Source organism: Chenopodium album, chromosome 23 (assembly GCF_948465745.1).
Source record: "Chenopodium album chromosome 23, dcCheAlbu1.1, whole genome shotgun sequence".
In the NCBI taxonomy this organism is placed as follows: domain Eukaryota; kingdom Viridiplantae; phylum Streptophyta; class Magnoliopsida; order Caryophyllales; family Amaranthaceae; genus Chenopodium; species Chenopodium album.
In genome coordinates this window covers 11314118-11386206 of record NC_137856.1, presented here as the reverse complement: position 1 = coordinate 11386206, position 72089 = coordinate 11314118, and the positions used below count along the sequence as shown (strand labels likewise).

General features: G+C 35.2%; 2 protein-coding genes, 1 long non-coding RNA gene and 1 pseudogene across 5 annotated transcripts; 2 read left to right on the top strand and 2 right to left on the bottom strand.

Annotated features, from left to right (window-relative positions):
- Nucleotides 1–24953: 24953 nt before the first annotated feature.
- Nucleotides 24954–27936, bottom strand: LOC145608296 (uncharacterized). The gene is made up of 2 exons (XM_081663913.1): nt 27383–27936; nt 24954–26622 (listed from the first exon to the last, which is right to left on the bottom strand). Exon 2 carries the CDS (start codon nt 26565–26567, stop codon nt 25551–25553), a length of 1017 nt encoding a protein of 338 aa, XP_081520039.1. The 5' UTR covers nt 26568–26622; nt 27383–27936; the 3' UTR covers nt 24954–25550.
- A 9408-nt stretch (nt 27937–37344) lies between these two features.
- On the top strand, nt 37345–52877 carry LOC145607027 (non-canonical heme oxygenase HOZ, chloroplastic-like; annotated as a pseudogene). The gene is made up of 11 exons (XR_014105483.1): nt 37345–37368; nt 46558–46644; nt 46943–47041; nt 50480–50552; nt 50651–50716; nt 50823–50913; nt 51385–51452; nt 51535–51600; nt 51959–52009; nt 52351–52415; nt 52794–52877. The product of XR_014105483.1 is annotated as a non-canonical heme oxygenase HOZ, chloroplastic-like (transcript).
- A 1508-nt stretch (nt 52878–54385) lies between these two features.
- On the bottom strand, nt 54386–56858 carry LOC145608147 (uncharacterized). 2 transcript variants are annotated; one of them, XM_081663758.1, is made up of 5 exons: nt 56628–56858; nt 56294–56545; nt 55796–56081; nt 55351–55428; nt 54386–54650 (listed from the first exon to the last, which is right to left on the bottom strand). In XM_081663758.1, exons 3-5 carry the CDS (start codon nt 55970–55972, stop codon nt 54594–54596), a joined length of 312 nt encoding a protein of 103 aa, XP_081519884.1. In that variant the 5' UTR covers nt 55973–56081; nt 56294–56545; nt 56628–56858; the 3' UTR covers nt 54386–54593. The 2 variants fall into 2 exon arrangements, with proteins under 2 accessions (XP_081519884.1, XP_081519883.1); XM_081663757.1 differs by having other exon boundaries at nt 56294–56536.
- A 2949-nt stretch (nt 56859–59807) lies between these two features.
- Nucleotides 59808–64649, top strand: LOC145608713 (uncharacterized). Its single transcript, XR_014105872.1, has 5 exons — nt 59808–59995; nt 60081–60240; nt 62103–62221; nt 62461–62517; nt 62979–64649. It is a non-coding gene; the product is annotated as an uncharacterized LOC145608713 (long non-coding RNA).
- Nucleotides 64650–72089: the final 7440 nt, after the last annotated feature.

The following is a 72089-nucleotide window of genomic DNA, read 5'->3' as shown; positions in this document are numbered from 1 at the left end:
AAGTAACAAAATTCATTGACAAAGCCACAAATAAGGGAAAAAGAAAACAATAAAAAAAATGGAAATCATAAAAGAGTGAAGATAGAGGTTGGAATCGAACCTCTGACCCCCCATCTTTAATGATTACACATAGTTCATACCTTGTAACCACTGGGGCAAGGTTTGTCTTTTAGATATACATTGCATAGATCACTTGATAGAGTATATGTGGGATTAGTGTTGGTTAATTAGTGTTGTTTTAATAAAAAACAATAGGTTTCTAAACCACTAGGGCAAGGTATATTTGTTTGGCAGGTGATGGATGTGCTCCCCACGTGTCAAGAGACAAAGCCACGATCGTTAATGTGTAAACCCCCGTAAATATCTTTCATGCATGAATAGAAAAGTTGAATTTCAAAACAGTGATGAAGGAATCGATGACATTTACACATGAAATTGTCTTTAATACACAAATCCCAATGTACTATGACATAAGAAACGTCTTTTACGTACTGATATACACCAATATACATACGCGCGGGTGGTGGGCAGTGTATTTGGGATGACGACCGGGGTTACTTCTATTAATTTGGGGTCATTGCGTGTAAAGATCATAGGACATCCTTATTCATGGTTCCAATTTAGTTATTCAAAAGTATAATTTGGCTCTTTAAAAATTATCATTTCAATAAAATTTGTTGGAGAATACTTAATTAACACCCCAAATACCAAATTTTAGTACACAAAACTTTGTAAAGCGTTAGCAATTTTAAATTGATAAGTTGCTCATGTAAGACGCATAATATCAACACACATGCATATATGGCTATTTAATACAATAAAAATAAAAATAACAACATGGCAAATAAAACAATTATTCTATTTCGCCAAAGTTGTTACGTTGCAATATCATTGACCTATTTTTATTTTTCCTTTACAGGTTTTAAGTTTTGCATCCGCAATTAGTATGCCTTATTTCAACCTAAAGTTCTTCAATCTGAGTAAATACACTGTGAATATTTTATAAACATATGTGTGAATTTTAGGAAAAAATCTATTCAATTTAAAAAAATAAAAAATGGATTCTTTAAATATAAAATGAATCACCTCTTTTAAAAAAATTTACATTGGCCTTTCTTTTTTTAAAAACAAGGGACTAAAATGGAAAAAAAATAAATAAACAAATACTACTTCTTCCACTAGACATAGGCGATCCTTCGAAATCACCCAATTGCCATCGACACCTCGGCTTCGCATTCCAGGCCATCTCCGCACCACCGACCAAAGGTTGTGACCTGAACAACTTAATTCTTCGGTACCGACCTCCTCTCGCTGTGAGTTCTCTTCAATTTATCAAAATTGTTCAAATTTAATTAACGTTTTAGACAATAAATACAGGAAAAATTAAAAAACCCTTTTCTACACAAATTCTGTACATTGGTGGATTGTATTCATGCTTAATATAGATTGTTATTGCATATTACGTACTCAAATAGTATGTGTGCGTTGAAATTTTGAATTTCCTTCAATTGTTAACTGAGTTTGAGAGTTAGGGTTTGTGTTCTTGTAAGGTTCATAAAACCGTGAAATTTTATTGCACATCAATGATGAGTAGTTACGATTATTGGTTAATTGTCACTATTATGTGTTAATTATATGTGTAATAAGGTAGATGGTGTTGATTATCTATGTCTTACCTTGTACATATGTATTTGAAAAATCAAAAACTGCTTAGAATGGGCAGATATGCTACCGCAGCATTAGGAAAGGAGGTTGATGTTCTATTCAGGTTGTATAATTGGGCGTCTTTGATGGAAGCCCTGTTTTGAATTTAAGTTGCTTGATGTATTAATCATTTTTTTGATGTTTCTAATTTCATTTTCATTTGCTATACAATGAGGAGGAGACCCTTTCTCCTCTAACTTTGACGTTGCTATTTGCTTAATCAATATTGGCATTAGTGTTTGAGGTTAGTGAGGAAGTGCAAACTTGTGTTATAGCTATAGCCGCAGTGAATGAGCTTCTACTAACTTTTTTATCATGAATGATCGAATGCTTGTTCTTTACTAAAGTCAACCAGTAAGTGAGGATTTTAAAACAATGTATGACTTTTCCTATCTTGATGTCCCAAAGATGTAATATGAACAAGTTAAGCCTAATTAAGAGGGCCATGGTCTACAATTAGGATGAGTAAGATAGGCCCAAATCTATTCAGGTTTCTGTTTTATTTTGTATGTTCAGTTATGTGGAGAATCATCTTCCTTTTATATTTTCCAATTTTGTCTTCTGTACTAAATTTGCAATTTTTACGTGTCTCATAAAACTGAATTTTTAGGTGGTGGGTGTAATTTAATTCTAGGATCATGTCAAATTGGCTATTGAGTGCATTGCTGGAGTTCTTTAGTTGTGATTGCAGTAAATTGGTTGCTGAATCCTTTGGTTGTCAGAGTAATTCGTCAATGTGAGATAGCAATGGAGGCAAAAGTGACTGTTATCATATAAACCCCTGTTGGTACTTCAGATTATTAGAAAAATTTTATGAGTGCTGTATGCCAATGACTGCACTGATTGTCCCCCTTGTAAGCAAAAATTTCTTAGGTATGTGTTGCATATTTTAATGATTCATTAGAAGAAATTGCAAATTAAGAACTACATACATGGTTATGTTGTCTTGAATAGTTTTCACCAGGATTAATGTGGTGCTTACTTATTGAGCCTGGGTGACAAAAAATTGAATCAATTACAGCTGTTTGGAAAACGATCCAAAATTTAGAATATTGATATGTAGACTTTGGCATCGTTTTTAGGCAGAGAGTATAATTACTAAGATATGTGTTAGCGAATGATTTGCTTAATGTCCTAAGGAGGTATTTTTTATTTGGATAATCAATAGAGGTTAGGACCTTGTCTGTTGATCCTTTGTGGAAATTTTGTTATCATGTATGATGAATTGATGATCTGCCTTGATTATATCTTGTTACCTTTAATCTTATAGTGTGGTAAATCAGCTACTTTAGATGTGTGGGTGTAACATTGCTGGTGGTGAATGTTTGCAACCTTGGTAATTTTGATACCCTTTCCAGTGTGTATATCATGTAGTTTGAGGGATCAGAATGTGTTAATAACTTGTAATACTGTGTTATTAATCTGGATGGCAGTCATACCAAGTGACCTCCCCTTTTTTTAATTTTTTTATTTGCTTTTGGTTAATTAGTGTGGTATTGGATTTAACTTCGTAATCGAATGTCATTAGGGGGCACAAATGTGGAATATATCAACACGATGTGTGATCACAATGAACCGGCAAACAAGACAGTATGTGGTTAGTTGCTGCAACTCTTATTAAATTTTTGAAATCCATGTACTGAGTAGTCTTGTTAGCCTTTTAATGACAATGAGGTTCTTGTTAAACAGAATGTCCCTAGTCGGATGGCTAGTGAGATCAAGTATTTGCAAAACAGGTTTGGGGGTCAGGGTGTGTTAAAAATTCATCGAGGAACGGAGTGCAACATATTTCAAGTTCATACGCGTGAAGTTAAAACACGTAATGGCCTTGTGATGCAACTTGGCAAAGGTTGGAGTGAATTTGTGAAGGCAAGCAACCTTAAAAATGAAGACTACATCCACATTGATATGGAAAACTGGGAAGATATGTTGTTTAGGGTGAGGGTGTGGCGAGATGGAGTTGAAATCACAGTGTCTAACCCACATGTATTGATAGAGAACGATGGCACGATTAGTGATGCAGACAGTTCAGAATATGTCCCAATGTCAGCCCTGGGAGATGGAATGCCGGAGTTCGAATTCATTTTCACAGAACACTACATGAAAGTTGGTAGGATGGTAAGAACTAAGCCTTACACTCTTATTTTGTGCACCCTTAGTTTTATTAATTTCAGAAAATAATGTAAGTTTTCTTGTTATTATTACTTGTAGTATGTGCCGGTGGAATTTGCACGTCGATACCTTGCTGATTATGAGAATTAAACAACAGTTGATGTAGTTGGGCAGGACAAGTGGAAGGCAATAATGTACATAAACCGTGATGGAGATGGAAAAATAACATCGTGTGTTATCAAGGATGGAATAAACAAGATGATCAAAGGTGAAGGTATTAAAGAAGGTGAAATGGTCTTTGTCGCACCACCTCTGTCCCGGACTTTGAAATTATTTTCACTTGACAGATTCATGCATCGCACCAATGGTGATTGTTAATTTTGAGCCTATTTCGTTTATATTTCATGTCCTGTAATTGGAGTACGTGTCAGTGCATGTATTGCAAACAAGATATGTTGCCTTTTATGATATGCACTAATTTGGACTTGTTACCAGTTTGGAAAGTAGTTTGATAAACTTACACATGGTATGTATTTCCTAAAAGACCCATCCAGAGCTTTATTACATTTTTAAATAGTTAAGTACAAAAATTTAAAAAGTAAAACCCACATAGGTAATCAGGTTTGGCAACAGGCAGGACTGTTATTGATTTGGTTTTATGGACCCTATAGTGTGTCTAAAATAGGACCAAAATCTTTGTTAAGAGCCTTGGTGATACTCTATTTTTGGTTGGGAATTTACGAGGCATTCAGTTTGTGTGACCTTATATGGCAAGTGCACTTTGCTAAGTCACACTCCATCCCTCCATTAGTTGCAACACTCGATTTGTAGATTCGAATAAATGGACTTCAGTACCACACTCCTCACTAGCACTCTAGAAAAGTAGGCTTTTCTAGAGTTGGGGTTTTTTTTTTTTTATTACTAAAAATACCTCCTACAGTAGTAGGCTACATAATAGACTTAGCCTTTAATTTAGACTACTAAAGTTAAAGTGACATGTATTAATTTCACTGGGTAGACCCTATGATTCACTCCACCTTCCTCACAATAAATTTACTTTTTAAACTTGTTTCAGTGTATATAGTTTATCAAAGTCTTGGGAGTTATTTGCGTGAATTGCTATTTGCCACAATAGAATTACTCAAACTATAGGATCAAATGACCTCCATGCCCCTTTTAATTTTAAAAATTACATACTCTTTCAACCACCACTAACTTTGACCCACTATACTAACCTTCACCCTCCAAGCTATGGCTCCACCTTAACCATCAACTCCACCACAAGTACCGCCACTAACCCTAACCATCCACCACGACGGGTCGACCTTAACAACTAGCTTGACCACCAACATTGTAGATTCACGACGGTTGACCACCAACATTGTACTTTCCGACCACTAAAATGAGTCGACGCCGGTCCGCGTTCATAACAGAGGCACTTGGTGGGGATGACGAACCTTCGATGCCGTCGAGTCAAATATATGTCGAATTTTTTTTTTACATTTTCCAATGTACACGATCGCATGTTACATTTACATGTGTAACGTTTAAAATTTTAAAATATTTTTTAATAATAATTAAAAATAACAAAATACATTTAGTTAGTAAATTTACGAATTTTTTTTTTGATTTTATTTTCTTCACATGAATTTAATTTAATACTCATAGTTAAATTTAATTTTTTTTTTTGAGGAAAAAATTTAATTTTAATTTTTAATATATCATGCATGTAATTTATAATAATAATAATAATAATAATAATAATAAAAATAAATTGGAGGGGACATGGATGGTGAGAAAATTAATTGGAGTCAAATATTAATTGGAGCCATTATGACATTTAGTAACTCCCTTATTTGCCTAACATGTGCACAAAAGATTTATTATCCCTACTGGCTTGCAAACTTAATTAATGTAATCAACTTGAAAAACATGTACTAAGCAACAAGCATTAGATAGAGTGACACAGTTTATGTGACTGATACTATATATTATCAAGATTGGGGTCGTTATTCTAAACAAAATGGTTCAAATATAATTAAAATTAAACCTTAAATTTGACCCTACTTAGCTTACACTCCGGATAGTTCTCAATTACTAAAGTTCGTTTTTTATTTGAATTGATTGATTCCAATTGAAATAAAAAAGTCACACGGAGGGTGTATCACTTACACTCCGGTACAATAAGTTTTAACGATCCCTATTTAAGCTCAATGTTGCCATACGATAAAAGTTGTAGATACTAATTATCACAATAGAAATTGAAAACATGGCAACAAACCGAAAATAAGAACAATAGGATAGTTAGTTAGCCTATAATTCTTGCTTCACAAGTATTAGTAAAACTGAGATATAGCTTCATTAATGCTCACATGTATTTGACATACATTGCAAAATTTTGTCAGCTCGTCTACAATGTGGCCAATATATCACTAGCTCGGTCTCACCTATATAGGTACAATAAGTTTTATCGACCCCTATATGAGCTCAATGTACCAAATAACATTAAAAATGCAGATAACATTATCTTATTACAAAACTAAATTTGGGTGTCTCAACCACAATTAGGTCATAGTATCACTACATGTGTGTCATTTATATAGGGCCGATAATTTTTAGCAAATTTTTCCATTAAGATAACAATTATATATAACTTATCTTATTTGAAAACTAAATCCTATTCTTAACTATAAAAAAAATAAAACAAACAAATTCAGTAGATGAGCCTACGCAATATCAGTTGAACTTCGTGCTTACCGAGTAATTATCAATTATCCCTTTTCAAAAAAAGGCTAATTATCATATAAACAAATATAACGGATTATGTACAAATCATTAATTTCTTGACATAATCCGACCCATATTTATTCGGAATTAACACCTATATCACTATATGCAAGTGAACTTTGTTATGGCAAAATGACCAAACTAAAAGAGTCCTCATTTTAATTACTTTTGCTTCAAGAAAACGCGTTTGATACACTACTATCCCTATTTCTCCAATTACTATAGTTGTTTCAGAACATTGACTATTTTACCTCCTAGGATTAATGGCGCTCTAACATTAACAGCTGAGGCTTATACTCGAATTCAATTGCATTGCTTCAATATATGTCTAACACATGTGGAAAACGAATCATAACATGACACGTATTCGGTAACCTTATTGTATAAGCTTTGTTTATCATCGATAATCGCATATCATTGACTTCCCACCTCTAAACTCAGAAGATCTGTCTATGGTGTCAAAATGGAGGGTGACATGCATGAATCTTGGTGGACTAAGCGTCCCTTGAACTGCAAGCTTACGGTCAGACTATCTGGGCTTCCTTATGCTGTGAAAACAGCAACTCCCTGAAATTCTTTCACATCCATTGTCAGGTATTAATAAGGTAGTTGGGTATTTTTAAAACACACCATTACTCACTATATTTGGGAGAATATGAAACCAAATTTCTTGGCTTCAAATATGAGAGTGATGAGCATAATTATACTAAAAATGTAAATGAATGTTGCTTGTAATAATCTGATCACTAAAGATGCTTAACCATTTGTAACCAAGTAACTATGAGTCTTAGATTATTAATCACATTTGCTCTTTACCAAATATATAGTATCATGTAACCGTCTTGAAAAATTTAGAGAAGATAATTCCTAATAATATTGAATCATTTCAACGCTATATCTCGTGTGCCTATGTGTGCGATACTATAAGTTCTCACAAAATGTGACCACGACAGTGAGTTACCAATATTTTATTTTAGCGTGTAAAAACTGGTATTTTATAGATGTCGGGTGTTCTATAAGGTGTAGAGATTGATGAACAACCTATCAATTGAATTTATTAATCACTTAAACGTGAATAGGTGTTTCTCTTTTACAAAAAACAATAATAAAAACTTTTCCAAAAAAAACACAAAAAAATGAATATATAAATAAAAGATTTAAAAAAACATTGAATGGTGTTGGTTTTGGAGAGTACATGAACTCATGTACTACTCTTCAACTATAGTTGATTTGCGATTAATAATATTTGTATTCACTTACAGGTTTCAGGGTCGTTCACTATTTTTAATCAATTAAGCCATATATTAATCGCCGCTTATTTTCGTTACGAATGAGTTCAGTTCCGATCTTAATCTCCAATACCATGATTTGATCAATAGTAATCACAAGTTAATTTTGGCCACATAATATGTAAAAATATCTAATACCATTATTTGGTAAGAATAAAATAAGTTTCACAAAACAAGGCTAAACATTTGGGGTTGGGAGGGGTGGTCAGGTTCTAGAAGCTAGGGAGATAGGAAATTAACTCTTGAAATTTATTAAGTGAACTCTAACAATTTAATGTTAGTTTCTTACAGGAGTTGGTAGCTGAGAAGTGCTGCACCAAATATTTAAATGTGATAGAGTAAATGTGGTTTTTGCCTTCCTAGTGAACTTGATTAACAATCCTAAGGGAACTCTTGCAATATTTACATATAATTACTTGATGTATGAAAAGGATATATAATGTAGATATAAAATGATTCACGAATTAAAAAAAAAATGTCTACACTCAAAATTAAGATAATGTACATGAAGGATCGGAGGGTATGTGGTGTGTTTTTTTTTAGAGAAGTAATACGTGCATACGAAGTTAGAATACATCTTTGCTGTTACGGGTTTAATTTATTTATAAAGTGACTACGTCAAGTGTCTGGCAATAATTTTGGGATTTATAGGTATAGATAAAGCAATGGCAATTTGATGAAACAAACCTTAATTTTTTCCAATGAAATTCGGTTAACAATTAAATATCAATTAATAAGTCTGAATTTATATTACCTCTTAATTCGTCTTGTTTCCGGGGTTCAAATGAAAAAGACATATTGTTCCTGGTACCATTATATTCGGGTACGAGTAGTAAATTGATCATCACGATAAAAACACAATAGTAATTAGTTTTAGCATTATATTGTAAGGAAATTATAAATTACCGTTTACAACTTTTTTTTGATTAGATTGGATTGGATTAGGGCTAAACTTTAGTCCTAGACAATAAGGCATCCAAGAAAGGATACATGTTGACATGCGAAGGCATCAATTCCTCTTTGAATTTTACTATAAATAGGGGTCACTTAGACCACATGAAAATGCCACATCCTACATAAACAATCTTTGCACACGTAACACCACAACTCTTAGCCAAAATGTCTGCCAAGTCCCCAGTTGTGCTTTCTTCCTCTCCATCATCTCCTTCCCTATCACTTCCTTCCATTTGTAGCCCTTTACGAAAGCGACTTCGCCGTAAGTCTGACAAAAATGTCAAGAAAAATTCCTACTTAGAGCGTTTTAAGTCTACAAGGACTGGCTCTATTATTGGCAAAACCCTAGCACGGTTGAGGAAGTCACGTGCTAGGCGCCGCGTTTTTAACGTGGATGAGGATCAGGTTGTTCCTAATGTGAACCCTATTGATCTTGTTGTTTATCCTAACCCACTTCACCAAAATATCCTTGCTCCTCGTTTGGGATTTTCTGTTCTGGCGCTAAATCCACCTCCAACTTTCGCGCCACAACACCCTGCTCCACCCCCACCTATTTTCCCTGCTGAAGACCAACCTAACCATCTTCCCCTTTATGCCGTGACTATTAAGAGCGCTACTGTAGGTGACACAAGTGTCACGTACTACATCAGGGCCAATGAGACTTTTCAGCATGTCTACTACGACTACGCTTCAAAAACTGATCGCTATGTGCATGAAATTCTGATTTTCAGGAACTGTGAGTACGTTGACATGGCGCATACACCATTGGGTGTGGGCTTGGTGAATGGTGAAACATTGTTTGTAATTCCTCAGGTAAGAAAGTCTGTTTTATATTCGTATTTTATCCTAATTTTTGATGCTAACGCTTAGATGTTGAGCTATAATTTTAAGATTAAGCGCTTATATTTATGATTTTTATTTTGTTTAAAATATGTGCGCAGAATCCGGAGCATAATCTAAACACTAGGGTCAAGCACTTTTACATCCGTGATCATAGGACTCACCCACTCCGCTTGAAAGTTAAAGGTGATTTGGCTGCACCATTGGATGGACTCTATGCACTGTGGGGTGAGGCTGCTAATGTTAATCCGGACAGACTAATTGTTAGCCATGAGAACAACATTCTCACCACCTTCCACACTGTCAGTGATGCCGGCATCAAGAATGAGCAAGAGGTTTTCGTGCTGTACTTGAACAACAACTACAACCCGGGTGTGTAGCTACCAACATAAGTGATTGCTAAATTTTTTCCCAAGCATTTGGACCTCCTATGTATTTCGGCTATGGCAAATAAGTGTTGATTGTCTTTTAGTTTAAGTTTATTTTAGTTTTATGATGTTTAAGTGAAGTTTAGCTACTCTAATCATGTAAATTGTTAGGTTGGTTATGGTGTGAAAAGCAATGACTGCAGCTAGTAAGGGATAATTATGTATGGTTTTTATTATTAGTAAATATATATATGAAAGTTATTTTTGTTTGTGTGTTAAAATTTTTATGTGCTCGTGGAATATGCTTGAGTAATGACTGTACAAGTAGCATTAATAATCACAGTAAGGAAAATAGAAAACAGATGCAGTGCAAGAGCATTGCAATTGTGATATTTAAAATGATTCATACACCCTCAACTAGTATAAATAGGTAAATATTTAAAATTTGTGTTTTAACAAAATGATGATGCTTCAGTAATGTATGATAAGCATAAGAAGCTAATAACAAAAGCAATGCACTTGTGCTTTTTTAAACAGGTCATACATCATCAAGTTGCTTGAAAAGGTAAATATTAGTCTTTATGATCTGAGGAAAATAGAAAATTAACTCAAAACAAAATAAATACCATCACTTCTATTAGGTAAGAGACACATTTTTGCAAGTAAATGTTGGTAGAGTATGAACTCAGTTATAAAGGTCACCTAAATAGGCTATGACATAATTTATTAATTTTAGTAGATATTTAATAATAAAATTAATAATAAAAGTGTGTTACAACTAGGACCATAAAATGGTAAAAGAGTTACATTGCACAAATACAAAAGCATTGTTTATCCCCTTAAAAAAATTTAAAATTTTTACAACTTCAGTATTACTTGGATGTGAGTTTTTAATGTGGAATATGTACCCCCTTAATGTATTTTATGTGAATGATAAAGTTAGCCACATGACACAACTAGTAAATCTGTTACACTAACACATATTTTAAAGTTTACACTAAAATAAAAAAGCCCTTTGGGTCGTGCATAATGTAATTTGGAGATATATATACGATTCAATAGCCTTTTATTGTTGTACGCGGTATATCTTATCATAGATAATCGTTGAAGATTATATCTTCATATCAATATTAAAAACTAAGCTACGAGTCAATGTACAAGATAAGACATCCATTTTTAATCCTTTAATCTAATAATGTAGCAATTATAAATAATATGTAAGGCGTACAAGGTAACTTTGTTGTGGGGTTAGATACATATATAGGTTTAACTTTATCGTATTTAAATGCATAAAAATAAGCATAATATCAAATGCATAATTTTTAAGTACATAATAAGTATTTCGTCTTTAAACATGATTATGTTTTATGTCACTAAATATTTTGGTAATATAGTTTTCCACACATTTGTGGACAATTATTTTACGCTACTTTAATAGTATTTATAATACTACTGAAAATAACCGTGCATGGCACGAGATCTAACCTAGTGAATATAAATAGTTGCTATGCTTTACTCTATATATTTTTTTCAGTGCTTACGTAGGTATTGTGATTGGCTTAACTATATATGTTGGAAGATTATGGAAAATATAAACTTCCATTAATCTATCATAGAATATCACTAACCTATACTATTATTCGAAATATAAAATCAAATGATATGGTATGGAAAATATATCACAATAATATATTTTCGTATGTTCCTAACAATATACAATATATTTGTAACAACATTACTCCAAAAGTATGTATAGCCGAGTTTGCTACACTATTTGTTCGTTAAAAGAAACGTTACGGGGGGCCTGTTCTCATTCACTGAACTCAGCTGAACTAAGCTCAGCTGAACTGAACTCAACTGAACTAAACTGAACTTAACTGAAATGGTTATTGTATAAGAGAAGGAAATTAGGAGCTGAACAGAACTGAGCTAAACAAAACTGAAATGAACTGGACTACATTGAATCAAGCTGATCTAAACAAAACTGAACTGAACTGACTAAACTGAAATGAATTTGAACGTATGAGAACAGGCCCGAAGATTTGGTTGCTTAATTCAATATTTTTAACTTATTAATTTGAACCCTTATTAATAAACATATGAACATTATTATTACCCCAAAATCTCAAATATTGTTAAAAAAATAAAAAAATTAACAACAATATACACTAGCATTCACACAGTCACAAAAACATTACACTTCAATAAATACTATTAAAGTTTCTCAATGTAGAAAAAAACTTTAACCAACTACCCTCCTTTTACTTATTTAAAACCTCTTACTCTATTTGTATTCCCCTTCACTCAACCTGCACTGCCAGTTCCACCAAATTGAGACAGGAATTTGTGCTGTTATCCCAAAAAAATTAAACCAATCCATAAAAACCTGTTTGACTCCATTGTTCACCATACATCCACCTTGAAATCACACATCAACCATGTTGAACCACCACAATCACCACCAAACTTGTACTCAAAGCCCACTGAAATCAACCTCTCCCACCAAACGGTTCAAGAACTTAGTTCGGGAGTCAAAAGGCCGACTAAAAGTGCCAGACGTACATGATATTGACTCGTTGATCCCAAATTTTTTATTTGGACCAGCTTGGGGCCAAAATCCGACGGAGAGGGATCTTGACAGGATGCTTGAACTCCAAGTGCGGCGTCTTCAACACCGCGATACCCCTACACGTGTTAGGAAAATGGTGAGGTGGCCTGGTGTGTCCAAAAAGGTGATCCGAAACAGGGAGTCTAGCTTCACTTTCCCTATTCTCACCCCATCTGTGTTCAGCACAATGGGCTTGCGTGAGTCCCGGCCAACACCAGCAAATTCCCGTTGTGGGTCTGGAAGATGTGAGGTTATGCAGGCCAACACACCAGATTTAGGACGTTGCGTTAGTCAAAGAAAGTCCTCCTTTTACAAGCGCAACGGCAAGGTGCATGCCGCCGATGAGGATGCTCCCGTGAAGGATCGTGCTGATGTTATTGCGCCACGTACTGCTGGGCTTATGTGGAAGGTTGGGATTTTTTTAAAATGCTTTACGTTCCCGTAGATTTTGCAAATGGGTGTGAATCAAGTTTGAGGAGCTTAACTTTTAATAGTAGTGGGTTAAAAAAATCAAACCTTTAATCTATAAAATCAGGAGAAAAAAAGGGGTATTATATAATTTGTAGTGTTTTTTTTAAAATTAAAAATTAAAAACTGTTATGTAAAGTACTGTTTAAAAAAAGTAGCCAAAAAAAAAATGTACTCCTTTTAAAAAAATATATATAATTTTTAAACAAAAAATATTAATGGTTGAATGTAACAATTAAAAAATTAGAAATTTAAAATAGAATTTTATTTAAATTGACAACAAAAAGGAATCAAGGAAGTAGTAAAATATTTTGTGAATAACTAATGTGATGTGAAGGAGGTAGGTGTTACCAAAATTAATTTTTTGCTGGTTGGTTAGTGGATCCTATTCATGTTAAGTTTGCGGATCTACTTGCATATCAATGGTTGGACTTAGCCAAATTTGTATGTGCGTGTATGCTGTGTTAAATTTTTGAAGAACTAAGATCAACTATTTTAAAGTAGTATTGCATTAGTGCATGTATCAGGTGAATGTTTTTTAGATTAGTTTCGGTGGTAGGCGCTGTTATTATTATTAGTACTCTATTATGAAAATTTGTGTTGTTGAATGGTGGTGCTATAATTTGTGGGAGTTTTGGATTGTTGAATGTTGTTGTTAGAATATTGTTTCTATATTAGTCTCATTCACAGTTATGTTGCAATAGCACATGCATAGTTGCATAATGTCAAGTAATCTATTACAAACCCGACATTTGTATTTAAATTGAATAAATCTTGGTAAGTCGGTGTAAAGTTAGCAAAATGTCAACTAACCAATTACAAGCCTAATTGACGTTTAATAATGGTTGTAAGTATTAATTCTTGTAAGTCCATTTTGTAACATAAGCATAAAAATATAGGACATGATGGGGAAACACCAATTGTATTTGATTTCTCAATATGTAAGCCATAAGAACGCTGGAGGCCTATTAATACAGCCCGATAACCATGACCTGGGTAAGGTAATAGGCCAAAAATACAGCCCACTAATACGCGGGTAAAATACAGCCCAATATACGATGCCTTTTTGTACCCGGGTCAAATAAAGCCAACGAAGTTGTTATTTTTTGTTTATTTATTTATTTATTTAATTTTTATAAAATGTGGTCAAATACATTGGTCAAATAATGGACCATTTTACTACTGTTGTTAAATAACTAAAAAAACAAAGGCACAAATGCACATTTTAATTCATGGATTTTTTTGCTTGAGGGGTTTGGGCCACGCAATTCGATTGGCCCAAAACCATTATACGGAGTATAAAGCAACGTATAAGTAACAAACAACAAACATAAAGCCAAAAATAAAGGCCGAATCAGTGAAGCAAAACGTAAAGGCAAGATTACTGAGAATGATACATGACATATATAACCAGACTTAGCTTAGTTACTCCGTTTTGGTGTTGAACTACACTAAGTATGGGTTAATTAATCAATTGGTTATGTATTTCCAAGAAACATATGTAAGATTTATATAATAGACTTTTACAATTCTTATGGAGAGAGGCAAATTCCCAAAGATGGGGATTTACAAGCATTATGTAATGTATAAACAAACTTTAGGAGATAGGAAAATAGCGAACATAACGAAAAAAACGAAACACGGGATTCGCGTATAAATAAGTAGTCCTACACACCAGGGATTTATGTATTGATAACTTATATAAGGAATTCACATAAAGAAATAAGGAATTCACATTTATAAGCCAGAGGCATGTACGCAATAGAGTTTCATAAAACACACATAAAACTTCTTAACTTGTTTTTGTAGTACAAAATTCAGAAATTGTTTTTTTTAAGAAATACTTAAAACGAAAATAAAGTCCGGAAAACATAACATTTCACCACAAGTAAAAAAAAACACATAAATAAACGACGAGCTTTATTCGATGACATAGATAACTTGGTTGCCTTGTGCAATTGAAGTTTTAAACGATCCGGTTTAGTGCACTGCGCTGGCCTTCCTTTTCTTCTGTTGATAAACAACAACATCAAAAAAGCTATTAGACTAGGAACTAACCAAGGACTATCAACAACACCCATATAGCATCATCCTTACCTGGATTTTGCTACCTTGGTTTTTTCCGTCATTTAGAGATTTCAACTTGGGTGCCTATTTTAAAAAAATTAAGTTCAACGTAAATACTAAATAGTGATAATTCTAAATTCCAAAAATTTGTTGAACGCGTAAAATCTCTATTAGGAGTAGGTTGGTTTACCTTGGGAGCCTGCTTCGTGAATTGTCCCGTTTTCACTTGGATATCATTATTCTTCCAAGTCGTGCACTGTTGTTTCTGTCCTTCATTTGGACCCTTACTGGTGCAGCTTTCGTGTTTCCCGTTCTTGCTTGAATTGGACGACACCACCCCCTTACACTTATTCCCCTTCGATTCCCTTTTTGATCCTTTTTTATCTCTATTTTTGCTGCTGTTGCTACCAGTGCAGTCATTACCATTTGTGTCTCCATTACCCTTTTTCTTGAATTTTCTCACTGGTTTCTTGAACCCCATCTCCGCAAGAGTCTTTTATCTTGATCCCTTTGGCCTTCCCCTTGGTTTTTTCTGCAAAATCGGATCCTTAACAAGAACATCGCAATTACGAGGACAGAAATCTGATCCAAAGGTGTCCTCTTGGCCATTTGAAAATGCATTTACAGAATCCGGGACAACCGTGTCTGAGTCAAGTGCATTAGGCTATCCTTTCAAATTCTTTGTGAAACGTTGAAGTAATTGAATCCTCTTTAGCCTTTGGAGTCAATTGTCTATACCGAGAACAATAGCTCTCTGCTTTGTCGGTTTCAACAAGTAAGACTTTCTTGTCTTAGAACGATTCCAATTCGAGCAACTATCAAGAGCCTATCTAATAGAGCCTTGAGTACGTTCTTGTCGATGTGACATTTCTAAAGATGTTTGGAACGCAAATCAAGCCCATAACTTGAGCTTAGTGAGTCTATCATGTTAGAGAAATGTTTGTTTATAATCAAGCATTCTTAACTCAACGCTTGGATAACCATCCCATTCAAATAAATCTCGCAACTATTGCTCATTACTTTGAATGTGAGTCTTTCCGTGTGTAAACCGATCAATTGCTGATTATGGAACATAATAACCATTACTTGTTCCAGCCTTTGGCTTAAAAGGTCTTTAAACAAAACATACGACCTTACAACTGATGTAGCTCTTCTTGCTTCATTCTAAGCTTGTAAGTCGATAACTTAGCTTAACTTCAATAGTTTGAGGTCACTATCATAGTGGAACACTCAAGCAGTATCCGATAATTGTGAAGATAACGAATTGCTAAGTTAATTACAATAACATGAACTCATGAGTTGAAATGAAATCTAATTCCTTTTCTTCGTTCCTTCTTTCCTATATTTCTTATCATACAATATCTCATAATCTTACTTTAAGAATCATTTCTTTAAGTACCTTGACTCTTATACCTTTTCAGGCATAATCAAGCACCTAGTGCGCCGTTAAACAAAGTTCCATCTTTTCCATTAATTCTTACTCGAATTACTACATCAATGAGTCCTACTCAATTATGTATGATGCGAAAAGATACGTTGGTTGTCAAACATTGACAATCTTGAGTTTTCAACTCAATACCTCATGTTTTATCAAAACTACCTAGTATTTTGATTACATGATGTCCAACCGTCCTTTCGGACTTAGTTATAAAAGTCATTTATGAGAATTGTATTTTAGAAATGCTTTTCATGTCTTTGAGAACTATTCTCAAGGATTTCCTTTACCAATCATGGAAACAATATTATTTGATTTAGAGTACTATGAATATAAGTGCAAAGTATAACCATTTATCAAGAACATAATAAGTTTGAAATTTAATAGCATTCATGCAAACTTCAATCTTATTAAACGTCTTATTTACGCATAAAAATTGTCCCTATTTGGCGAAAATAAGGCGATTCCAAGATCCAAAGAAACAAAGAGTGGTTAAGCATGCTTTGACTTGTCTTAAACACTCAATCTTCTAGGTAATCATTGCCTTGCTAATGGCTCTAAGCCACTCTTGGTTAGACAATCGTCGCATCTAATGCATCTTTGATGATGTATCTCTTTTGCCACGGTATGTGAGGACTCCTCACTCATACCGATGAGTTAAACCAAAACCAACGTGCACATCCGGTGTGCCTTATGCCCCTTAGAGGAGTGATGGCACCTCGCTTTGGCGTAGCCTACCATCACCATCGTCCGGTTAGTAAGTGTTGTTTTGGAAAGGCAAGTTTTACTCAATATTATTAGGGACCTAGGATTTCTATGTTGGTTGATTTAAGTGAACTTAACTAATCATCGCAATATCAAGAAAACCTAAACATGCATCTAACGAATATTTCACACACATATATATAACCATAAAATATAAAGCGAAATAATAGATGCATATTGGCAACTAGCATGACCCCTTGAAATCTTCATATCTTCAAAAGGTCTTCATTTGCATTTCAAGGCTTTGTCTTCCAAGATACGCCGTCTTCAAGAGTTAACCAAACTATGCAAAAACTAGTGTCTATAACTAGGAATAATCTAAATATTAAAGTACAAAAATACTTAACGGTGCGTAGACCGTATTTAGATTTACAAAAATACATAACGGCACGTAGTCCGTATTTACTATCCTAGTCGGGTCCCACTAGTTGCCATTTCATAAAACCTGTGAGAGAGAGAGAAAATATATATTCCATTCATTCATTCACTATTTGTGAATGGCCCATGCAATTTACAAAATCAACAAGTAAAATGCATTCAAACAACGCGCGCACTAGTAACTAATCTAGGTGGTTAATCCGATTAACACGCCTAATTAAAGCTAGTCAAAGTTGTTTAACCGATTATATAAATAATGTCATTAATAATTGAAGCTCCCATAAATTCCGCATTTCCTTAATTAATCCAATTAATTAAGTCGGTAGCACCCAAACTTGTCAAAATGAAATTTTGCCAATGCCGCTCAAAACCCGAGGCCTAGCCTCCCAAAATTTTAATTAAAATTAACAAAAATAATTAAAATAAATAAACGGAAAAATAATTAACATCAAGCCTACTACGGCTAATCACCTCACCGCACCAAGCATACGCACACGCCAAGACCACGAACATACGGCCCACGGCACACGGCCGCGAGCCGCTGCCACAGCACAGCCGCGCGTGGCTGCTGCTGCCGCGCGTGAGCTGCTGCTGTGCGTGGCTGCTGCCGCGCGTGTGGCCCACAATCGAGGAGGCGCAACCACCTTGGCAGCCACATGCGGGCTGCTGTGCAGCATGGCTCGCCATGGTGGTGCATTGCCTCGTTTTGCCTGCCACTACCTTGGGATTTGATCCCTTTTCCGCGAGACAAAAATAATTAATTCTAAATTAATTTTAGAACTAATTTAGTGAGCAAAATAAAACTTTAAACAAGTCTAACTTAATAAAATTTTCAAAGTGCAATAACCAAAATAATTCCAAGAACCATCTTTAATTAAATTGGTTTAGCTTGGTGCAAAAAAAAATTGAGGCAATTTCTCACTTTCAATTTAATCATTTTAAATTAAATTTGAGAATTTGACAAAGTAAAGGGAAGTTGGAAAAATATGAACTTTAATGTTCAAATGAAAATTCCAACATCTAAAATTTGTGAATCCTTGAAAATTATATCTTCCAACATGAAGATAACCAAATTTCTATCACAAAAATCGAAACTTTATGTTTCTAATCAACTCAAAATGATTAAAACAACAAAGTTCAATTCAAAATAACATGGAATTTAGTGGTTTTCAAAGTTTCAATCACTTATCACAAATAAAGATTGAATCTTTAACACTTAGGAAGCCTCAAAAATAAAATTTTCACACTAAAAAGCAATTAGTTTGCAATTATGTGAAAATAAATCAACCTTTAAGCATCAAATACTACCAAGTAAGTGTGCTTTAAGGGGACATAAAAGTGCAGAAAATTATACAAATAATCAACCATATAATCAACAATTTATGCCATTAATTTCAAGGTTAGAAAAGACTTAAAATTTTTCGTCAAAAACGAAAAACCCCTCAAAAAAGGCATTTCTCGTCAGAATTTGGCTAAAATCACAGTCCTAATAGGGTAAAAACCTTTCTAGAACACGTTTTCCACCCAAAATTCATTAGTCTTAGGCGAAAATCTGGGTTCTGGGCCAAATTCGACATTAAAACCGGATTAAATAAATAAAACCGAGCTACTAATCTAATTAGCAACATAAACCAGAAAATTAAGCCAAAAAATAAACCTTGAAAAACATGATTATAAAAATAAACGAGCAGGGCTTCGATACCGCTGTTGGGGTTTGGTGAGTTCGACTCACCGCGGAAACAACCCCTCCCAAGGAACCACTCGCAATAATTAAAATCACAAAGCATAAATAAATATTCACAAAGAAAAGATAACGAATCTTACCCTCGAAGCGAGCTTCGCCCAAAACCCGGGGCTCTTAATTGAAAGCTACTAGCTCGTCAAGCGCCGCACCTCCGACGGTATCCACCCACAAATGGGCGAACACAACTTTAAGGTCTACTACCTTGGGGTTAGCAAGGTCCGACCTAAACCCGAGTGTTATGTGAGTTTAAGAGTTTTCCCAAAAATTATGGAATGCTCTTTTTAACTCCCACTCAAGCACTCTACTCTAAATCCCAAAGTTGGTATTTATAGAGGAAAGTATGAGTGGGAATTTCTATCCCATCAATGTGGGATCATGAAATTCCACAAATTAATACTTGCTCCATACTTGCTCCATACCACATGGAGAGTAGGGGACCATACTTGCTCCCCACTCAATACTCTCCTTGTGCCACATGTCCTCTCCCACTTACTCCCATATTCCAAGCTTCCCCTTATTCATGGCCCTATGGCCCGAGCCAAGCCACGAGCCAAGCCCGAGCCCGGCCCGCACCAGCCCGCACCTGGCCCGAGCCCAGGCCGCACAGCAGCAGCTGGTGCGGCTGCTGCTGCGGTTTAGTGCGGCTGCGACTGTTGTCGTGGTGCGGCTGCTGCCGTGGCACGGTGCGGCTGCTGTTATGCCTAGCCGCGGCTGGCCGGGGCTGCTAGCACGGTGTGCTAGCTCGTCTTGCCCCTAGTATTCGGATGCTCGGGGCACACCGATGCTAGGGTTATTTTCGGGAATATGGTCGATTTATTATTATTTTGCGCGTCTCGTCTTTTATCATTTTAGACTCGACTTCCGACGATCGGTTTCGACGCTCTAAGCTCGAATTACCGACGTCTAAATATTTAACACTCAGGCGACGAATTAATTTCTTCCGAATTAATTCGTCGAGTTGGTTCGCATGTATTTGCTTGGGTGTGACCCGAAGGGTTCAGTCAAGATTAAGCTGTAATATTAATTATATTAATATTACTGATCGGAAGCGGCCTCCACCCAGGAATTCCGATCACTTGACTTTACTGAGTATATTAGCTTTCTAATAATTCTGAACCCGCTATCAGAATAATACACTTGTTCGAAGGACACCATTCCTTTCACTTTGGATATAGTGTTATATATCCATTGCTTAACAATCACATCTAATCCCTTCCACTTATCATCATCAATATCCTTGGGCCGAGACGCTTAACCTTCGCATCAATGTGATCAAGAATGTTGCAAGCACAAGCTTGAATTTGGAAAAGTTCAACCCACGTAGCATATTTGGCGTCCTCGTGATCAAGAGTCACATTCATAAGGGATTTGATGTTGTTAACGACATAGGCCGGGTGGAAGGGGGTGTTTTTCGGAGAAGAATGAGGAGGAGGGGGAGTAGCATCATCAGCAGCCATGGTGTTGGGTGAGGGAGGAGGGTGGCTGAGAGTGTTGGTGGATGGCTAAAGGAAGGCTTAGGATCGTTAGTTTGTAGGGTTTGAAAAGAGAGAAGAGAAGAAAACCCTAATTAGAATCTGATACCATGTATGAATGTGTAATTCTCCTTCGTGGAGGCTTTCTCATTAATTCAATATATATAGGATTTACAACCTAATCATGAGATAACCTAAATTACACAAGATATATTTTACAGAATATTCACAAGATAATATTAACATATTATCTATCACTTTCCCCCACCACCGTGACCGCGCCCAGCGCCACCACCACCTCTGCCGACGTTGGTGGGCTATTGTTGCAATGACAAATCAGAAGATTCCTAAACATGTTGTTGAGCGACGAACGACGACGGTGCCAGGGTGGTCTCTGTGTTCCAGCAAGTTTCCTCAAGGAGGAGGCGGGAGCAGGTGGTATTGAACGAGGGTAGTGGATCAGTTTGAGCAATCATGGTCGTCACTGTGTCAAAATTGGCCTTTGTAAGTCCAGCAACTAGACGAAGGATAATTTCTAATCAGAGACCGGTTCATCCACGTTCGCGAGTTGGTTGAATATGCTAATTAAGTAGTGACATTAGGAAAATTTTCAAGATGAAGAGCATTGAATTGGTTCTCAAGGTACACGCCCATGTGCTCTTATTGTCTTATCAAATTTCTTTGATACGATCCCATATTTGTTGTGTGGTGGCCTTTGGGGATAAGATCGTCGTGAGAAGATCGAGGGAAATAGTTCCATAGATCTATTGCTTGAAAATGACATCTTATCTTGTCCGAAGATCATCCAAAATCGCAGAAGGTCGCGGTGTTTTTGGGTCGATGTGATTTAGAACGTTGTAAGCACATACGTGGTTCTCAAATAATTTAACCCAATTGGAATATTGATCATTCTCATAATTTAGGGTGAGGGGAATCACATTCTTGTTATTGTTAATGGGCCAGGTGAAATATTTTGGCCAGTGGAGGTGGAGGAGGAATTGGGGTGTCACCATCTTTGGTCATTGGAGCTGGATGCGTTTTGATGAAAATACAGAAGCGTGAAATCAAAAGAAAAAAAATTAAAGAAAATTCCTAGGATTGAAATCTAAATTTGTTAGATTTCAGGAAAACTCCTCAATCTAGAGTGTATACCGCACCGCGAACACCCATCATTGATACTAGAGCTGTCAAAAGCTAACCCGACCTGAAATAACGACCTTAACCCAGTTATTAACCGACCCGACTTAACCCGAAAAAAATGGTGACCCGAACCCGACCTAACCGGACCAGAAACCAACCTTAGACCCGAGTATTTGAGACCCGAACCCGAACATGAACCGACTTAGAGACGACCCGACGCGAATGTAACCCGTAAATTATTGACCTGAACAGAACCCAATTCGAACCCGAGAATGACCCAAACCCGTTTTAACCCGTCAAAACCCGAATTCAACCCGACTTGTTACTAACCCGACCAGAATTCAACCCGACCCGAATTTAACTCGACCTGTTACTAACCCTACTCAAATTTCAACCCGACCCGAAATCAACCCGACCCAAATTCAACCGACTTGTTATTGACTCGAATTGTTATTGAATCATTATGTATAGGTCATTATCTCATGTTAGTATTCGAAAAAAAATTGAATCCTAACTCTATTCCTTCAATATTTCACTTAACTACATAATGTCTAGCCGTTCCAATAATTTAGCGTTGTTTCTAAATATGTATTTCTAAAGTACAATTTAAAATAAAATAAAATTTTATGTAAAATATAATACCCGAGAATGACCCGACTTGGAAATGACCCGACTTGATTATAACCCGCAAATTATTGACTTGAACTCGATAATGACCCGACCTAATTATAACCCGTAAATAATTGACTTGAACCGAACCCGACTCGAACCCGAACAGGACCCTAACTCGTTTAAACCCGTAAAACCCGAATTTAACCTGACCTGTTTTCAACCGACCCGAATGTTACCCGACCTTTTATTGACCCGACCTAAACCCGATCCAAACCCGATAAGATGTATGACCCGACGAGACCCGACTCAAGCATGACCCAACCCGAACCCGACCCGCATAGGTCCCGACATTACCCCGTATTGACCCGACCCGTGATGGCCCGACCCACACTAACCCGACTCAAACCCGACCCATTTACCCGAATTGACAGCTCTAATTGATACCATGTTAGATTTCGGGAAAACTCCTCAATCTAGAGTGTATACCATTAATCAATATATATAGTGTTTTACAAATATCGTAAACCTAGTACGATAAGGATAGAGAATATATAGAAATATTATTCTATTTTTTTTTATTCATTTAAGCATTTCTCAACCTCCACCATTTTATTAAGTGGATTCCTTAAAAAAAAAAAAATTGTGCTATTATTTTCCTTTGTTTGCTTCTCCAATTACTTTTTCTAATATTGATCTCACATGATTTATTTAGTATCCTTTCCCTTTGCACTTAGTTAAATTCTAAATTGATAAATAAATAAAAATCATTCAAATACTTTTCTTTTACCAGATTTCAGGATACATAGGTAACATTCTAATACCAAACCCCATAAAATGATTTTAAATACTTAATTCAAATATTAATCTTATAATTGGATTTTAGGATATGTCAAATTGATTTTCTTGTTTTTGATGTATAGCACTTAAATTGTGGAGGTTGAGAGATAATAATTTAAATGGAAAATATTAATTATAATGAAAGAGGAAACAAAGTCAATCATACATCACATGAGATATGAAAAATGAAAATTTTAAGGTGCGACTGTTGTACCTTGCATGGTAACAGCCAAAAAAGGCAAAAAGAACATGTAGCTATCTATTTTGTAAAGAACATATAGTTGTTTTGTAAAGAACATTCAATTTGTATATTTTTTCATATCTAAAGAACATTTGTAATATTAGAACATGATAATAATATGTAATAAACATTATCTATGTATAACCACCATAATTTGAAGACAAAATTCAATGAACATTTCACTTTAAGCAATGAACATTATGAATAAAAGTACATTACAATGACAATCAAAGAAGACATATGTTCCTTTCACTTTTTTACGGTGCAAATATATTCTTTTCACTCTAGGTATATGTTCATTATATTTTAATAGTATTTTATTTTCACTCAAGGTATATGTTCATTACATTTTAATAATATGTTCTTTTCACTATAAATATAATGTTCATTACTTTTCTATAATATGTCTTTCCTACAAAACGGATGTACATTGCACCGTACAAGCGCCTGTAGGAACCAGTTATTGTGTAAAAAAGTAATTAAATAAACAAACAATAGAAAACTTAAGCGAAAACTTTTTGAAATAATTTAATTTAATGTTATCTTAATTACATGAGATGAAAAATTAAGTAGAATAGAATTAAAAAAATATATATTTAAACAAAAAAGCAGTAAAAATATTTAAGAATCACTTTAAAAAGAAATCTAAATTTTGCTAATGTCATTTATATTGTTATGTGCACCAAGCGCATAGTTTGTAATATTGAGTGCACTCTTAAAAGGTTGTGCTGCTACACGTACCTTTGTCATTGTTAGTGTTATTACGGTCAATTTTTCCTTATATCTATCATTTACAAATACTTGTATAATAGCCTTAATCTAATTTCTATTTTTGTAAGAAAAAAAAAAGTTCATACAATGTCTTATCACTAATAATAGAGTACATTTTATAAGCAAGAAACTCGTACAATCAATTTTTTTGTTCATGTTATTGTTTGAATTGTTTTTTGGTGTTTATAGAGCCACAAGAACGGGGGTGAGAATTGATCCCAAAATCTCTTGAGATCGGGAGGGAAGCTCTAACCACTTGAACTATCCCTCACTCTCTTATTGTTTAAATTGTTGACATAAGAAAGTCACAAATTAACAATCATTATATTTTCTATAAGGACTACTACAAACACATAACTGGTTAGAGAAGAAAACCATTAATTCCAATGGAGAAAGGTTATTCGCATAATATAAGACTACAATAAGTTTTTGGATGCAAAAGAAAGCACCAAAAGTCACAACTATGTCTGTAGAAACACTAAACAACAGATCACCAAGTACTACTCGTAGATGAAAGGTGAGCTTTAGGCATCCTGCTTGCAAAACAACAAACGGATGCGCAAGCTAGCATGTCAGCTAGAAGTTCACTCTAGTTACAAAAATATCAAGAAATAATTAGTTGACTCTAAGGTCAACCACTTTCGTTAGAGAGATAAAAAGAGCAGGATTGTATATTTGTATAAATGACGCCTCATACTCGTCCTTGTAACCAGTAGCCTCATTTCAGGAGTCGGTAGGAAATGGTAACCTCAACTGCCTCCTTCATTATGCTAATTCTTTAGCTCCCCACCAATCCACCATTGAATCCACTTGATATTGGTCGACACCTTAAACTTGATTTGATACAATATCTATTCTGTTAAAACTTAATAATAATAGACATCAATTGATTATCATCACTGGAAAAGGGAAATAAAAAAAATAATAATAAAAACGAAAAGCTTGCCAAGTGATGAAGTCACATAACAATTGCATCAATGAGTTGAAATTCACCAAAACAATGTGATTCAGAATCTTCTACATCATATTTGGAGCAGATAGAAACGTGGAGTTTGATTTGACCATGATTAATGAAAGGATGAAGTCCAAGTTCAAGAAAATGAAATTTTGAATCTTTCTTCCAAATAAGAAGGAATAGATGACCTTCTATATGAAGAAATTGTACTTTGGACTCAATCAGAGGAGCATACTCTTTACCAATCAAACCCATACTAGCACATGACTTTCTCGAAATTTTTTTGAGAGTCAAGTCAGAAATGCATATACAACCATCATCCCACCATACAAAACTCTCATCAACTACAAACGCCTTTGGTTTCGAACAAATTAGTTTTTTCACCTCTATTGAAGAACTCCAACTTTTTTCTTTGAAATCATATGCAAACATAAAAGTTGAAGACTTATAAGGCACATAAATAAGCTTATTTGTTTCTGTGTGTGCTGCACATAAACTAAACTCTTTCAAGTTCACACCCGGTGGACAAGGCATACACTCCCATTTTTGCAAATTCTCCACCGATGCATCCTCAAGAACGTCGCCTAATGGCAAGGAAGAGTAGGGAGATGTCATATACAAAGGCGAGACAGAACCAACGAAAATTAAACTATTGCCAACAACAAAGGGAAATGGTTTGCATCTTTCTATAGTTAAGTCGGGACAACGTTCCCAATTACTATCTCTTATTCGAGTATTAATCCGCCACACAAGTTTACTCCCACGGGCAGGGGAACCACACAAGTAAATATAGGGTGAAACCGCAGCACATGTCAAACAATGATCATATAGCATTATAGGATCACCTGGTTCAGGCTCAATAAACTTATGTAGCTCAATCGTCATCTTTTGTTTCTTATAGTTATCACCACCAGAGGAATTTAGCAAAGTGCGATACCAAATGAGATTCTCCTCAACAGGATTATAAACACGTAAAAATACCTCCTTAGATGAAGGAATATTACTAGAAGACGACGCCATATTTGTTGTTGAACAAGAACAATATGGAACCTATACGAAGTAGCACACTGATGCCCTGCAACAACAAAAGTTATACAAGTCAAATAATCATTTTACTGTCAACAATCCATTAAAATCACGAGTAATTAAAAATTGGATTAGAAGATTCTAAAGAGGAGCAGTAGAAACCCTAGCATCACTGAAATTTGGCCCCAAAATAAAAAATTAAAAAAAAAAAAAAAATTGAAAAATTCACCAGGTATCAACAAAAATAACTACTAGAGCAATTTGGAAAAAAAATAAAAATTGTAAAAATTCACAAGTATCAACAAAAACAACTACTAGAGCAATTCGGAAAAAAAAATAAAATTGTAAAAATTCACCAAGTATCAACAAAAACAACTACTAGAGCAATTCGGTATAAAAATAAAATTATAAAAAATTCACCAAGTATCAACAAAAACAACTACAAGAGCAATTTGGAAAAAAAAAAAAAATTGTAAAAATTCACCAAGTGTCAACAAAAACAACTACTAGATCAAATTGTAGTAAAAAAAAAAAAATTGTAAAAATTCACCAAGTACCAACAAAAACAACTACTAGAGCTTTGGAAAAAAAATAAAATTGTAAAAATTCACCAAGTATCAACAAAAACAACTGCTAGAGCAATTTGGGAAAAAAAAAAAAAAAAATTGTAAAAATTCACCAAGTACCAACAAAAACAACTACTAGAGCTTTGGAAAAAAAATAAAATTGTATAAATTCACCAAGTATCAAGCAATTTGGGGGTAAAAAGTGCAAAAGTAAAGAATGAGAGAGGAGTCACAAATACGCACCAGTCCGCAGTTTTGAATGGCAGTAAGTGTCTACGGCAGCACGGAAACAAGAGGAGAGGGACTGGGAGTGGCAGCAGTGGCCGGCAGGCGGCGTCGCGGCGGGACAGGTGAAAGAATTAGCCAAGTTTTTTTTTCTTTTTTGACAAAAGAATTAGCCAAATTTGTGGATGAGAAATCCCCAAATAGCCTTCAGGTATTATTTCTAAGATTGCAATTACCTAGGAGAAACAACTATACACACCCAACTATACACGTTTTGAAAAGAGATCCGTTTTCAAACCGATCAGTATAGCCCAAACTCACGATCCAATTAGGACTCAAACTATTTTCAACCTAAACCCGTTTTTAATTGACTAAACCTGTTTTCGAATCGATCTGATTCAACCCAAACTAATTATGACCCAAACCAATTATAACACAACCCAATTTAGACCCGACCCGAATAAAAACCGCAATAAAAAAAAATAAAATAAAAAAACAAAAAAACCAAACTGAATTGACCCGATAATTTTCAAAATCGACCCGCTAATAATTTCAACCCGTTATAACCCGAAACGATAAACCCAACCCAAAACTGAACCGTTTACACAAATTGACACCCCTACATAGGAGAAACAACTATACACATACCACGTTACCAATGGTTTTGTTTAGGGATGGCAACGGGTCGGATTTAGATCGGATCCAGATCTGAATCCGTTTTTATACTCGAGATCCAGGGTCGATCCGGATCCGTTGGGTATGAAAAACGGAATCCATATTCATATTCGTTGGATCCTACGGATACGGGTCCAAAACAGATTCGTAATGAATCTTATTGCCCATTTCACCTATTTTAAATAAGGATTTTTTGACTATTTCATTGCTACCAATCAAAACTTTTATTTTACTAGTCGTTGGAGCACGCGCGTTGCGCGTGCCCCCCGACGGCAAGATAAGTAAAATTCGTAGTTATGTTCGGTTGTTGTGATATTCGTGGTTGTGTTCGGGTTTTGTAATAGCAAGGTAACATGAATTTGTAAGTGCTAAGAAGGAGTAGTGACAAAGTTTCTATGGGGAAATATCTATGGAAAAACAATTGTTATAAGTGAAGTTATCTAGAATTTGTTATAGTTTAAAGATTTTTTTTAAAAAAAAAAAATACTATTGTTTTAGATATTATTTTATAATACAATATAGTTTCTTATTGATAAGTACCTAAATAAATGATTGTGATAATAAGGAGTATAAGGAAATGCAACACTAAAGGATAAAGTTGTGTAAAATGGATTAAATGTAAAATATGCGAAAGAATTGTATATTTGTTTGTTAGACTTTTTGAAGTAGAAAATTTTCGAGTGGTTCTTCTATTGAAAATTTTAGTAGTTAGAGTTTGTAATCAATATGGAATGTATAAAATGAATGAGAAATATCATATGTGTATATATTAAAGTTTATTTATTGGTTATTTATGTATAAATCATTTTATGTACGATTTTTAGATAATACGGTTGGAGGGAATAACTTTATACTTTTTTTATTTAAGTTTATAGTCGTTGGAGCACACACTGTGCCCGTGCCCCCTCCCCCCCGGTAGGATATATAACATTAGTGGTTGTGATTGCGTTTCGTAGTTTGAGGAGTTATTAACATAATGATTAGGGGATCTTATTTGTATGGTAGTCACTAACTTAGTTTTAAGTTCTTCCAATCTCTTCTCTCTTCATAACCTCTCTCTTTTATTAATTCCTTGCCTTATGTATTTTCCTTTTCTATTTATCCTTGCTTTTTTTCACCTTCTTAATCCTTTTTTCTCCTTCCTATCTACTCTTCTTGTATAGTTTTAACGGTTTATGTAGACACCTAAAAATGTCTCCCCAAAACCAAACCCGATGATGAACAACCTTTCACCGCCATTATTGGTCGGGTTGAGTATGTAATCTCTAGAGTGCTTAAATCCATGTTCATTCCCAATTCATTTCATAAACCAACCCAATTTATAGCCCATTTTCCCAAACCATAAATTATTTCCTCTTTTCGTGCCTTTAAACCCAAAATAATTCATTTCGTGTCCATTAAAATCATTCATTTCGTGTCCTTTTTATAAAATGTTTAGACCAGTTTATTTTGGTCCATAATATGGGTCCAATTATTGAATATTTGGATGGGGATTTAAAAGAGCTTTCCAACGATATATTATAAGCCCAAATCCGAGTTATAACGAATAAGTTATGGCTAAAACACTACAAGAAAAATGGTTTTTCGTAGCGATTATTTTGTATCGATTGTACATTCGCTACAATATGCAAGTATGTTTGTGAAATAATTAAGGAAGTCGTATCATTTTACAATCGCCATGGTTTTCCCATATAAAATCGATACGGAAAACATAATAATGCATATCAACACTATTTTTACACATTTATATAATTTTGAGAAATCGTATCATTTACAATCGCCACTTAATCCCAAAAATCGATACGAAAAGCATTTTCTACACTATATATATAAATATTGTTTGACAATGAATACATAAAATATGGCATAGCTTATTGGTGAAACATTTAATATAAGAGTTTAAGGTTGCATGTTCGAATCTTGTAAAGATCATATGCATGTTATTTTTTTTTTTAAAGAAAATGAGTTCAACATTTATAGCGATTGTAATCGCTACAATAATCACCACGATTGGATGTAGTTTTTCGTATCGATTATTGAGGCCAACCCCAGCGATATTGAAAACCACTACTAAAGGTTAAGGCAACGGGAGATATTGTATCGAATGACCATTCGTTGGGAAAACTTTTTGTTGTAATTACAATCAATACTAAAGGTTAAAATAATCGCTATGAAAAGGTTATTTTCTTGTAGTGAAATACTAAACTGAGTCCAAACCGAACATAAGCCCACCTTACCTACGACCCAATGACCATGTGGAGGGTCCAAAGGCTTAAATCCCACTCCTAATCCAATTAGGATTAATTAGAAGCTTCTATAAGTTTCTAAAATATCTTAATTATCCTTTTTGAAAAGATTATATTAAAGAATTTTAAATTGAATAAAACTTTTCTTTTTGAAAGTCCTAATTCTATTCGAATTGAAAGACGTTCAAAGATAGTCAGATATTATTTTCGTGATTAATAGTTTTTATCTAATTCTTATATGGTTGGATAGCTCTTGAAATTATATTTCCAATGATATATTATAATATTAATTACGAGCTATAACGAAAAAGATATGATTGAAATACCAAACTCTATCCAAAACTGACACCGTCTCACTATTTCGGTTGTATCTTTTATTCTACAAAATATTTTAATCTGATTCTAATTGGGTTAGAAAGTAGACTTCAAGATATTTTCAACGATATCTTATTCATCTTATTCCGATTTCTAGATCAAAAGATATGATAAAAACAAAAACCGCAAAAACTGTTGTCTATCGCAAGAGTTTTATCCGATTCGAATTCTTATCTCTTCTTGATTCGACCCCTCTTTTTTCCTTATAAATAGAGGTCATGTCTCCCCTTTTTCAATCATCAACAAGCTTGATCACCAAATTATTCTCTCTTCCTCTCTTCTACACCAAAAATTATTCTCTCTTCCTCTCTTCTACACCAAAAATTATTCTCTTCTCTCTCTCATACTCCAAACCTTAAACTTATATTCCTCTCTACATTATTCATCCCTTAAGCACTCCAAGGAGTCCATATAATACCCGAAGTTCTATACTTAAACCAAGGCGTGAAATCTACAAATAACTGAGGGTTTGGGCCAAATTAAATCTACATTTATTTAATTTAATCTCCATTTTATTTATATTTATTGAAGTTACTAACAATTTATTCATGATGTAGCAAATTAAAGGAACGCGCGGAATGTGATTAATTATTTAATTTAAGTACTTATTTTATTTTATTTTATATTGCTAGTATCATGAATATTATTATTATTTGATTTGACTAACGTTATTATTGTTATATTGCTTCCAATATTAATGTTTATTTTATTATTACTTATGATCACGATATTGCATGTTTAAAGGGAATATGTAATTGAATATAACGCTTAATAAGATAATTCGGACAACCGGTTTAGGTTCCTTTTTAATTTTGTTATTTAATCAAGTGATCACCAATATTTTAGAATTATGTGTGCATTAATATTCAACCAATTTAGCATAATAATAGTTTGGAGCAAATTGAATCTTTGTTTGCATGCCTTTGAGATCGCAGGAATACTTTTCACTGAAAGAATCGAGTAGAGGCCAATACGCGCGAATGTGACTCCATGACTCACTTCGTACCATCATCCCCGATCCTCCTTTCGTGGTTCCGAACCATATGGAGTTAGTAATCTCATGGATTATGAATGGGGTGTAACCTTCACGGGTCAATCGTTATTGCTTATCGTTGTCCCTTTATTCGTGGTTGCCTTTTATGATTTGTGAACGGTTTACAAGCTCCTTAAAAACTTGTTGGCGGCTCCCTACTTTCCTTGTCCCTAATCGTTGTCCTTAATCGTAATGTCAATTCCCACTTCCTAAGAGTGCCAAGCATATTCATACCATGCTTTTACGTAGGCGCACTTCAAACGACGCCTACAGTTTAGTAAGCCTTTCTCTCTCTCTCTCTCTCTCACTCCTTTCCTTTTTTTTTAATTTCCTAAAACTCTCATCGCCTCTTTCTCGGTCTCTCTGTCCCTCTACTCCTTGCTCCTTTTAAATGGCCTTTCATTCTCTTGGCCACCCTCTCTGCCTCTTGACCCTTCTTTCTCTCTCTCTCACTTTATCCCCCAACATGCTCTTTACTCTTAACTTATGGCATTGCTTTTCTCTATTTCTCTTTTAGCATGCTTTCCCTCTCTTTCATAACACTTTTATCTCTCACCCCCTCGACCCCTCCCCCCTTTCTCGGCCTTGCCTTTGCTCCCTTTCTTTGCACCTTTGTCTCTCAACCCCCTCTCTCTCTCCCTCTCTTCTCTCGACAATGCCTTCTCTATCTATCTCCTTCTCTCTCCGGTTTCTTTTCCTCTCTCTTTCTTTCCTAGCCCCCTCTTTCTCTCTCGGCCCCTCTATTCCTTTCCCATCCCCCTCTTTTTTTTCTCTCCTTCACCTCCTATTTCTTACTCTCTACATCTCTTTCTCGCCTCTCTCCAATCTCTCTCACTCCTCTCCTTCTCCCCCTTCCAATCTCCTAACTTTATCTTTCTAAAGTTATCTATAACTATGGTTGCACATATATTAAAAAGATCTCTCTCTCTCTCTCTCTCTCTCTCGTATGGTCATGCAAACCCCAAAAAGTATTGTGTATGGAGCGCGCACGTTGCACACCCCCAACTTTGTACACGTAAATTTGTAGATGTGTTTTTGCACACATTTGTTTTATTGTTTATTGTATGTGAATTGAATTCAATTAACTTGCAAGAAGCCAAGAGCTAATCACTGAAATGTGATTGCGCATTTTTTTAAAAAAGAATCTAAGCAAGTATTGTCATGTTCTTACTCTAAACTGTTTCTCCTTCCTTCCTTTATTTTCCAAAACTCTCTATTTCTCATTCTTAAGTCTTTATCTCTTTCTTCTCCTTTCTCCTTTTTTATGACTTCAAAACTTTTTTATGACTTCAAAACTTATAGGTCCCTCTCTAGTGTATGGGTATTTATGCAAACTAAAGGAAGTAACTTCTTATGAATCTAGCATGAATCTACCTTAAAGGTTGATTTATTTGTTTAAAATATAGTATTAATTAATCAATTTGAATTTCTACATAAAGTATCTCAATACCTTGTAAATCTTAAAACTTAGTTGATTTTAAATCAAATAGTTATACAAAGATATAATTTCTCTACTAACTACTACAATCAACTTGAATTTCTACGCAAATTATCTCATTATCTACCTTATAAATTTGTGTGTGTGCGTGTTTTTCCCTCTTGTATTAAATGTATTATTAATCAACTTGATATTAACCTCTTTTCTCCCAAAAAAAAAAAAACAACTTGATACTTAACCTCAAGAACAAAGATATAATTTTTCTACTACAAGCACAGTACACATATTGAAGTTGAAAACAAGTATACATTATGCTCATATATTCACTTATATGCTCTTGCATTACTTCATCATTTACGTATCTAATTCTATCCATTTCTACAATCTAAAGCTATAAATTAAATACTACTCGTACTACAAATGAAATTAAATCCCATAACCTCAACCTATAACACCATCACCATCTCACACATGCTTCATCTACCATCCAAGAGTTGCTAGAGTACTGATGGTTGTATCCTTGTCTTCTTGGCGCCTTTAAGCACGTGCTCCACTCCTACAAGATTACCATATAATCATATATACATGAAGACATGGTTTATGCCACAGAACAATGGATCTTGAAATCCTCACAAAATGATTTGGGGTCGGCTAAATGAATCCTCATAACGAATCGTACGATATAAAGAAAAGTACATAACAAAATAATATTTTGAAAGAGTTTGAAAAAATGTGAGTGAAGAAGACAATTTACAAGTCATGAACTATACACATAAGCAAACATTGCCTTTAAAAGACGCTTCAAACCCAATTAACCAAAGCCCTGCTCTTGTTTAAAGGTTAATTTGAAGAGAAAAGGCTAAAAAGAGATGAGATATCTGACATCTTAATTGCTCTAAAATTGCTTAGCTTCCTGAAATCAATGCCACTACAATTGACTAAAGCAAAACATAAGCTACCAAGCATGTTTCCTTCTAGACTATTTAAACCCGCAATGATTTGTCTCAATAGCAAGATGATCAATTCACCACAAACTTGTTTTACACTGCAAATAGAGAGTCTAATTAAGGAATGGACTACATTATAATTGTTACTGCATACATTTTATTGCAATTATCATTGTAACCATCTGAGAGCTGGCAAAATTTAGTACACGCACAAATGGTCACAAAATGATGAAAGCACATTAATTTGCAGTACCTTCAAATTCCATTTCCTTTTTCCAAGCTCATTATTGGGGTGAGGATGAAAGGCACTTCCATCAACTAAAGCATTTCCCATCTTCCCACAAAGCACTTCAGTTAATGTCTAGTCTAGTCTGATGTCAACATATGACATTGTTGATAGAGGTATCTCTCAAAATATGCAACTTAAGTGTTTGATAAGAAAAAAATATATTATAAGTGTGCTACAAATTTTTAGTTACCCACTTACCCCCCAATTAAATCTAGAGGTAAGAGCTAGGTATAATCAAGGAGTATTAGTTTTTTTTTCCCCCCCGTTTCATCAATTGTATAAGAGTATAACACCTCCAAAATTATGATTGTTACAACAACTTATTCAATCAAACATAATAACCAACAAGACGTTATCCAAAACTTGCACTCAAGAATTAATCAAAATGCTAATAACTATGTATATACATTTTACATCATAACATATAGATTTTCAATGAATACTATATATGCTATATTAATATAGTACCATATCAGATTTAGTATACACTACAACTTACAAGGTATGACACAGCAGCCTCACAGCAGTTGTAAATAGATACTACAGTGCATTCATCATCCATCTCGGCAATGCCAATGATGCCTTCATCCCAAGCCTACTCAAGAACAACGCATATAGGATGTGCGGAAGTAACACGAAGAAGCAACAATTTAGTAAGAGCTGGCAGAAAAAGAGAGTGTAAGGTTGATGGCTACATCATACAAAATTAAGAATTTTTTTTCCCCTATTTATAGTACCAAAGCCTAAATGTTCAGAAATTTGTAAGTCAATGAAATCTTTCTTTAAAGCTTAATAAGGATACGTATAAAAAACAGTTAAACTCATACAAGCACAACCAAAATAATTTTTTTTAAAAAAAAAAAAAAATCCTACAAAGTCCCTAAAAGCAAGAAGTCACTCACAGATACTATTATGAGGTTCGGAGCTCCAAAAGCATTTGAGCGAAGTGCTTGAGAACTTCTCTGAGGTTGTCTTCCTCTCAATCTTCTCCTCTTTCCCCCTGGAACTCAACAAAGCAGGGCGAGCGAGTGAGAACTACATCAACTTTAGAGTTACTACAACTCAGTTGTTGTATCAGGGCTAGCTGACATATTTGAGCAACTGCATAAAGGATTTAAAAGCCATTTGCATATAACCTATCCAAAATCCTACAAGTACAATACTCAAATAGATTCAAACTTCAACATTTCACTTATTCATTGACATATGTAATTCCTATTTTCTAGAATAATACCCCAAACTCAGCAGAACAAGAGGTAATGAAATAAATAGAAAATTTTCACCCATATTTAAACACAAGCCACTATTTAAATACTATTGACTATAAGCAAGAAATCTAATTTAACTCAAGCATCACTAATTCAATCCTATTACAATTAAAAATTAGTCATAATCACACTAAACTCAGATCTTTAACATAAATGCTTTTTGTGTCCAGGATGGTAACGATGAGGGTTCTCGACTTTTCCAATAGTTGGAGCTGATATCCTAGTAGACTTCATTAAAAAAATAATTAATAAGATAATGAAAGATCCTAATCAAATAGATAAATAAATAAATAAATAAGACTATGACTTTAAAATACATGGGAGTATAATCCCATTTTTTTACCAAATTGAATCAAAACCACCCCATAATTCTGAAATAATTTTTCACCTTCCATGTCTGCATATATAGAAATTACAGCATCACTCATAATCAAGGTACAAGAAATACAACGGGAAAAAAAGGAAATGAACTCAACCTTAAAGGAAGAAAGAATGAAGCCCAACCAATCTTCATGAAACAATTACTCATACTTCACTCATACAAAAGAACACAAAATAAATAAATTTCAAACCGAATTTAACAATAATGGTGCAAATATAACCTAATTTAAGCATTACCCTAAATTCTTGAACAACAAAACACTTCATCAATGTGTAAAATTACCACTCAAGTCAAAACTCTCACCAATTTATTTACCAATTTACTTAAAACACTTCAAATTTGACAAAAAAAAAATAACCTAACATCAACTGAGCTTGTTTCTCAATCAATCAAATTAAAATTCCATCAATTCCACAAAACACAAACAAACATCAACAACAACACACCAATCACATCACAGATCATAAATAAATCACATTCTAGAAACTGAATAAATAAATAAAAAAACATATCGACCATGCAATAATATCTGAGTTTCTTCACCTCAAACTCGAATCCACCAAACCTTGCTCCGTCTTACTCCTTGCCTCCTATTTTAGAAAGAAAACAGGGAAATTGGAGGATGAATAAATTAAAAAAAAAAATCCGTAAACAATGCAATTAAAATTCAGTCAACATCAGCACCTTTTGATGTATAGGTGGCAATTAAAAGAGGCTAACCATAAATAATTATGTTTGTGTTAATAAATGTTATAATTATAAATAATAAAGTTGAGAGGGGGAAAAAAACTTGTACTCAATCCAATCAAATATAAACTACCTTGCAACATATAGATAGTGCGAATCTTGGCTAAAGGTAAGGAACAATAACATTTGGATTTAGCAAAGCAGATTTTTTGCAGAGAGGATGAGTTGTAAGGGGGGAGAGAGAATGAGGGGAAAAGACAGATTGTGATGCGACGGTGGATCCCCGATTTTTATATAAAAACATTTCTATACCTCAGTACAAAATAGATGGGCTTGTTCACTCATAGGATTGAAAACAAAAGACAATTTTTGTTAAAAAAAATCAAGAAGGTGAAGAGCACAATTCTAGCTTGCAGTGTACGCTTTCCATTATTAAAAGTAGACTTAATCTCAATGTTTTTAGAAGGCATAAGTTGCAATGAGGCAAAAGGTCAGCCAATGCTTAGGCACAAGATAGAATGTGAAAGTCAAAACTAAGCAAAGAACTGATAGTTAATTTTAGTTAAATTATTTGAAAATGTGAAGTCGGTTATTTTAAATCAGGAAAGATATCACCAGATTACACTTGTCCCCCGATTTAATGGGAAATTCCCTGTTTCTCATGGTGAGAAACAAAAGAAACAAAATTTGTTTCTCATGATGGCATTTTCGTGAATAAATCAACAACTTTTTCAATATTGTGGGCTCCACAGTTGAATAAAGTTGAAAAAGTTGTTGATTTATTCACAAAAATGCCCCCATGAGAAACGAATTTGTTTCTCACGGTGAGAAACTGGGGCTTCCTCCGATTTAATTGCCTAAGATGATTATTTTCTTTTGTGAAAAAATAATCTAAATTTCCATACCCCCCTCCCCCACAAAAATGAAATCAAAGGAAAGATAATATTCTCCAAATTGCCCACCAAAATGCATTCAACAAATAGCAGATAGAAATTGAAATTAACCTAAACATTGCTTTTCATTCCTCTTAGCTGGTGCATCAAATTTGTCATCGCCCACCATTTTAGAAGGTCGAAGGATAGTAATACGTTTGGTTTCTGGAGAAATAAACATAAAAAAATAGAAAAAACAAGTCAACATTCATGTTAAAGGTTAGATGAAAATTGAACCAATAATTACCTGGAGATCAACAATTCTGTTACAAATCAGGCAATAATGCTACTAACAATATAAAAAATCAACCCAAAAATCGATAAATCACTCAAATTCAACCCAAAAAAAACCACCACACAATAGAAGAAGGCACTAAAACTCAACCCTTAAATAATTTAAAAACAATAGAACAAATAAACCCAAAAATCGAAAACAAATCGATCAAATAAACCCCATTAATAACGAAACGAATTCGCACAAATATACACACAAAGATTCAACCCAAAAAATTCGAAAATACATCGAAAACAACAGGAACATATATGCAAAAAATCCACGACAATCGAACAAGTAAATCCCAAAAATTCGAAACTAAATCGAGAAAGAGAAACGAGATCAAACCTGATGAATGTGACGATCGGAAAATCGTCTTCCACAACCTCAGACTCCAAGAATCGAAGCACCATCGTCGAAAGGGATGAACGGTGGTCTTGAGTTGCTGATTTTTTCTCTCTCTAGATTTCTCTCTCCTTGTTTCCCCTAAATAAATGGTCTGACCCTTTCCTTCTGAGATGAAAATAGAGAGAGGGAAGTCGGTGAGAAACAGGGGGGCCACTCTCAATTACAGCTATCACACAGAATGCAATTGGCAAAGAAAGGGCAATTTTGACAATTCATTAAAAGCAAGGGTGTCTATGTAATAGCACACAAAAGAACTATTCACCAGCTACAGTGAATTCTTTTGCATGTTTTATAATGGTTATAGATTTTACTACCTAACATATGCCCTTTTTTTTTAACTTTTACTACCAGTTAACGGAATTCGTTAATAATTCCGTTAATTTTTTTTTTATAATAATAATAAGTAAAAATTAAAAATTTTTTTTTAAAAAAACCAAGCCGCCCCTGCCACACCTCCCCTCACTGCCACTGCTTCCCTCCCCCCTGCCGGCGCGAACCCACCCCCTCCCTTTCCTCAACTCTACGCTGCCAACGAACCTTTCCCCGCTGTCGCTGCCCCGACCCCCACCCCAAACCGAAAACCACCTTATTTTCCCTCCTTCACCGGAATCAGCCCATCAGCCCGTTCGCCCCACCGAAATCGACCCCCCTCCCCTTCCCCTATCGTTTTCGGCCTTCCCTAACCCTAAATCACCACCCTGAAAACCACCCAAAACGAAACCCTAAATTCGTTTTGGGTGTTATGGGATGGTGGTTTAGGGTTAGGGAAGGCCGAAAACAATAGGGGAAGGGGAGGGGGTCGATTTCAGTGGAGGAAACGGGGTTGCACTAGTAAAAAAATACTAAAAGGCACCGCTCTATGACCAGCGGTTTTCGAAAACCGATGGCTTAAAAAATGGGCGGGATAGGCAAATTCACATTGCCACCGGTTCAAACTGAATCGGTGGCATAAATGGTAAAGGCTACCGGTTTTGAACCGGTGGCAATAATCAAATAAAAAAAACGCGCCTTTCCCCTTTCTTTTTCCTTCTCTATTCCCTTTCTTTTTTTTTTTTTCATTTTCAGTCATAATGTCGAATTGAAAACCCTCGGTTCACTCTCCTCTACGAAAACCTACCACCACTAACGCCACTACTAACGCCACCGCACCATCCTCCACCGCCGCGCACCCCCTCTACCACATGCGCGCACCCCTCCACCTTTGAATTAGGCCTCCTTTGAGCACAAGCAGCAAGCAGATCCACCTCCACCACTGCGCGCGAGTACAGCCACCTCCACCACTCTGCCACCTGCACAGCCGCGTCCACCTCTGCGCCACCTGTCCAGCCAACCACGGGTCCGTTGACCTCCATTGCTCTACCCCTTTCCACTTCCACTTAGGGTTAGTGTTTAATTTTTTAGTCATTTTGAACATTAATTTGAATTTATACCTATATTTCAATTTGCAATTTGAATAATTATTGGGCGTATATGAGTAAACTAAAGTTAGCTAGGGTTTCAATATAATTTAACCCCAATTTTGATTATTGGTAGTTAAATTGTGTATATTATATGTTTGTTTTTGTATATGTTTCTTTTTGTGAATTTTAGGTGGTTTTAATGGGAAATTTTAAATATATTGTGCTTGAATTAGTTTGTTAGTTACTTGAGCAATGTACGTAGGTATTAATTAGAGATTAGCAACCTAGTGACTCGAATTTTTGTAATCAAAATATACTTTAGCAATGGTTGTAGTTATTAAATAATTACTAACTTTTGTGTTTTGTTTTATTTTTTTTAAATTTATAGATTCATATGTAGTGAAGCACAAGTTTGTTAGCTATTCAATTGGGGGCGGATTCCGGTGGAGGGAGGGAAAATAAGGTGGTTTTCGGTTTGGGGTGGGGGTCGGGGCAGCGAAAACGGGGAAACGGAAGGGGTTCGTTGTGGTGGCTGGTCGAGGCAGCGAGAACGGGGAAAGGGTTCGCCGGCGCCGGCCGTAGCTTTGGGCACCGGCCGGGGGTAGGGGGGAGGGAGCTGGGTGGCTAACGGGGCTGGGCTTGGTGGTAGGTTTTTTTTTTTGAAAAAAAAAGAAAATTAATTTTTTAAATTTTTTTTTTTTGTAGCTGATGGGGAGGCATTTAAGGTGGCTAAGGAGGGAGTGGTGGCTGAAAAGTGGTAATGAGGGAGGCGCCATCTCACTAACAAAATTATTAATGAATTCCGTAATTTGGTAGCAAAATTTAAAATACGGGATTTGATAGGTAGTAAAATAAATCAAAAGTTTTCTCAAGTAGCAAAAATGAATTTGATGTGTTTCAGAGGTAGCAAAAGTCAAAATTTCCTTTAAATAACAAACTAAGTATTTTTTTAAAAAAATAACAAACTAAGTTAAAGTAGCAACCAAACCATGTTATAGTAAGGGCCTGTTCTCATTGACTGAACTGAGCTGAACTGAACTGAACTGAACTAAACTGAAATGAATATTTTATAAGAGAAGGAAATTAGGAGTTGAGCTGAACTGAACTGAATTTCAACGTAAGAGAACTACATGGCCTTAATAATTACAATAAGATTAAGTCATTAAGTAACATATTAAAGTTACAAAATTAAAAAAAAAAAAAACTGTAACACCCCCAAATCTCCCTCTACGGAAATACCAGTATAATACGTATAATTATACCGTAGAGATAGACTTGGGCGTATTACCGTCGCGTGATTACGCAAGGCTACTCAAACTTACTAAATACAACCAATACTTTGCAGCGGAAACTCAACTTTCTTTTATTAATACTTATGAAAATAGTAACATTGTTATGAGTGCTCAAAAATAAAGACAAGACCAACATTCCTAAACTAGGTGAAGCAAATCCCAACACTCCCATATGCTCATTCATGACTCCACCTGAAAATAGTCAACAGTGCTTACCATTATGGTAAACAGGGTGAACCAAAACAAATAGGAAATACAGATTAGCAAAATATGCTAAGTACGATAAGTGCAAGATAATGTAAACTCAATTTATTTGCAAACATGATTTTAAAACTAATTCCAATAAATAATCCAATAATTCCAAAACTCATGATTAAAAACCAATTCCAATGATTCAAAATTCAAAATAATTGATAAACCTTTTTCTTTAAAAATCCAATTCCTTTTTGAACCAATTTCCTTAAATCCAATTCCTCACCCAAGTGTGCTGATATGTCTATTTTATATAGTATTTTACCCCCGTCCCTTGGTCATAATTAGTAGTGTTTTCTAGTGTTTTCGTAGTTTTGGTTGAGTTTTGTAGGGAATTGCACCTTTGGAGCATTTTTCCGGGATTTTATGGAGCAACTACTAGCATTGGAGGAGCACTACCATCTTTCGTAGCCCAAGATCGGTTAGAGTAATCAAGCCGGTGAATAAGGGCTCGACTTGTGTGAAGACGAGGAATTTAGATCGAATGATTTAAGCCCCAAAGAGGATATTTGGTTTGGGCCTAGTTACGAGCCCAAACGAGGAGTCCAAGCGGCCCAAGGGTGTCCGCCCGATGGTCCGCCCGATGGCGCTCCCGATCGGGCAAAGAAGACTTATATCGCAGCAGCCCTTCGCCCGATCAAAAAGGCGCGCCCGATCGGGCGGTGCCTCGCTCGATTGGGCGCGTGTTTCTGGAGGACGTTTTAAGCGTCGTTTAATTTGTTTTAACTTAGGATTTTCTAGCTTAGTATAAATACGCTTATGTTAAGCGAATTTAGGAGGCTATTCTTTTCTCCCTTCCCTTACTCTCTCTTTCTCTCACTAACTCTTTTCTCTTAACTTTCTCTCTCTACTTATTTTTTTTCTCTCTCTAGACTTTTCTCTCAACTTTTCCCTTATTCTTGATTACTTTGTAATTCCTCCGATTCGGTACGATTTCTAATTTAATTAATTTCAGTAATTTCTTCCTTTCAATTCCTCATGTCTTATTTTATTACTTTGCATGTTTTAGATTTAATTATGTCTGAGTAGTTTAATTCTAGGGTTTATGGGGATCCATAATTAATATGAAGGGATAATTTGTTATTATTGATTATTGATATTGCATGATAATTTCTTGTTGAATTGTTTTAATTCTTTGCAATTAGATTATGAATCGAGCAGATGTAATTTGATTGTGAATGTTTAGCAATATTGAATTGATGAATCGAGCAGATGTAATTTGATATTAAAAGCTATTTTCAATAGGAACTTAGATCTAGTAAGTTGCGAGAGCCTGTTAGATCTATGTTGATTAATAAATTGCGAGAGCCTATTAATCATGTTATTTGTGCAATGTTGATTAATTGATTGTTATGTTTTATCCCGGAATATTAATTATTGGTGAACCTGTGACCCTAGGCCTTTTTATTATCGACTTTCTCTCTAAACTCAATCTTCGTAGTATAGTTTCACATTAAAAACAAAAAATTGTTTACTTTAATTGTAACACCCCGACCCCAAACAGATTAGGGAGGGGCCTATTGTCACGAAATGCGCATCGAGGGCCAACAACTGTCCCCACAGACCAACACGAGTCCTTCCGGCGCATTTTGTCCTCACTCATGCGCACCCCGGGAAAACTTCCCAGGAGGTCACCCATCCCAAGACTACTCCTAGCCAAGCACGCTTAATTATGGAGTATTCTAAGCATATGAGCTCCCTAAAAGGAAGATGCATCTTGTTGATATGAGTAGTATATCAAACTCTTTTAAAGCAATCATGAGGGGTATTACATACACCCCCACTTGAGAACGGCAACGCCCTCGTTGCGCCTGGAAAGCTAGGGACTCCAGTATTACGCCTAATGGCAACTGGGTAGCCAAAGTGTTACATCCAGTCTGGCTATGGCCATATGGCCCCAGAATTCTCCCCCGCTAGACGACTGACATAGGATTAGTTATCCACGGTCAGCACGCGGTCGCAAGGTTGCTCTGATACCATTTGTAACACCCCGACCCCAAACAGATTAGGGAGGGGCCTATTGTCACGAAATGCGCATCGAGGGCCAACAACTGTCCCCACAGACCAACACGAGTCCTTCCGGCGCATTTTGTCCTCACTCATGCGCACCCCGGGAAAACTTCCCAGGAGGTCACCCATCCCAAGACTACTCCTAGCCAAGCACGCTTATCTATGGAGTATTCTTAGCATATGAGCTCCCTAAAAGGAAGATGCATCTTGTTGATATGAGTAGTATATCAAACTCTTTTAAAGCAATCATGAGGGGTATTACATAATTTGTAACACCCCGAGCCCAAACAAATTAGGGAGGGGCCTATTGTCACGAAATGCGCATCGAGGGCCAACAACTGTCCCCACAAACCAACACGAGTCCTTCCGGCGCATTTTGTCCTCACTCATGCACACCCCGAGAAAACTTCCCAGGAGGTCACCCATCCCAAGACTACTCCCAGCCAAGCACGCTTAACTATGGAGTATTCTTAGCATATGAGCTTCCTAAAAGGAAGATGCATCTTGTTTTTAGGGAGCTTATATGTTAAGAATACTCCATAGTTAAGCGTGCTTGGCTGGGAGTAGTCTTGGGATGGGTGACCTCCTGGGAAGTTTTCCTAGGGTGCGCATGAGTGAGGACAAAATGCGCCGGAAGGACTTGTGTTGGTCTGTGGGGACAGTTGTTGGCCCTCGATGCGCATTTCGTGACAATAGGCCCCTCCCTAATCTGTTTGGGGTCGGGGTGTTACATTAATAATTTAGATTATATTAATTAATTAGGAGTAGAAAGACCAGTTTCCCTGTGGATTCGACCCTACTTCCCTATCTACTTTAGTTAGAGGACTTAGGTATTACTTTTGATTAGGGGATACGAATTTACCCTGTCATGTGCACACCCCCAAGCTAGTTTCCTTATATTACAAGGCTATTCTTGAGGAAAGACCCGGTCATACAAAGTCCAAGGCCATATCAATAAACCAAATCCGCATAGTGGGATTACCAACATGCTGATAAAGCATTAGTAATAATAATTCAATGGTTCTATAAATCCTTTTAGTAATTCCAATATAATTCAAACTTCTTTTCAACAATTCCACATACTTTCAAAATCAAAACCTTTTAAATAAATACTTGAGAATAAAGTCTCATATTAATAACTTTTCAAAATCAATAACTCTTCCTTGAAAAACCTCCTATATAATTCAATAAACTTTTCCAATAAATTTCTTTAAACATGATAAGTAATTCGATCAAACCATTTAAAACATGATTTAAAAATCAATCGTTTAAAAATACTCTAATTAAAACAAATATTAAAATCAATACCTCCAAACATACTTTAATTCATAAATCATAATTCAATTCAATTCAATTCAATCACCAATCAAATCATGTAAAAGCATGATATTCAAACCAATCACTTTCGAAGGTATCTAGCCACCTAAACGTACCTTGATCCTTGCTTAGCAAAATCACACAAAAGGAACCACAAGAATCTTGATCGAACACACCCTACAAATAAATATAACCTTAATCAATATAAGGTTAACAAGTAATTAGAAACCCCCAACTATATGTACATGAACCTTTTAAATTAATTTCTCATAAACATCATTAAAATATGATTTTATATAATTAAAACTACTCATAATAATTATTTATAAATCCCCCATAATAGTGATAATAATAACTGAATAAGAGAAGAGAAGAAAAAAAGATAAGAAATCAAGGAAAAGAGAAGAATTGGATTTGCGTTGGAAAGAAAAGGCAGAACTTGCAGAGACTGTAACTCCTTTGTTATAACTCCGAATTGGGTGATTCTTGAGCTTTACCTCAAGGATTTTCAAGAGAAATAATTTTCTATGAAACGTCAATACCCCAAAAACTGACTAGAAGTACCCGAAAATTGGCTGCAAAGATAGACGGGATGATTTGTGTCAAATTGAGGAGAAGAAAAGAAGAGAATTGGTGTGAAGAATGTGAGAGGTATGAAGGGGTATTTATAGGCTAGTATGCTCATGAAATAAGGTAGGAAAATGTAGGAAGAATTATGGTAAATAGGGTTTAAGGGATTACTTGGAAAAGTGAGTAAAAGAAATAAGGAAAGTTCCAATATTAAGGTGATTGTGTATAATTGAATATGGAAGGTATGTATGTCATGAAAAATATTAATGAAATTGGAATTACTTGGGGAATAATTAAGAAGAATGAATGGCAAGAAAATATGATGATTAGATATTAAAAAGATGGAGAATTAGAATTAAGGAAAATAAGAGATTTTAGGAGATAATTAAAATATAATTTTATCAATTAAATTACCCCAAAATATTTCATGAGGGCCGAAAATATGGAGCTGACCATAACTCTAATTTTCAGATTCCTCTAGTTAGGAAGATTTTGCTCGATTTTTAAGGAATAAAATAATTGTATAAATAATATAGAATATTAATTAATTAATTAATTAAATACCAATTATTTAACAATAAATAACCTAGAAAAATCAAATTTTCAATACATGGAAAATCCGAAAATCCTAGCTAGTTATTAGGTAATTTCGGCCATAATAATTAATTAATTAAAATATTATTTTGCTTTAATTAATATATACTTCCTCCGTTTTCTTTTACTTGCAACACTTCCCTAAAAAGGAAATGTCACAATACTTGCAACACACTATAAAAGGAAAGTTACTTTAGGGAACTATACTATATCCCTTATCTAAAGCACCTGGCCCACTAAATTACACTCCTAACAACCACTCATCCTATTTTAAAGTTTATTATATCATGTAAACCCCACCTTTCTTAATTACCGCGTTAAAGGGTGTGTTGCATCTAAAAGAAAACGGAGGAAGTACAAAATATATAAATAATTCGGTTTTTAAAATAGGATAAATGGATAATAAATCTAGTTTTCGAAATACTTTTGGCACCAAAATTCAATTATTATTTTGGCTCCAAATAATAAATTTACTAAAATACCTTTTTATAAAATAATTCATAATTAATTAATTAGGAAAATACGTATGAAATTACAGGGTATTACAGTCTACCCCTTAAAATAAGTTTCGACCGGAAACTTAGCCAAAAGAAACGAAAATCATTTTGAAATTATTGGTTCATGTACATCCTAACTTGACTTGAGACTTGATCGGGATTTAGTAGGTCGTTGGGACTACCAACCCAAATCAAATTAACTACTTATAACCTAAACCACCCTAATACAATGGTTTTAAATATATTTTTTCTATGTTTTTGACATTATTTGATCGAATTTTTGTGATTTTTCCAATGATAATTGCAGGAAAAGGCTGCTAGGCTTCCACCAGTTGAAGAAATTCGAACTGTTCTTTCTAATACTACTCGCGGCATGCTCTCTACCTTTTCTAAGGTTTATCTTCTTGTTAATGTAGGAAATTTGAGTACATTTGATTATATTTTGTTGTTGTTTGAATTTTATTGCCTTAGTTATGATGTGATTGAGACATTTGTTGAACTGATGAATCTTTGTTTAGACTGATCAATGACCATGTATGACTTGGTTTCAATACCTTTTTATATCCGTATTTGCGAGCATAGTCCATAATGAATTAATAAATTTAGTATTGCGCGTTGTTGAATTTAAGCACTAAAGCCAGTAATCATACATGTAGTTGGCTTATTTTTCCTATGTTTTGCGTATCGTGCAGAAATATGATGGTTATCCATCAGGATCAATGGTAGACTTTGCTTGTGATGTTGATGGATCACCAATCTTGGCAGTCAGCAGCTTGGCAGTTCACACACAGGTATGTTTCGTATGGCAGATTCGGTGCTTGACACTCGCCGTGGTCTAAATTTTAGTAATCTTCTCAGTGGCACTTTTTTCTCTGTTAATAGTAGTTCCTAAGTTAGGAAAAACTTATCATTGCAGAAATAGTTCCCAAGTTAGGAAAAACTTATCATTGCAGAAATAATTCCCATGTTAGGAAAAACTTATCATTGCAGAAATTATTAACATACATACTGTTTAAAAACTATTAATCAGGCATATGGTATTAATATGCAGCTGACATAAAACCCTTAACGGCCTTGAGAGATTCTATCAATAGCCACATTCAAGTTGACTTTGAATCAAGAGGAGAGAATAATCTCATTCAAGACTCAAGATACAGTTGATTATTTTTACCACCTCACTTGTAAAATTCTGAGAGACCGTACTTACTATTTATCTGATAAGATAGATCGATAGGTTCTCTGCCAACTTATGTCCAAAAAACTACTTCGTATGTCTATATACATTATAATCGTATAAGGTTCACTTATATTCCAAGCAACACCCTAATGAATAAAAAGTTATACCGCAAGTGCACGGCGTCTGTTGTTAGCAGAGACTTAGCAAATACGGGTCGAATCCCACAGGGAGACAAGGTTCTACTAGTTTTTGCCCAATTATTATAAACTATTTCAATAAACGAATAGTGAATTGATGATCAATTAACTAAACTAGGATGAAAATGAAAATAAGGTTGTTCTCAAATAAATAAAGGTCTAGACGTTCGGTCCACCATGCTTATACCAATCCAAGAAATGCAAACAATCCATTAATAAATAAACTAGGTCGAATAATTAAAGCACTTGTTAATCCTACGGTCGGGAATTAACGCTTACAAATTAACATATGTAGTTCGGTCACTAACGTAATCAAATTCGCCAATTGTAATCAAGCCTCTAAAAATATGATCTTTCAATTCTAATTTTCATTAGCTATATAATCAACTCATGATATTGGCCAATTACATGAATCAAACAATAAAGCACAAATCAATTGGAATTATTCAAACCCTAATTCATAAATACATAAATAATTAAGCACAATTAATCAAGGTATAAACATGGCTTCCCTCACTTAGTCCTAGAAAACGACTACTCACTCATAATTGAAATAAACAAAACAAAAGAGATAAATAAACTAGAATTCATAATTAATAAAATAAAGAACGAAAGATTGAATGAAATACCTCAATGATTGAATTAATGGAGAATAATAAACTAGGGTTCAACAATGGAGAGAAAACAAAGAAACGTTTAATCTAGAAAATAAAGCATAAGAGGCAAAATAAAATCCTCTCTAGTATTTATATTATTGCCTCATCCTAAATAAAATAAATTAATAAATACATAAGCTATAATGCTATTGGATGATAATTGATGACGTGGCACGATACTCGACTTGATTACGTCAAATGACCAAGAAACGCTGGAGCAGTAACGAGCTATAGCTCGTTCATCGAGCGAGCGCTCTCGCTCACTGATGTCGTGAAAGATAGCAGGGTCGAGCTATAGCTCTCGTCGAATGTAGCTAGTGCAGGCGAGCTGTAGCTAGTGCAGGCGAGCTTTAGCTCGCATAGGACTTTGCATATGGCAGTGATGAGCTAATAGGCGAGCTAGCTGATAGCTCGCAGCTTCCTTGGCTTGCTGCCTTACTGAGCTAGTACTCGAGCTATATAGCTCGAGCTTAGCTCGATGCAAGAATGCTTAGCAACTCAAATTGTCAATGCGCAAAAGGCCTAAAATGATCTCGAACTTGCAATAGGGACTACGAAACAACTCCGATTTGTTTCAAGGAATCTACATACATATATAAGCACAAGGTCAATGAATCATCGGCCTCAAATCAACATCCCTCCATCCAACGACAAATGCTGAATTCTTCCGAGAGCATCCAAATAGCTATGAGAACTACCTGAAACATTAAAAAAACACAAACGGAGCATAATACAACACGATAGTGATAACCTATGCATAAATGACTCTAAACTATCGACTCAGAGACTAAGAAGTAACTAAAAAACAATGAAAATGTGCCCAACAATCCTATACAAATATGATTTATCACACCCAAGAATTGAAGAAGTGCATCTATGACCTCCTCTGTGTGTTGCTGTTTATGAACTTTTCAACATTTGTAAAATGGACGGCGTAAAAGTGAGGAGAGTTAAAACATGTATGAGTTCAAAGCAAGATTCCTTCGATATCCAAAAACCATTTGGTGGTCAGAGAAACAATTCAAGTGAGATAGCAACTAACATGTGCACACACATACACAAGAAAACTTTTGACGCTTTTCCTCACTTGTAAGTTGCGTATACTCATAAGCAAACCGGATTCTCACACGCTCCATTTATATTTGGATTTTGGAAGGCCTATAGTATTAAACAAGCCACCTTGGGTTTGCTACCATATCAACTTTTGACAATGGAAGTAGTAACCTCCCAAGCTTGCTAAGGTGGCTATCATCTATTTACTTCATCGATGTGAACAATATGCATGTGAGCACACATATTCCAATTTCAATTCTCAACAGCTATATTATGCAGTAGTAGTTCCTTTGGAATGTTCTCATCAATGCTACTTTCTCTTGTATGAACTTGGAATGCTCTGATGTAATAATCTTGAAAGTACAAAGAGAGAAATTTTCAGTGGTGACCACACTGCTTTAGTGTTTTTTCTTTTGTTAAAATATTATTGTACCTTATGTGTTTGTGTTATTCTCTCAAAGGTAGTTTAAATTCATAAAATCTGGAATTACTGAGTCTAATACCCACAATTTAACCTTATGTAAATCCCTAGTTTGGATGATTAATCTTTCAGCACAACACGAGCATAGAAAAGAATTTGAAGAAATGTTTTTTAATTGCACCCCTTGTATGTGGTTGATTGACACAATATCAAGGAAAATGGGATTTGACAGTGCCAATGTAGCCAGCAATAACCTTGTTTAGGAATGTGCAGGGATTTAAGACCATTTGCATTTTTCTTCGTTCCTCCATTTTATTGGGAATAATAAATTTTCTTTGATTCTATGCTGTAATTACTAAGCTGGCATATGGAGTGTTCTATTTTGTGGAGCTGCTACCACTGGACCTTTCAGACCTTGGCAGCCTGATAAGTTCAACCAAAAGTTGCTTTTATAATACAATCTTCTCACAGAGCATTAACATTTTATTCGTTTCTTGTTGTGCTTGCTTCAAGATGATATATCTCCTAAGATAAAATATTGTGGACAAGTCTACAATCTCTTCATTTGTTTATATTATTCTTCAATTTATCTCCTTATGATGAGTGGTTACGACTTACAAGCTTCAATTAAAAAGCTGGCATCCAATCTTTTTTTCACTTTCAAACATAAACCTCTTTTCTGGTATCTTGGATGTCCTTTTATTATCTCACTTCTGGATTTGCAGGACCTGTTAGCCAATCCACAGTGCTCAAGACAGGACTGATTTAGTTATTACTCTCCATGGTGATGCAGTTTCTGTAAGGTTCCCCATTCTCTCTTATGTTCAGTTTTTTTCAATTAATTCTTACAAAGCCTACTTTCTGAATGTAGCTCATGTCAGAGAATTTTATTTTAGGTCAATGAACAAGATAGAGAAGCTGTTCACAGTGCTTATTTGGCTAAACACCCCAATGCTTTTTGGGTATGTCCAATATACCTTTTGGGTGCAATTGCTTTTCATGGGTACTTTGTCTTCATTGTGACATTGTCTATTAATGAACTAAAACTCTAAGCTTTTGGGTGTGAAGGTTGACTTTGGTGACTTTCAATTTTTGAAGATCCAACCTAGAGTGGTGCGGTATGTATCTGGGGTGGCAACCGCCTTATTGGGATCTGGAGGTTTGTTTAATTCCTCTGTTTGACACTCTAGTCTATTTAGCTACTATTTGTTGACTCTGAGGTGGTGATTAACATACTTGCTTCCTCCATCTCTTGCCATCTCCATTCTTCCATCTGATAAGACGTTTGACGTATTTTGTTTGAAGATGTTAGTGGATTAGCATGGCCCTGAGTGGTGCTGGGGTTCATTGACTAGCAGTTGCCTTAGCATAGTTTATTATATGTTTTTGTTATTTTTGTTCTTTTCATACTGTCATTTGCTTTCTATTTCTTCTCTTATATTTTGGGGATGGCCTTCTCATTCTCACCCTTTTTTTTTAAAAAAAAAATTATCAAATATTTTGTGCATTTGATTGTGTGGCCTTTGAGTTATTTTGGATTGTAATTTTGTGTTGCTTATGGTCTTCTTGGGACTATTTTTGGTTTAATGTTGTGAATTTATTATCCAACTTGATCTCATCTTCTTGGCAGAGTTCAGCAGAGAGGAATACAGTGCAGCAAAGGCAGATCCAATATCTCAGTTCTCCAAGCCAATAGCGGTATTTTCCTGACAAGGAGGCTGTTATTACATCTGTAATAATTCATTGTGATTTTATATTTGATAACTCTTGTTCTTGTCAGTCGCATATGAATAAGGATCATGAAGAAGACACAAAGCTAATTGTGAAGCACTCAACTACCATACCGGTAATTTGATACACCATTATTGGAAGTGAAGTCAGTCCCTTTTCAAGTTTTCTGGTGCATATTCCTTGGAAGCTCTGTTAATGCTACTACTTATACGAGAATGAGTGTTCAAGCCATTGAATTTTAAAGCTTCCAAAATATTTATAAAATCACCAGCGTAGTTTTCCAACTCATCAGCTGAAGTACTTTTCCTTCTATGAGATTAAGAGTGTATGATTCCATTACTAGGTGCCACATTGAACATCTAATTTGTTAGATGTATCTATGCTTGGGAATTAAGAGATAAGGAAGGGGGTGTTGAAGAGAGAGAGTCTGCGACCGACCAGTAATTCTGAACTGAGTTTCTATATTTTTGCAGGTGGATTCTGCTTATATGCTGGATGTAGACCATCTAGGTTTCAATGTCAAGGTAACTCAATGTTCAGCTTGCTTGCTGTCTTATATTATGACAGTTTGCATTAAGTGGCTTACAATACAAAATATATTTTTTATGTGTTATATCCAGGGATCTGAAGTGTCTTGTCTATTGCATTTATATAATTATGTTTAGAGATTCATTTCAATGAAAATTTGTTAAGTACTCCATATTAGGGGTCAGGTCTATTTAGGTGTTGAATTGAACTGCTGCTGTAAAGGAACCTAAAGGGGTTGATTTTGGCTTTTTGGTGCTTGTCACAAATTCAAGTTTGATGAATTGATGCTTCACTGAAAGATGGAGCCAAGCTAATAGTTATTTGTCTATCGTTTCAGGTTAGCTATATGAAGAAAACTTACAAGCTTCGAATTCCATTTCCTGGACCAGCAGCTGATAGAAAGTAAGTCACTGAATTTTCTTTAAATACTTCCTCTTCCAGGTATTGTTATTGTTAGGAGAATATGGTTTTATCTGAATTAACTTCATGTTTAATAATGAATTACACTGGATATATATTTAATTCTAGGAAGGAAAGTAATTGTAAAGAAGAAAGTGGCTCCATTTGCTAGTTAAAATTGTCAAAACTTTAAACTGCTGGAGGAAATACTTGCTCAATCTTTAAATGTAATTTTTTTTATTGTACTTCTGAACCTCCAATAATCCTGAGGTATGTGGTTTTAGCACCTGTTCATGCCAGTGATTGGAAATTCCCTTCATCTGTCAAGATTGTGAACAACTCAATGAACCAGGCAGAAACTAAACGTTTCCTTTGTTTCAGGGATGTGAAGACACTCATAGTTGAAATGCTTCAAGCAGCGAAGTCAAGCAATTAAAACTTGCGTCTTTCAAGAAAAAATGTAAGTGATTTCAAAGTTTTGAAATTAGATCAGGCCCTTAAATTGTTTGACAGGATCCGTAATTTCTTTTAACTAGTTGATATCTCATTATAGCATATTCAATCAAACGGATCTTTGCTTGTTCAATGATGTTTTACTTTAAACAAGTGTTAATTTCAGCTGAACACCAATTGGTTTTCGCTTTGATTTTTCCATGTGGTCTTTAAGTTAGTGGTTAGGTTAACATGATATGTGGCAAAATAACACATAATCAGAGAATCTCTCAATGATGATATTTTTTATATATACTACCTCTGTTAATTTTTAGTTGCAACAAAGGAATTTATTTGTCTCACAAATATTACCCCTTTGTTGCAACTAAAACTTAACGGAGGTAGTATATAAATATTGAAAAATAAGCACAGCCTACGTGTTCCAACTGATCTCAGGCTTGGATCATGCAGTATGGAGTAGCCTCTGAGAACCAAGCCAGGGTCAAGACTTCAAGACCCCCAAGTTCTTGGTACATTAACAATTTAACATCACCTCTAAAACCAGGGCAACTGTAGAGCTTGTCACTAGACATGCCAATTGCTGAATGCAAGTGCTCCTTGTTCTCAATCTCTGATGTGCCAAGTTATAATTTTCAATGTGCAAAGATGAGCCCTAACTTAGAGTTGGAATTGGCTTGGCTCAGAAAAAGTGAGCTTGGGCTCGAGGCTCACCTAACCCCAAGAGCTTGAGCTCAGTTTATTTACCAAAATCATTTAGCTTAATTCATCATTTTTTCCCCTTGCATGTGTCAGATCTCATGAGTCCTGAAGATTTTCCCAAAAATCATTAGTCACCCTTTCTTTAACTATTAAAATGCATGGTAAACCTTAAAAGTTACCACGAAGTACTTTTTGTAAGTGATGTGATAAAGTCGTAAGACCATCTCACACAATAGTTTGGTTTACTTATTTTCTGTTCTACCTATGTCAATCGTGTTTATCTTGTTTTGTAGATATACATAACAGTGGTGACAGAAATATTGCTTCAAATTGGAGGTGAACCTGAATATAGAAGGGGCAATACAAAAAAAAATGTAGCCGATTATTTGCAGACTTTGCGTTGTATCGAGAAAGAATGCTTGCAGCTATAGATTATTCAATCCTAATTATGATTATTGTAAATTATGCGTAAACTGAACATGTGGACATTTTAGCAATTAAAGTAGTATTTAGCAATTCACTGCAAATGGTCAAAAAACTAAATTTGGAAACTAGGGTGATTCTTGTTCACACGTATTTTGTAGAAAATGTCACAATCTTATTTGGCAGGCTATTATGCAAAATAGACTTTTATCTTTTTTTATTTTTATTTTTATTTTTATTTTTATTTTTTTTGTAAGGAGAATACACTCTTATCTATCTTCTTCCTTTTTTAAACTAAAAAAGTTAAAAGCTCTGATTTAAAAAAAATCGGAGGTAGTATTTGAATTCTTGCAATGCAGTAAAGAACTTGAAGATCTTGAAACTCATAAAGCAAAAAGTTAATCTTGAAGTGAAAATCTTGTATTTTTTTCAAGCACTGATATATACAAAATAGATGAAGTTGTTGCTTAATTCATTCATAGTTCAAGGGAAGAATAATCAGTGAACAAAAAAATACAATTTGCATATAAGCAAAAATCAGATCTACAAAATATCCTAATTTTAATTTTGCAAAACGACAGAAGCTGTCGACGAAAGGAGCTCGCTTCACTCCGAGTCGCTGTCCATCGTTCCCATGCCCATAGTCTTTAGTCCTCTTGGTCTCTGTTTCATTACAAAGCAAACCATTCAGCATTAAGATAAATAGATTATATCATTGGATTACATACATCATAACGAGTTAACAACCAATCATCCAACACTACAATCGAAAGTAAGATCAAGTTTCAGTGCCAGTACATTGAAGTACATACTAACCCAAAAATATGTCCCCTATTAGTTGTAACTAAGCAGCCCGATAAAGTATCATAGTTTTAGTTATAACATGTTAACACCCAATCCAAAACTACAATCAGAAAGTAAGATCGAGTTTCAGTCCCAGTACATCGAAGTATCAACTAACCCAAAGAAAGATCCCCTGTTAGTTGTACTTGGGAACATAGTTTCAGTTTGAACTTGTGCCAAGTTTATAGCTATGAATCTACGATAAACAACAAATAGCAGCATTTTCCAATTCCCAACTCCAAATTAATCTCAAAGATGTTATACCCTATTAGTCCTTCAATCTCTAAAATACACTAGTGATAAACAAACCACAGTTTTACAAGCATATCAGTTACAAACTTGACTATTCGAGTTTCCCTATTCCGCAGTTCTTAAACCTAGAATATAATTGAGTTTGGAGCACAAAGTTGCACACACATATTATCTAATTGAAGATGCTCCATATTTGAGAAAAATTACTCGTAAAAACGATTTAATAACGCAAAAAATGATAGATTAGATAAAAAAATATTACTCGTACCTTCTTGGGAGTCTTCTTCTCTCTAACTTCATACCTCTCTTGGCACATATCAGACAACCATGCTCCTGGACTCACCAACTGCCATTCCAAATACCACCAAATCAGCCTAACTCAAAACTTATTTCACAAATTTTATACACCAACCATTCAACCAATAATATCTTCATTTCATTTTTTAGAATTAAAACTTCAAAATTTTTCAACCATATAAAACCAATCATCACCAAATCAGGTTACGGAACCTCCAATACAAACAACACAGCTTCTATTGGTGTGGCGTGTTACATATAAGAATTCACACAAATCTCCGGGGAAACCCAAAATCATTTCCACAAATTATATCGAATTAAATAAATCGAAAATTGATAGCAGAGTATTAATTCAACAGATTAGTCAAAATAAAAAATAACCAAAAAAAAAATAAGATTGATATGTTTGAACTTACAAGTAAAGTACGTTGAACCAATTTAGCCCTCTTTTTAGGTCTTTGAGGAAGTTTACAACCCTTCATGGCAAGAAAATCTTCTTCCTTTTCTTTACTTGATAAACTTATAAACAACTTCGGCCATATCAAACTTCCTTTTTCTTGCGCCGTAATCCCAAACCCATTTCCTTCCGCCATTATTATCGACTTCCCATTTTCTCTCTCATCTCCAACTGTTGACCCTCTCGTTGTATAATACCTCTCTTCTTTCTCCGGCGACTTTAAATGCCCCGGCGCATCCAAACCCCTTAAACAAAAGCCGAACAATAACACAAATTAATGAAAATTTTGAAACACCAGATAGAAACCCATCAATCCAATTATCATCTAGTGTGGTATTATTACCTGTTAACCCCTTTTAACAAAAGTCGAATGAGAACACAAATTAATAATGAAAATTTCGAAACACCAGATAAAAACCCATCAATCCAATTATCATCTAGTGTGGTATTATTTTACCTGTTGTTATGGTTGATGCTTGTATTGTTATTGTTGTGGTTGAGGGGAGAGAAAAAAGGGTCACCGGCAGAGTTTGTAACGATACGAGATGTGATTTTCTGGCGGATTCCGCCGGTGGATTTTGATGAGAAATTTGGATTTTTAACGCGAACACATCTAAGCCTTTTCCCCCACTGTAACACAAATTCTGGCTCCGTCGATTTAATCTGATTCGTCTCTTCTCTTCTTTCCAGGGTAGATTTCCTGCAATAACTTCAATGTTAATGAAAATGAAAAACAATCATAATCCCATAAATTAAATTAGATTCAAGGACAAAAATATGTTGAAACTTACCTTAAGATCTAGTATTGTAGATGAAATTATAGAGAGTTGAAATCACTCAAAACATTCTACTGTTTGAATTTGAGAGTTTGAGCAGTATGATGTTGTTTATGAGGTTTTTTGGGGTGGTTTTGGTGCTGTTTTTGTGGGTTTTTTCACTTTTGATTTTCAAGCTTCTCATATCTTTCTTTCTACCTTCCTTCCTTCCTCTCCTTTCTCTTTTATGGGTTTTTTGGTTTAGGTGTTAATAAAATAGAGAAAAATGTTTGTCTAGAGAGCATGAATGTATGTAGGGGTGAGCAAACCGGGTACCCGGTCAAAATTTTAGGACCCGTACTTAGAATTGGTTGGAACCGGATCCTAAGATTCGAAACCGGAATTGGAATTGGTTTAACCGGTTCCTAAAATTTAGGAATTGGAATTGGAACCACCGGGTACCGGTTCCGGTTCCGGGTACCCACTTGTGTGTTTAATTTTTAAAATATAATACAAATTATAATTCTTATTTTAGTTAGTATCATTATTAGTGTTTAATACTTATATTTATATGTGCATTATGCTATTTGTATTCATGTTAGGTATTAATAATACTTTTTTATTTTACAAATTAGATACATTTAACATATTTTTATTATCTAAAATTTATTTAGTTTAGGATATATTAGGTAACCGAGTACCCAACCGGTTCCGGTTCCAAAAAGTTGAGAATTGGAATTGGAATTGATTATAACCGGGTCCTTAATTTATTACCCGGAATTAGAACCACCGGATCCAATCTCGGTTCCGGACCCGCCGGTTCCTAACCGATTCCGGGTACCCGGAATTTTTGCTCACCCCTAAATGTATGTATGAAAGACAAAATGGGCAAGAAATTAAAGACGTTTCCTTCACACACCGTCATTCGGGCCTTATTAAGGCACATTATTGGGCCATCTCCTTCTTTGACAAAATGCTTAGATGGGGCTAAAATTGGCTAAGATCTTAGATCCATTTATACAATTTCTTGGTTTCTAATAATAGCTTGAGCCTTATGCTATATATTAAAAGGCGTTCCTTTTAAAGGAAAAGTGCCACGTGGCACTCTTCAAAGTATGTGTGCTATGTCGCAATGTCACGTCATTATTCAAAGTATATGCGCCACGTAAGCTAACCACTTCATTTAACAAAATAGAATATGATTTGAACAAGATTCGATCCCATAACCTCCAATACATATAGATAATACATTTACCATCTCAAACAACTATTATTAATGTTTTGAGTTTCATATAATATTATATATTCCTTTCATTTATTAAATAAATTAGAGGTAATATAATTCATTTATTTTTCACAATATTAGAATATAAATACAAATTATGTAAAAAAAAAGTGACATCTGAGGCAACACCCGAACCACTACACACATACACTAACTATACAAATAGTCGAACATAATTATTAAATTAAAGCAAGAATTACACAAATTAGGAATGCGGGGCATCGCCCGGGGTACATAGTAGTTGTTATTAAAATGATACCATCTTGGTATAATGACAAGATCAACGAGAGTTATTAGAGTCCTCCAACTCGAGTTATTAGAGCCCATAGCGGTAAAATTGACGCTTATCTGAATTTTTTAGTTGGATAATTAAGCCGGTATCAAAACTACTCCCTATTTTTTTTAATTGGTACAATTTGACCGAACATTATGTCAAACACAATTTTGGCTATTAATTTTATCAACTACCTATTATGAAATGAAAGCATACATTTTGATTAACTCAATACACCTTAACAATAGTGCTTTTAAAAAAAAAGAAGTCAAATCTATTATTCCTTTTGTTTCTATATGTTCTTTTTGGTTTGACGAGGATTCTCTCATAAGAAAATTCAAAATAAAAAAAATATTTAAGGATAGAGAAAGTATAATAGTGAAAATAAGTCAAACAATAACACTTAATCCTCTATCCCTAAATATTGTATTTAAAATGTTTATGAAGATGAATTAAATTAAAAACTAATGGGGTTTATTAGATTAAGGCCATGTTTGGTAATTAGAGTTTTGACCAAAAATGAGCTTATTTGACCAAGTTAGAGGTTTGACTACATAAATCATCTAATTTGGTTGTTCGGTAAATGAGTTTTTTAAATGAGCTTATTGAGGCAAATAAGCAAATTTGTAAAAAGCTAAAAAATAGAGCTTTTTAGATAAGCTCATTGAGTAATGGATGTCAAAAGACAATTTTATCCTAAAAGTTACTCTAATTCACATTCTTGCCCACCCAATTTCTTACCCTAGTTAAGTGAAAAAAAAAATTATCAATGTCCTAAATTGTCATTTCATATGTTCTAATAACTACAAATAATAAACTAATTTTACCAAAAAAACTCTACATAAAAAGCTCTTATAAATCAGCTAGTCAAAACAGCTAATTAATGTAACCAGCTAGTCAAAACAGCTAATGCAATCAACTTTTATCAATCAGCTAACCGCTAATTATCAAACAAGGCCTAAAATGAATATAAAAGCTTTTAATGTTTTTATAAAGATTAATAAAATAAGAAGAATTCTACTTAAAAAAGCAAACACCTCTCGAAACTCTTTGTTCTCTCTCCTCCTCTCATAACAAAACCCTTCTGAAAACCTAGAATTCAACGGAGATTCGACGCCGCGGCTGGTTCTCCGGCGAGTTTCCTCCTCTTTTTTTCCCTATTTTCAAGTTTCTTAAGCCCCTGTTGTTCTAGTGTGATAAAGTTGAAGCGGAACCAAACTCCCGAAAAGCTTCTAACTCTATTTAGTACTGCCCTCTTCTCACCGAAAAGGTTTGTTTTTGTTTGTTTCTCAGGGAGACGAAGAAGCCAACACTAGTAGAAAAATACAAAAGGGCACCGCTCAATGGCCACCGGTTTTCGAAAACCGGTGGCCTAAAAAGTGGGCGGGATTATATATATTTAAATTGCCACCAGTTCAAACCGAACCGGTGGCATAAATGGTAAAGGCCACCGGTTTTGAACCGGTGGTTTTGTTAAAAAAAAAAACCGCGCCTCATTATAATAGCTTAGCCTTCTCTCTCTTCTCGTACTCTCTCCTTTGTTTTCTTTCTCTTCTTGATTTCTCCGTCTCCTCACTCTTCTCTCTGCTCAAACCCTCCTTTCTCTCTCTTCACTTGCCTCCTCTTGCTCCATCTACCGCCGCCCCATCTACCGCCACTCTACTCTTTCTTTCTTTCACTTCTCTCTTGGCAGCGGTGGTGAATGTTACTCTACTCTTTCTTTCTTTATTACTGGGGAATTTGAGGATGACGGCGGTGGTGAATGTTGTTGCCGCCATCGTAATTGACGGGCTATTTATTTACCGGTGCCAGATCTTTGCAGATGTGGTGGAATTCTTCACGAAGGTATGTGCTCTTCGATTTGAGATCTAGGGTTTCTGATTTTTATTTACTTTTTTTGTGATTAATGATGAACAATTGAAATGAATAGGGCGTTTGATTGATTAGTTGGGGTTATGTTGTGATGAGGTTGATGAACATGTTGTTCTCTTCACGGCGCCAAGGTGATTATGGTGACGATGGTCGCGATCTGCCAGCCCACTCCATCTCTCTATCTCTTCTCGAGTCCTCTGCTTAAATCCGAGAATAAGGTACTTGTATTTGTAATTTTTTCGATTGTTTTCAATTTCTTTTTTTTTTTTTTTATTGAATTGTGTTTTTAGGGTTAGGATCTGGTTTAGATCGGGCTTCAATTTACTGAAATTCTGATTTTTTTTTTGGTTTGAATTAATTTGGAATTGATTAGGTTGTTGTGTTAATGTGTGACAGACATGTTTCGATTTTTTATGGCATTTTTCTGGGTGTTTTTTGAGTGTTTAGTGGGTTTTTTTGGGGTATTTACAGCTGATAATATGAATTTTGATTTTGATTTCGATTTCATTGAGTTATAAGGTTATATTTTGGATTTTGTGATGTGGTTGCTGTGTTTGGGTTTGTGTTTGTATGTGATGTTTGATTTTGAGTTCGATTTTGTCCCTCTTGTTAGCTAATAATAGTTTGAGTCTGTTATCATTGATCTAATTTACACCGTAAGCTCCTTTTTCTACGAATTACACTGATTTTATTTAATTATTTACTTATTTTTTTCTGGTTGTTATGTTGTATAATCATGCCTAGAAGTATATATATATATATATATATATATATATATATATATATATATATATATATATATATATATATATATATATATATGTATATATATATATATATGTATATATATATACATACATATATATATATATATATATATATATATGTATGTATATATATATATATGTATGTATATATATATATATGTATATATATATATATATATATATATATATATATTATATATATATATATATATATTATATATATATGTATGTATATATATATATATATATATATATATATATATATATATATATATATATATGTATATGTACATATATATGTATATATACTAGTAATATATGTATATGTATATATATATATGTATATATACTATTAATTATTGTTGCGTTTTGTGGTGGTTTTCAAGTATTAATTGTACTATAATGTTCACGAATTTGCTGCTCTAATTGCTGTAGTTGTTCAGTGGGTTTACAGCCTCATTTGGTCTTTATTTAGTTTGTTTTTGTGCCTAATATGGTATAGCATCATGTTAGATATATCTCTAAGTTAAATTATCATGTTTTGGGTAAGTTTCGATATGATTATGAGCCTAAACCTAAGCAAAAGTGCTGCTGTCAGGTTAATTAGTGAGCTATGTGAATTGAATGGTTTTAACTGATTTATTTCATAATTTTTATGCCTAATCTTGTGCCTATCATGACCTATTATGTTTTTAGAGTATGTATGTTAATGGGTTAAGGTTGATTATGGCTTTAAGGTTGGTTGTAAGCAATTTTGTTATGCAATATGCTGCTGTAATCTTACTAGGGGCTGCTATTTTTAAGAATAGAAGATGCTTAATTATGCCTTTAAAGGCTTTAATAATTGGCGGTGACTAATTTTTAAGAGAATAGATGTAAGGCATGAAAAGAATGATTTCTTGGTCAAATAACTTAGCCAGCTAGTATGTCCATGTGAAATCATAATTTATTAGATGTATAGTAGATATTTCTTCTTCTTCTTCTTCTTCTTCTTCTTCTTTTTTTCTTTACTTTTGCTGGTTGAAGGGGATGTCTGAAATGATAATTGACATTTTAGTATCTTGGTACTCACTTTAATTTGAACTTAAGAGGAGGTCAATGCCTTCATTTGAGAGCTAGGCATGTGAAGGGACACAAAAAGAGATTAGGAAAGGTAGGCGAGTGATTGTGAATCGAAATTGTTTTTGTTTTTATTGAATCAGGTGTGCTTTATTCAGAGAAGTTATTTTCTCATTTTGAGCTCCTTATACTCAGCTGAAACTTTTTAGTCACCCATTTTAATTGAAAAAGTTATTTTGCATCTGGTATCTCAGGTTTTGAAGTCTTGGCTTTTCCTTGCAATTAATTTCTCAAGCAAGAACCTAAGACAAGTGAAGATGCTGCAAATTTTGCTTGTACCAGATTTAGTGCTGAATATCCCATTTTTCAGAAGGTAAGTTCGTATTTTTTTTGTAGGAATTTTGATTTTTGTGGAATGTATACTTGTCCTCATTGAGCATTCCTTAGTTTATAATTAATTTTGTGCAGATTGGTATTGATGTATGTGTGGCCTGTTGTATGCTAAGTAATAATATACCTTTAACACATGTCTGTTATGGATTTCTTTTTAAGTATTCTTTTCTTTTTTTTTTTTGCCTCTATTTGTGTGATAACTTGCTTTTGTTATGGCAGGAAGCATCATTGCTAGACATAACTAATCAAGCTTGTGGTCTTTTTAATCCGACTGAGGTACATGGACTTGTAGTTCTCCCTTTGTTGCATTCATCCTTATATTTTTTCATTTTCTATGACTGTTTTCTTGTGAATGATTCATTGAATACTAGAACTATAAGTGACATTAGATGTAGGTGGCCTGGCAAGGCTACAGCTACGGCTGCCCTGTAGAGGTTGCTGCTGCAGGGTGCCATGGCAAGGCTGCAGCTGCTGCTGCTGCCCTGCCGAGGCTGCTGCTGCAGGTGGCCTAGCAAGGCTGCAGCTGTTGCTGCCCTGCCGAGGCTGCTGCTGCAGGTGGCCTAGCAAGGCTGCAGCTGCTGCTGCCCTTCCGAGGCTACTGCTGCAGGTGGCCTAGCAAGGAACTTTGATCCTCTTGTATTAAAAAATTGTCTTATTCTATTTGTTAAGATTCGCGTTTTTAAATTATATAAGCTTCATGAACTAATCTCAATTTCTATTGCTTTCTTGATTTGCAGGTTCCAGAATTTCATCTAAGAAGTTCAATTTGTTTTACTAAGATATGGGGCTGCTTCTGCGCTGGTGTTCTGCTTCTGTGCCTCTGTGCTTCAGAATCGTTTTGCTTATCCCCTGAGTAGTGTGTGCATTTGATACGCAATTTGGGGTTCATCTTGTGTCAAATAGTGTGGATATGGGAATAATAGTTTGCTAAAAGCTAAGTGAACTACAAAGTATAAAAGACCATCTTGTTTTTGCTATCTTGTTTTTGCTTATGAGAGTCTTTGGTAATTGCTTATGGTGACTATCTTGTTTTGTATGGTGACTATCTTGTTTTTGCTATAAGAGTCTTTGCTAATCGGTTTTGCTATCTTGTTTATGTTGTTTGAGTGTAAGTGATAGAAATGTGTTATATATGATGTAGGGAACTTCTTATGTGCTGCTTCTGCTTCCATGTTACTGCTCCCGCTCCTTTTCTTTATGTTAGGATTATTAATTCTATTTTTAAAGAAAGAGGAATTAAGGTTACAAATACCCCTGTTGTTTTGATTGATGATGTTGCGGATTTGTCGATTGGGCTTAGCTTGTTGTATTGCTTTGCTTTAGTGTTAATTGTATGATTGTTGGGTTATTAATTCTATAATTTGAGTAGAAAGGGAGCCAGTATCACATTGAATTGTTATGCTTGGTGTGATTTGGCTCTCTTGAAATTGAATTGGTTATGCTTTGGTATAATTTGAGTTGAGTAAATGCCAATAACACATTTAATTTGGGTTATCATCTTATTGTTATTAACATGTGTTAATGATGCATTTTGAAATTATGTTACCTCTGTTGATTTTTCTATTAGTTTTGTAGAAATTAGTGTAATTTGAGATAAAATGCTAATTCTTCTACTTTAGTTTTTGGTTAAAAAAAAAATAATAAATTATTTTGCTGAATTTGCTATACGTAACTCATTGGGTGAATTTGCTATTTTTAATATTGTTGCCCTGCCGGCCTGGCATGGTTGCAGCTACTGCTGCCCTGCCAAGCCTGCTGCTGCAGCTGGGCTGGCAAGGTTGCAGCTGCTGCTGCCCTGCCAAGGCTGCTGTTGCAGCAGCCCTAGCAAGGCTGCAACTGCTACTACTCTTCCGAGGCTACTTGTTTTGCTTGGTTTTTTTTTTTTTTTTTTTTTTTTGACGGGTGCTTGATTATTAATCTATAACCTTTGAGGAAAGCGAAGTAATGGAGGGAAGAGGGGGAGAGGCTGAATAAAAAATAAGGTTGGTCATTTGTCCGTGTTAAGAATCTTTTAGAATGTGATAATATATTTTGCTTAGGCTTTTCTTCTTAGTCTTCCTTACTGCATGTATAGGGTTGAATTTAAGGTAGTATTGCTCTGCTTGTTGTCTTTGATTAATAAACACTTCGAGATCTCTTATCTTCGTTTGTTGATGCAGGTGGCTGTCGAAAGATGTTATCTATACATACGGAAGGTTGCTGCTGTCTCGGCTTGCTGATGCTGCCTCGCCAAGGCTCGCTGCTGCTGCCTCGGCTTGCTGATGCTGCCTCGCCAAGGTTCGCTGCTGCTGCCTCGCCAGGTGTTATATTGGTGATTTGGTGTGACTTGTATTTAACAGTGACTTGTATTTTTTTTATTTTTTGGACCAAAATTGTAATATTACAGCCTTTTTTTAATGGAAATATGTAAGTTTATATATATTTTAGTGTTTATATATCAATTTAAGTGGAAAAAATGCAAAAAAAAAAAAAAATTTTTTTTTTTCTGGCCCATTTTGGGCACCGGTTTTGAATAGAACCGGTGCCAAAAACCCCTTTAAAAAAAAGCGGGAATGGGTAATTGCCACCGGTTAACCGGTGGCAATAAGCACTTTTGCCACCGGTTTTGAACCGGTGGCCTTTCTTGGGGTTATTGCCACCCCCCAAATGACCACCGGTTCAAAACCGGTGGCATAGGGGGGTTTTGAACCGGTGGCTAAGTGGTTTTTTCGCCTAGTGCAAGCGCCACCAAGGTTTTACGTTGCATAGAAGAAGGATCTAGGTTCAAATATGTGTGTTCACGGGACGTAATTGACGTTTTTAGGGGCCTTGGGCTAATTCTAACGCTGCCGTCAGGGGGTTGCCAGAAAAAAGGACATCGCGACGGTAAAGGTGAAGTTAGGGTTAGGGTTTTGTAGATTCTTGCATTCGGTTTTGAAATTCTCTGTTCTGGTTTTCTTCTTTGGTTTGGCTATTTTGATTCAGCTTTTGAAGGTTGGGCGCTTTAGTTTGGCTCTGTAAGTCTTCGTTTCCTGAGTTCTTCTTTCTTTGAAGCAAGTATGTTAATTTTGTGTTTAAGTTTCTGCTTTGTGATTGGATGTTCCCCCTTTTGGGTTAGTTGGTTTGTTTTTCCCTTGTATTGTGTTCCTGTTGGGATTCTGGATGGATGGCCATGCTGGGCTTGTCCAATCTGGAAGAGGTAAGGGGAAGTATATTTGGGTTTGACTCTAGGTTTTGGGTGTTCTTTGCCTTTGGCCTTCACCTATGTTTCATGTTTGGGATGTGGAGAAGTTGGTCTCCTTGTTGTAGTCCTTGGCAGTGGTTTGTCTTGAAGAACAATTTGGGTGAAAGTCATTTGTTAGTGGCTCTTCGTCTTTTAGTTTGCGAGTGAACGACGGGAAGGTTTGGTGTTTTGTTTCGTTGTCAGTTGGCTCTAATTTTGTTAATTGGAGTTATTTTAGTTTTAGTTTTTTCAGGTATGTGATGGGTTTTGTACTCATTACATTCAAAATTTTTAATCTGTGCGCTGCTCCCATATTATTTGGGGTTCATTTTTTTTTGAGGGCATTATTTGGGGTTCATAGTATGCTACCATTCAAGAATTTCTTTCCTTTGAAGGAGATAAATCAAGTTACTTGTTCCGTGTATATTACCTTCCTTTTGTTTCTTGCTTTGGTGTTGTTGCTCAAGCTCCTTAGGTTAATAGATGTTCCTACCATGGTCAATTACCCAAGCTTCACCCTTGGTATAAAAAGGACATCGGGATTAACTTGTAATATAGGTTGCAGTTCGCTACAATCAAGGCGGTGCTGTCTACAAAGTGGTATCAACACTCAGGGGATGACTAAGCTGGCAGTTTCTTTTAAGGTTGTTTGTTTTCTTTTGTTCATAACAGCAAGTGTTGCTCATAGCTTTGTAAAGGTCTTAATAGGCCTATAAACTTTTAAATATATGCAATTGAATCCTTTGTCAAAAAAAAAAATAATAAAAAAATAATATAGGAAGATAATGGGGTTTATTAGTTTAAAAGTTGATATAGTTTAAAACATATTCTTGGGCCTCAACCATAAGCTTAAGTTTTTGGTTAAGTTAGTCCTTTAACATGGTATCAAAGCCAGCGTGACACAATGGTCACAAGTTCGAATCTCATCCACCCCTCCTTTTAAAGTGGAATATTTCGCGTAGGGTATGTGGGAGGCCTATGATACATCCACATTTCAAGCCCTAAGGGCTCGAACATTTGTCCAAACAATTAGAATTGGAGGGAAAGAGGTGGTCTTCTCTCAAGCCTTGCTTCTAGCCTTTTACTTCTCATTAACAACAGTATCTTCCACGAACCTAGACAACTCAATGAATTTAGTACAGTCCTTAGTGACTGTCATATTGCCCATCTTGATCTCTAAGAACTCATCAGCCTTTTGCTTTTGTAGGGATGGTAAAATTTATCCCTCACTTGTTTTTACAACACACTCCAGCCAAAATTAGGCAAAGCCTTCACAATTTGTTCATTTTGTTGCCACCACAAGTTTAATTCACCTCTCAAGTAGTAAACTACGCTATTTCATCTTAGATTCATTAAGACAAGCTACAACTACAATCAATTTGTCGAACTCTCTTACTCAGTTCTCTCAGATTGTAGGATCATGTTCTCCTTGGTAGATAAGAGGTTTGCTTTGGGAAATCTTTTTGAACAATTTCCTGGTAAGGTCAGGATTGTTATTACCACAACCCCTTTTAGCTAATTGTTGAGCCATAATGCCTCATTACTTCATTCAGATTATTGTTATTGATGTTTCTTCATGTCATCCTAGTTCTCTTGAATAATAAAGGAAAAATTAGAAATAATAATCCCAACTTTCATTAATTTTGGTAGAATAATCCCAACTTTGAATTATTCTAGAATAATCCAAACTTCAAGGGTTCCTCTTTTTTTTCAATCCATATTACCGGTTACCTGTTAAAACGGTTAATTTTTTATTTTTTTTTAAAAAATGCCACGTGTCAAAATCTAATTAGCCAAAAACAAAAAAAAAACTAAAAAATAATCTTAAAAAAAAAAAAATCAGAAAATCAACCCCATTGCCCACCGAAACCCCAGCCACGACCATCCCCGGCCTCCTACAACGGAAACCCACAACTCCGGCCGCCGCTATTCAACCCCAGTTCCTACAGAAACCCCCGTTGTCCTTCCCCCTTGAACCACCACCCTCAATTTTCCCCTGAAACCTCATCTCCACCAGCGCAACCACTCCCAAAACCTACAAAAACTCCTCCTTGTTATCGAAAAATCCTAGCCGCTGCTGAGGGGTTTTTGGGGTGGTGGGATGAACGATTTGGGGTTTTTAGTAGTGGGGAGGGGTTTCATCGGTGGTTTCGTGGGGAATACTTAAAGTTTCGGGGAGGGAGGAAGAAGAACGCTGCAGATGGGTTTCACACGGCTTGCCGCGCGAGAAAGACACAATGGGGGTTTCATTGGTGGATCCGGGGTGCCGGGGTGGTGGTTTCGTGGGGAATGGGGGGTTTTGGTGAGGGAGGAAGATGACTACGCCACAGAGAATGTTTCACGCGACTAACTGGCGATAAAGGGGCGGCAGGTTGGGCAGTGGGTGGTGGTTATGGTGGGTCGGTGGGGGGAAGGGGAGGCTGACTAGTGGTTGGTGTTTTTTGGATTTTTGATTTTTTTTAATTTTTTTTTAAAATTTGGACCAATCAGTACTTGACACGTGTCAAGTGACTTGATATAATAGGTCATTGACTTTTGATGACTGGTTAGGGATTGAAGAAAAAAAAATATCCCCAAATTTCGGATCATTCCAGTATAATCTAAAGTTGGAATTATTCTACGAAAATTGATGAAAGTTGGGATTATTTTTTCTAATTTTTCCAATAATAAATGGGTTACTATTAGGTCAGTCACACTCATAACTAAATAACAAAACCAACCTACTTTAATCAAGCATACATGCAATCGTTTTGAATTATAGTTTGAGGTAACTACTCGTTTCCCCTTACTAATAGTTCGAATACATTATATTGATTATCAAGAAACCATTGCATTCATTAAATACACAACAATAAAAATAGAGCTCGTCCTAGGCAATCAGCCTGATTGGCAAAATTTTGTCAATCAGCCACTATTGTGGGCCATATACAGTACTTGATAATATTATAAAATTCATTTGTACGGAATTTTTTGACAGATGGAAAGTGGGCGTTAGTTACGGTAGCAAGTAACGTCGTGAAGTCAAAGTTAAACGGGTAAATGAAAATTTTAAAACAAAATACTTCCTCTCTTTCTCTACTGGGTAGATATGTATATCCATATTGCTGTCTTCAATTCTTCATCCCTTCATCTAGATCTACTGGATTTTCGGAAGATGAAAACGAAAGTTGATTGAGCAACACAACTTTACTGGTTTACTTGTAATCCCAGGTAATTTATTCCGGTTTTTTGAATTAAAATTGGGTTAGTTGTACAGAGTTCAACCGTACTTATAAACACAGTGAACATTATAACCAGCACTAATCAAGCAATTCTAAAAAGTAATCAAGCAATTCAAGTACACAGACAATGTGAAGCAATTCATGAACAATCAACCAATTTGAAATCGTACTAGTAATTAAGAAATTCGAAAACGTTAAAAGATATGCAAACAAATTCATTGAGAAGGAAACAACTACTCGTAGCATACAATGATTCGATTTCGTCGATTAAATTTACACCAAAACCTGGTTGGAATTCAATTGTCCGAAGAACTGGTTGGGATTGCTCCACAATTGAATTGGCAGAGGAGTTCGACTTAGGTTCGAAGAAGATGATTTCGCATTGGGATTGAATTAAGGTTCACAATTTGGGAAAGTGAAGTTACCAGAGTAACGGAAGTCTTCGAGTTTGACTGACGAATTCGACAGTCAACAAATCCAAGTCCATGTTAACGTTTCAGCAACATCCGTGTTAAATGACATATTTACCCCATACTTAAAAGTTAAAAAGTCAAAAATACCCCCTGATTTACATCCCAAATCAATCAGGCTGATTGACTAGTATTTCCTCATAAAAATATTCCCTGTTAATATTATTCAAGAGGTAGGAAAGGAAAAGAAATGACATGGATTGAATTTTGGGATGGAAAATGAAATAACAAGAAAAAAAAAGTGGTACTTTATTTTCTCAAAAGAAAGAATAAGTTTAAATGTCCCAAATGTAGTAGCTTTGATACTTATTAAACTCAATCAACAATAACTTTATACATCCATAAACATACATAAAGAATGAAAGAAATACTCCAAACTCCTAAAATCAAACTATGACTCAATGGTTCACATTATCATTAATCTTGTCATAAATGAAATTTTATCTTCCTATATCATACTCGGGATCGTTATACACATCTTCTTCTAGTTCAGATTCATAGTCTCTCATCAATTTTTTTCATCTAACTCATTAGATTCCACATTCACTATCTCAAAAGGATCTAGATTATATTAGGAACTTCCTGACACGAACTATCTTCTAGGTCATTATCCTACTTCATAGGATCTTCTTGACTATCATTAGTAGGATATTTCTCAAACTCAAACATAGGCTTATGATCATTTGGAGGTTGATAAGCATATTGATGTGGAGCTCATGGAACATTTTGTTGTGGGAAGTTATGACCGAAATTGGGATTTGGAGGAGGATAATCAGCATATTAAGGATTATTTTGAATAAACCCCTTATGAGAAATATAGGGATACAAGTATCTCCAATATGCGCCCCATTGAATACTAAAATCTTTATATTTAGTGTAATAAGGAACTTTGTTAGGCAAATGGAGGTCTTACTTAGAAACGACTCTACAAATTAAATTACGGAATTTTAAAAGTTAAGAAGATTTAATCAATAAATTAATTCAAATTTGTGATCAATATATTGTGTGAATAGACGTGAATAATTTATAGGAAAAATTGTCTTTAATAAGCCTAACTTTGACCGATTCTCTTTCAATAATCCAGATTTTTTTTATTATTTTATCACAATTCCATCTTTGGGGGTGTTTTGGTTAACAATTGAAAGGAATGATGTCCTTCGAACAAGTGTATTATTCTGATAGCGGGTTCAGAATTATTAGAAAGCTAATATATTCAGTAAGGTCAAGTGATCGGAATGCCTGGGTGGAGGCCGCTTCCGATCAGTAATATTAATATAATATTACAGCTTAATCTTGACTGAACCCTTCGGGTCACACCCAAGCAAATATATGCGAACCAACTCGACGAATTAATTCGGAAGAAATTAATTCGTCGCCTGAGTGTTAAATATTTAGACATCGGTAATTCGAGCTTAGAGCGTCAAAACCGATCGTCAGAAGTCGAGTCTAAATGATAAAAGATGAGACGCGCAAAATAATAATAAATCGACCATATTCTCGAAAATACCCCTAGCATCGGAGTGCCCCGAGCATTCGAATGCTAGGGGCAAGACAAGCTAGCACACCGTGCTAGCAGCCCCGGCCAGCCGCGGCTAGGCACATCAGCAGCCGCAACCGCACCAAACCGCAGCAGCAGCCGCACAGCAGCAGCTGGTGCGGGCTGGGCTCGGGCCAGGTGCGGGGCTGGTGCGATCCGGGCTCGGGCTTGGCTCGTGGCTTGGCTCGGGTCATAGGGCCATGAACAAGGGGAAGCTTGGAATATGGGAGTAAGTGGGAGAGGACATGTGGCACAAGGAGAGTATTGAGTGGGGAGCAAGTATGGTCCCCTACTCTCCATGTGGTCCTCACCAACCTATCTCACATGGTAATGCCACTTGTAGATTTATTATTAGTTTGCAATTTTAATTTAATTTAGCTTTAAATTAATTTGTGGAATTTCATGATCCCACATTGATGGGATAGAAATCCCCACTCATACTTTCCTCTATAAATACCAACTTTGGGTTTTGGAGTAAAGTGCTTGAGTAGGAGTTAAAAAGAGCATTCCATAATTTTGGGAAAACTCTTAAACTCACATAACACTCGGGTTTAGGTCGGACCTTGCTAACCCCAAGATAGTAGATCTTAAAGTTGTGTTCGCCCATTTGTGGGTGGATACCGTCGGAGGCGCGGCGCTTGACGTGCTAGTCGCTTTCAAGTAAGAGCCCCGGATTTTGGGCGAAGCTCGCTTTGAGGGTAAGATTCGTTATATTTTCTTTGTGAATATTTATTTCTGCTTTGTGATTTTAATTATTGCGAGTGGTTCCTTGGGAGGGGTTGTTTCCGCGGTGAGTCGGACTCACCAAACCCCAACAACAATTGGTCAACAACTTGTTATACCCTATACCACATTTTAAAGAGACACATGTCAAATCATAATTGGTAAAAAAAAATTAAAAAAAGATAAGCAGAGAGCCACCAGCTTCAACCACCGCTGGTGGCCAACCTTTCCTTTCCTCCAACCCCCGAAAATCAAAGAGCCAAGGGGTCGGTTTTGAGGGTTATGGATGGAAGGGGGTGATTTCGGGGATTGGGAAAGGGAGAAGGGTTGTTATACACAGTAGCAAAGGGAATGAAAGGGGCAGTTTCGTGGGTTGGGTGAGGGTTATCGGGCATTTTTCCATGTGGGGGAAGGGGGGAGTTTCGGGGGTAGGGCAGGGGTTTTTTTCGTGGGGGAAGGGAGGGGAGGAGGTGGATCCATGGTTTTTCGGTTAGGGAAAGGGGAAGCTAATTAGGGGAGGGGGTGAGGCTGGGAGCCTGGGAAGGGTTTTTTTTCAAAAAAAAAATTATTTCAATTTTTTGACTAATTAACTTATGACAATTGACATTTAAAAAAAAAAATAAATAACCCTTGAATCAGGTCATTGAGACTATTAAAAGAAATGCACCTACCCTAAGTTAGGATTATTCCTCAAT

Coding starts and splice junctions, on each gene's coding strand:
- LOC145608147 (XM_081663758.1), bottom strand. CDS start 55,972: ATGGCGGAAGGAAATGGGTTTGGGATTACGGCGCAAGAAAAAGGAAGT. Junction 55,429..55,795: donor TGGTTCAACGTACTTTACTT/GTAAGTTCAAAC, acceptor TTGGAATGGCAG/TTGGTGAGTCCAGGAGCATG. Junction 54,651..55,350: donor AGAAGAAGACTCCCAAGAAG/GTACGAGTAATA, acceptor GTAATGAAACAG/AGACCAAGAGGACTAAAGAC.
- LOC145608296 (XM_081663913.1), bottom strand. CDS start 26,567: ATGGCGTCGTCTTCTAGTAATATTCCTTCATCTAAGGAGGTATTTTTA.